Here is a 70,315-nt window from a genome sequence, read left to right as displayed (position 1 = left end):
ACTATTACAATTTAAAGTATACATAATTTTACAAGATTTACTTAATTGTCAAAACTTCCGTTTTTTTTTGTTGTTGTTTTTGTCAGTGATTGTCATTTGTCAGGAGATAAACTGCATGGCAGGACTACACCTAGAACCGTCAGTCAAATCTGAACTAACTGCAGAGGAAACCATACTGGCATCCTGAAAAGGATTTCACAGGACAGTTCTTTGTATTTTCTTTCCTGATTTAATTTAGAAGTATATTGGCTGGTCGTAGACAACAAATTAATTTATTCAGTAGGAAATAACCATATGAGGTGCTTGCAATCACTATTATGAGCTAAAAATAGCTTGAGTTGTTGAAAGATCATTGCTGCTTGTTACTCTAATGACACAATTTAGAATTTCTGTCATGTAGAAGAGCAGCCCAGATTTGCTGAGGAATTCCGTTCCATGACTTCTGACTCTCTGAACTGTGAAGTTGGCTGTGGTTACTGTCCTCTCTGTAAGCAGAAATCTGAGTAGCGGGACAAGTAAATCAGAATGGGGATGGAGGAGGAGGGCCAGGTTGGCAATATCAGAGATGAGTGCTTTAGTTTTTAAAAGAAGGGAAAAAATGCCTTGAAAGTCATGCGTTCTCTGTGCTTACACTGGCTCTGTAACAACTTGCTTTTCTGTTCTTTTTGTAGCAGCCATCAAAACAATTGAGGAAGACAGCAAAAGTGCTCCTCCTTGCAGCACACTACAGTTTTTCTTCTCACAGTCACATACCGGGGTTGCATAGAATTAGTGTAATATAACCTTTACATAAATATTAACAATGAACGTTCTCCTTCACAAAGAGCGAGCACGATTCTTCCCTGACCGTGGGTGGAGGGCTGGTAAAGGCAGCTTTATTCCATATTTGAATCTTCATTTTTCTTGGCAATGCCTCTCATGTAAGTTGGCAGCTGTAAATTGCTTTGCTGCCACAGCCCCCTATGGATCATTGCAGCAGCTTGAAATAGCTGTTCAAAGTGAGGAAACCCCTACACAAGGAGTATTCCCTAGGGAGAAATTTCAAGAACTCTACAGCCCCTTTGTGCTACTGGGAAAGTGTAAAGAGACTGGATAAGAATACAGAATTCATCATTGTCCTTTCTGTACAATAAAACATTCATACTCTCTCATCTTTCTTTCTGGACTTGATTATTTGTCGACACTAAGCTTGCCCTATCCAAGAATATGGGTAAGACCAAAGATTGCTTCACACTAACGCTGTGAGCTCTGTGTTCTGCAGCTGGTTTAGCAAAGAAAATGGGGAGCAGCTTCAGCACCATACAGGCTGGCATCCCCTTTCTGCTTGCCCCAAAGCTCTGTTTTGGCAGGCACGAACTCTGAACTGCTCTGACTGTTGGGCTTGGTTACACACCTAACATAACAAAATGCAGAACAGAGTTGATATAGTCACAACAGTTTTTTACTATGTAGAATTTCCTCCTGCGCCCAGGGGAATTCGGTACCTGGCCGGTTACAGCCTGTTGTGCCAGCAGATTACTACAAAGGAACCGGATCATAAACAATTTTTGGGCCTGTGTCTCACAATCATATGATGATATCTGAACCTTCCTGTCTTCCCGAGCCTTCCTTCCTCCAGATTCAAAAGTCTGATTAATGTTATTAAATCAATTTAAAAACTGCTCCAGTTAAATTAGTGCAACCCCTTTGAGCAGACATTTTCAAACATGCTAGTCCTTCAGCTCCTGTTCTGCCCTTTATCTGTGGGTAATCTAGGTTGTAAACATGAATTCAGTGACCATCTTTCCAATGGTGACTCATAGAACCTCCCTCTAATCCACAACAATCTCCTTCTGTCCTTCCTGAAACCTCAGCCTGTCTCTCAGACAATACTTTGTTCATGTCTAGTTGTCAGTCAAGTTCAAAAGCCAGCTATCAGTGTTTCCCTCCTTTCCCTTCTCCACCTGTTTTGTGTGTATCTGTCAGCAATCCACTCTCTCACGAAAGAAGGCCTGCAGCCTTCAGTGTTAATTTAAAACTCTTTTTAGGTGTTCATATCCATACTCTCTGGCTTCAAATATATTACATCACCCTGCTACTTTTCTATCGCATCAGACAAAGTGCTTGTCTTTGTTTCCAAATTATTTCACTGTTTCATTTTACTCAGCATTGAGATCATTTCCCTCCTCATGTCAGCTGGTGATACCGGGCTGTATTGTCCCTTGTTAAACTTTCAAACAAGTACTTCACACCGTTTGGTAGGTTGTCCTTCACAGTGCAAGCTTCCTAGAAATAGGAAGGAATTTACTTTGTTTAGTTTTGTTGTTGTTGTTGTGTTTTGGGGGTTTTTTGTTTTTGTTTTTTTTCTTTTAACCTTTTCCTCCTCTGAAGTGTCTTAGAAACATTCTAATGGGTGATTGGTGTGCCTTAAAACCAAGAGACAACAGTCACAGCTAGTGGGTTAGGCCCACTCAGACTAGTGTCTGGTAGCAGATGAGAAGACATTGAAGTCCTGCATTGGGAAAGTCAGAGAAAGCACTAGTTGAAGGGGGCAGACAAGAGCACAGTCAGACCTCAGGAAATGCTGGAGTTTGTGTGCACGTGGTCTAAGATATGTGGTGAGACCACACTACAGTCAAAGATGAGGAAGTCAGGGACTCCATACCAAACAGGATCCAAGACAAGAAAAAGACATATCTGACTGGAGCAACGTCACGCAGATCACTCACAAACACAAAGCAGGATTGAGTACCTGACTGAAAACCAGAGACTAACACTAAACAAATAGAAGACAGGACTAGGAACTAGTAATACAGATCCAGAAACAAGGATGGAGGGGCTGGTATTTAAAATAAATAGGGAATGTGGCTGGACAGAGTCCACAGACTCTCGGCTGTAGTTTCATAAGCACTTTAAGCCAATATAATCCATCGTGGCTCCTGAAGCAAGTGGTCCTGTACTCCCCATCCATAATTTCTTGTGCATGCCCAAGCACAACCACTTTTTTATACCAGCACAAGCATTTATGTAGCTGGGACATGAACTGGCTTGGGAAACTGGTGCGAGGTAAAGCTGATCACAATTAAAAACTATTAACCATGATTAAAACTAAGTAGTTAGCACTAAACCCGGTGCAGTTCACCATGTAGCCACGCAAGCGCTTGTACTGGCACAACGAAGGAGGCAGCATGCAGGCGGCAAGAAGTAAACGTCTGAGAAAGGAAGACCTTTTTGTGGTAGTAACAACTTAGACCAAGTCGATAAAAATGAGTGAGCCCACAGCGCTGGAGAAGACGTTTCTCTGCCAGCTCTAATGCTGTGTTAAGGGTGCTTACAGTGGTGACGAGCCACCTAGGGAATAATTCATACCCAGCTGCCTTGGGAATGACTCACTGCCTCCGTGAGTCACTCCTCGGCCGGTGGACAGGGCTCACTGCCTATTATGTTGTCCGATACTATCTCAGTGTCTCCTAGTAGGGGCTCATTCATCCGTCCTCAGCCATCCGCTGCTGCTTCTCCCGTGCTTTACCCTGTGAGCCCACCGGGGCCGGCAGTACCTGCTGCCCCTCGCCTTCCCGGGGACTACGAACTATTGCCAAAACCGGGCTGTAAGGTGTTACGCAACTGATCAGAAACGTTTTAAACGACCATAGCGCTGCTTAGTTTGCAACAGCTTGCTCTAAATAGGAGAAATAATACTGCAGGTAGCCCAGTGCTTCCACGTGCACGCGTAACTCGCTCCCCCCCGAGGCGCCCACGGCCGCACATGCCCACCCGCGCGCTCGCTCCTCCAGCCACGCATAACGTCATGCTGCTTGGCCGTACACGCACAGCTCCTCGCGGGAAAGAAGGGGGTGAGAATGAGGTTGGAACGCTCCGTTCAGCCTCCTCTTTACCAGCTGGCAACACGCGCCCGAGGAAGCGCCGGGGGCCTGGGTGCAGAGGGAGCGCTGCAGCTCCGGCCCGCGAAGAGGCTTCATCCTCGGGCTCGCTCCACGCCACGCGCAGACTTGGTTCGGGGTTTGCTCCCCCGGCGGCGCTCGGCCGTGCTCAGCCCGGCTTCCCCTCACAGCCCCCCCCCGTTTCCCGCCCCCCCGGATCGCTCACTGCCGCCCGCAGGCCGCGCCTCCCCCCCCACCCCCCGCCCCGCGGCCCCGGCCCCGCTCCCGCTCCCCGCGGGCGGGCTGCAGTGGGCGGGGGCAGAGGAACCGGCACCAGCCTCGACGAGCGTCAGCGCCGCCCTATGGGAAGCGCGGGGGGGCGGGCCCGAGCGGCGACCGCCCAATGGCAAGCGCGCTCCGCCGTGATGCGGTTACCTGCGGGGTATAAAGGCGGCTGCGTGCGCACTAGCCCCTCGCTTACACAGTATGGCCGGCGACATTAGCTAGCGCTCGCTCAACGCTCTTCTCTGTAACAGGGGAACACACGGACTACAAGGAACCGAACCGCATCGCCTGCCCGCCCGCACCCCCGCTCGGACTGTAACCCGCTCACACACGCTCACGCCGCGCACGCCGGGTGGTTTTTTGCTAGTTAAAAAAAAAAAAACAAAAAAAAACCCAAACCTTTTTCTTCTTATTCCTCCTCCTTTTTTTTTTTTTTTTTAAATTAATATTAAAAAGAAAAAAAAAAATCTCCTAGAAGGTGAAACCCGCCCGGGACGGACTGGGACCCGCCCGGCGGCGGCAGCGCGGCCCGTGCAGCAGCGAACGGTAGCGGCCGGGGGCGGCAGTTTGGTTGTCGTTAATTTCTGTGGTTGTTGGTTGCCGAGTTGTCTCACCATGAAGGAGAACGGTGCACACTTCTTCGAAGGGACCGAGAAGCTGTTGGAGGTGTGGTTCGCCCGGCAGCAGCCCGCGCAGCAGGAGCCGCACCAGAGCAAGGGGTCCGGCGATCTTCGCACCATACCCAGGTCCGTTAACGGCGCCCCGGGAGAAGGGGGGGGGGGGGAGCGGTGCCGGTAACGGCCGGCGCACGCGGGGCCGCGGGTGTGGTGGCGGCGGGGTAATGGCCGTGCGCGGGCTGGCGCTGAGGGGGGGGGGGGGCTGGTTCCGGGGTGGCTCGGCGAAAGCCGTTGGTGGCAACGGCCGCGCGCGCGCGCGGCGGCGGGTTCAGCCGCCGAACTGCCGGGGCCTCCTTGTGTCCCCCCCCCCCGATCGGTGACAGCACCGGCCTCCGCCCGTCCGCGCAACGTCCCCGCAGCAGCGGGAGGGCAGGGGGGTGACCTTCCGCTGCCCCCCCCCCCCGGTCCCTCCAGGCTGCGGGGACAGGGAGCCTCGCCTCTCCCCGGCCGGGACGGCGGCGGGAAGGTGGCGGTGCCGGGGGCGGGCGCGGAGGCCGTTCCGTGCCGCCACCTCGCGTGGGCCCGTGCGGTGCCCGCGGGCAGCATGTGGCGGCGGGGAGGGGAGAGCCGAGCCCGGGCGGGTGCCGCGCCGAGTGTCGCAGTGCCGGGGCCACGGCAGCGGCGCCCACCCCCTTGCGCCAAGCCCCCGCGCACCGTGCGGCTCCCGGCAGCCGGCTGGTACTGCCTGGCCCCGCTCGCAGCGACAGCCGTGCAATTTTCTATTTTTTTTAATTTTTTTTTTTAACGGCGGGGCTTGTTGCCCCTGCCAGCTTCGGGATGGGAAAAGCCCGGCAAATCCCTGCCTGGTAAGACGGGCCGTGCTGTGGGGCGGGGGGGAGATGAGGAGTCTCGGTCGCAGTTCATGGAAGCCGGAAAGGGGAGATCCCCGTTGGTGTCGCGACGAGGATTGATGGTTCCCTCCCGCGGCCGGTTTCGCAGCGACCTCCGGCACTCTGCGAGCTGGGCAGGTTCGCGCAGCGGCGCTCACGGGGGGAAGCGGGCGCTGCACGGGAGCCCAGCCCGTGGCGCGGTACGCACCGGAGTGAGCCGGGGGCGTGGGGTGTGCCCCCCCCCCCCCGAAGTGTGGCTGGAGCCACGGTTTACACGTGAGTCTCTTGGCGCCGCTCCCAGATCGCGCTGCCTCCTTTTTTTTTTTTTTTTTTTTTTTTTTCTTCCCTTTTTTTTTTTTTTTTCTCCCCCATTGACAAGTTGGGGCCAATGGGCGCCGCGCGCCGCGGAGGGGCGGGCCCGCGCCCGCCGCCCAATGGGCGCGTGAGGAACGCGCTGGCGCTCGTTTGGCCGCCGCCCGGGGGGGCCCGCGGCCCACGCGGCTTCACGCGGCTTCACGCGGGCGCGTGTTTCGGACCGTGCCCTCGCTGCGGGGGGGGGGGGGCAGCCCCGGGGCCCGAGGCGGGCCAGCGCGGGAGCCGGTGGGCACCTGCGCGCAGGGGGCGAGTCGGGGCGGTGAGCTGGTCCGCTCCTCGGGGGCGGGTGGTAGCGCGGGGATGGGGCGACTTCGGAACATCCAGCACTGCTCGTGAGGACCACCGGTACCCGGGGGCCGCTGGTCGGGGAGCTCGGAGCGGAGCCTCTGGGGGCGTACTGCTTGTTGGGAGTATGTGAGTGGAGGTGGTGCGTCTGTTCAGAGGCATCCGCGATCTGGCGTTTCCTTTGTTGTGGTATTTCGCAGGAATTTTCCTGTGTGTGTGTACTGGTAGAGTTAGCTAGCCAAATACCTGAATTGCTGGTGGGCAGGTAACTGCCTTTCCTGAATTAATTAATAGCACATGTTGTGTGTACTTACATGTGTCTGTAGATGTATACATCACTAGCTCACGAGTAGTGGAAGCTTCATTTCTGTCATGCCGGAAGCACTGCAGCATACATCTTCAGCTCTGCCCTGTTGGTGCAGTGAGGTAGTTTGCTCGTGTAACTTTCTGACTTGTGAAGCTAGTTAGATCTTTTTGAATAATGTGCTTAACCTGGAAATCATCGGATGTGGTTGTGTAGTTCTTTGAGGTTCAGTGGTGTAGCAGATACCACAAGGTAATAACTTTTAGAGTTGATGTCCAGGCTAACTTGGAAGACTATTGCAAATACTAGCCGAAATGCATGCAGACGATAGGAGTTATGTAGGCACTTCAGGATTCCTGTTACATTGGGCTTCAAATGTGAAAGATTCCAACAGTACTCATTGCGTTAATATGCTCGTGTTGGAATAGAGAGTTCTAGTTTAGAGATGGCATTCTGCAAGTGCTTTCCTCATGGACACATTCATGCTCTGCTGTTCGTCAGCTCAGGCTCGTGTTTACAAAACTGCAAACTTAATTTTTAAAACTGCTGAAGAGCTTTTAATGTAACTACAAAGCAGGTGCCATGACATTGTTCCTTTGTATGGTTTAGATATGGCTGTAAAGCTTTAATAGAGTAGATAGATACTGTTAACTGTTGAGCATGTGGTCTTCAACACAGTTTCAGAGCTGTGAGCATGCTTTGAAGGCCTTTGTGTTAATTGGCTCTTAATACAAGATGTTAATTGAAGCTCTGTACTTTTTTGGTAAGAAGCTGTGAAATGTCTGAAAATTGCTCTTAACCTGTGTCCAGGAGTAATTATTAGTGATAGTGTGTTGCTAGCATGAATTGAAGTTTTATGAAAATTCTCTTTTAGAAAATTGTCAGAATTAAATTACTTATTACATTTGATAGGTAGAAGTGAAAAAATTCCAAATACAATAGATCCCACTATGCTAATTCTGTAAAGGCAGTTGAATAAGCTAGTTTATGTTGAGCAGAACTTGAAATCAAAGTTGAAATTGTAGAACAATAGCTAAATTAGAATCAAGTTGCAAACAAGTTGAGCTTGCCTTTTGTATTGTAATACCTGCTTAGTAGTGAAATGTGAGCCATTCATCTACTGAATGACTAAGCTGGTGTTCAAAGCTGAAAGTTTCCATGTTGCGTGTGCTTGCCAGGGATTAGATATTTTAAAGTCTTTGCTGGATATCACCAGCAAAAAAAGGAAATATGTTCAAGAACTGATGCAGTTAAGAATTTTTTCACATTCTTCCTTCAAGCCTGCTTTCTATGGAAGAGTATGAATAGGTGTGAAGGATTTCAGAAAAGATCTGTGCTTATTACTTTAATGCATTCAGTGAAGGTCCCAACTAAAAACTTTAGTACTGAACATGGCCTTTACTTTGCTGTTAAGATATGGGGTTTTCTTGTTAATTTGATCATCAGTTCTGAGAAAAGCTCTTGTGGTTGAAATAGTGGCAAGCGTCTGAAGATGCCTATCCTACTAATAATCAAAAGTGGAATGAAGTTAGCGTTTTTGTGGTCTCAAAATAATTCATTTTAGCTTTAGTGCTTGTTCTCTGTTTTGTAAAGGATGTTTTTAAAAATAGCCTTTAACTATGTGTGAGGAGGGTTTGCTGAAAACATGATGAACATGCTGTGAGCCCTGGAATTCTGTGGTGACTGAGTAGTGTATTTCACTGTCCTGGCACTCAAATGAGCTGTTTATTCCTTCACATGATAGCCAGCTATGCATTTCCCATCTCAAGCCTTATTGTGAAATTGAATGTACAGAAGTTTGAAACCATAGGTTAATGATGCAAGTATTAAGAGTCTGTATATAACTCAAGCATTCAACCCTGAAGAATTAAGCTTGCTTATGGACCTTCAGTGTGTTTCCTATTTGTCTATATTATGTAGTCACACAAGAAATTGGAGAAAAAACAGTGCCGTAATGAGCAGTGTGGAGTGACGCTGATGTGGGATTCTCATCCTGTGGTAGAGGAAAACTGGGCACCAGTGCAGTCAGGCGTCCGAGTCCTGCACGTACGGGCTTTGTGCTGCACCCTGTAGCCCGAGTCAACTGGCTGCTGCTGCACCTCTACCCCTTCCCCCAGCCCTAAGGACCGTAGTGGTGTTACCTGCTCGTTTTCTTGCAGTGTAGGGACAAGGAGGCTGAGCTGTGAGCCCTGTGCTGCTCCTGTTCCTGCAGTGCTTCAGAACAAACCAGTGCAGAGCTGCTCTGTGTGGAGACTGGGAGGAAGGCAGGGTGGGCGAGATGGTGCCGGGACAAGGGTTTCTGGCACTGTGTACTTGCTGAGCTTTCTTACCTTGAGATGAAAGGTAATCTGGAGAACTCTGTAACAATTCAGTCTTCCCTAATCAAAACTGATGTTCATAAACTGGATTTTAGCAAACAAGTTCAAAATTACAGGGAAAATATGTTTGCTTGTAACTCTGTCAATTGGAATTAAAGAATGGTTTCACACAAAGGAAACAAGCCCTTTTACAGTGACTGCTACAATTACTGACTGTGATACTGCTCGCGGGAGATTAAGACCTATGTTGAAGGCTTTTTGATACTTTCCTACCAGACCACTGAAATTACTAAATAATTTGGTTAGTCACGCTCTGTCAAAGATCTGGTCCCTTAGTGAGACTCCATAGAGCATCTATTAAAATATATAGCTATTGGTATATTCCTAAAAAGGTTTTTTTAATGGCTGTTTACTCAGGAGAACAGGAAGATTTGAGGCTTATGCTAGATACTTGCTGCCTTACAGCTTGTTCCTTCTGGAGGAGGTTACACTCAAACTTGTCCTGAATTTGCCTGTCAGTCTTGTTGAAGCCCTGATGTGCTTATGGGGGCTTATGCTTTCTTAACCATCTTGGGTGGCAGGCGTGGTTTGTCCTTTGATATGAGGAACTCGGGAATACCCATCAGATATCTCTGGATGTAAAGGATGGAGTCACCGTTCCATATATACTGCTGTATCTGTAAAAGGCCTGCAGCAGGAGAAATACAGAGCCTTTAAAGCAGGATCTGTGGCTGTCTTTGTACCATTGCTGAAATACCTTGATATCATCTGGGAATGGTTCTCTTTAGTAGTTGGCTCAGTAGCTTTTAGGTAAGAAGCTATTTTCTGAGGAGTACTGCTTGGAGTCACTTCTGATGTGGATGCAGTTTTCCATTCAGGTGCCAGTCTTTAATTCAAGATTAAGTGCATGTCCCTGGGGAGATTTTCTTAAGTTTAAGATAAGGGAGATGCAGTCTTTCTGTGTATCTGTTCAGAACATAGAGAGGGGGTGTGGGTTTTGTGCACTCCACGGATACCACTGAAGTAAAATTAGCAGGTTGCCAGTGCCTTGTGTCTAAATTCAGGGTGTGATTGTAGTTCAAGATATTGTAACTTAAACAGCAATTTATAAGCTGTTACGTTTCTAACAAGAAATAATTCATGTGTGGGTGTCTGCTGAGAAACACACCAGGTGCCAGGATGTGCTTTAAAAAGCTGTGATTTTTGTGTAACTGGTCTGTACTGTATCTACCAGCTTCAGGACACTCAACTAGTGTTGCAACTCTACTGACACTGATACTTACCTGGATTCCATGTGCCTGGGCTACATTTCCTCTGCATAGGCAGCTTGGACAAGGCACTAAGCTTGACTGTTTTGGATCATGGTATTGGTAGGAATTTGCCTACTTAACTGTAGCCTGCTGATGAGGTAACAGATGTACCTGTTGGCTCCTAAGAATACTTAGTAGGTAGCAGGTGGGGGAATAAAGTTGCTGTGCAGCTGAATGCTTGATTTTAGAACAAGGCCTTACAGTACAAGATTAAAATGCTTATTACTTCAATTATTACAGACTTGACAGCTGTTCTATTTTAATGAGAAGCTATGCAGGAGTACGTATACAGCTTAAGCTGTCTTTAGGATTTTTGTAGGATTTATTTCCTAAGAATTCTTGCTCTCATGCCAAACAAGTTTTCTCAGTGATATCTGGGCTGTGTTAGCGAGGCATTGTTACTGGAGTGGTAGGGTGGTATGCTTGTGAGGGCTGTTAATTTGTGATAGGAACAAGTTCTTTATGTAGTTGTTTATTTAAATTGCTGTTAACCCCCCTTCCCCGTTGTCCTGAAACAGCAGTATTGCACTACTGCATGATACGCTGGACTACTCCTGTATTAAGAACCTGTTTTACCCCTGAAGGCTCAGTATAGGCCAGTAACTTGCATTCAAAAGTACAGTTTTATCTGGCAAGGAGAACTCGATTCATAGCTTATTCATTCTTTATTTCTCAGAAAGAAGAAATAAAGGAGCAAGCACGATGGTTTGAAACTTGGTGAAGGCACTGTTGGCTATTGATTTCATTGCATGCTGTAAGCATACTTCCTAAAAATAAATCACAATACTTCTCAGTTCTGATAAGTTTTCCATACAGACGTGCCTGGGTGGCAGTTTGAATGGAAGTTACTTGCACTCTGGTAACAAGTCTGTCCTGATAACGTTGCAACACATACACAGGAGTAGATTGCTAAACTTGATTTTAATTTTTTTTTCTTTTGTCATGTTTTGCTAGTCAAGTATAGAACAAGTAGCTGTTTACTGTTGAAGCATGGACAGTTTTTCACACGTGAGTAGATGTATTCCATTTTCATTTGGTATTCTCTGAGCAAGTACAACCATTTAAGATCCATGGTGCTTGCCTGTTGGAGAAACGTTTCTGACTTTCAGTAGGTGGCAGTTACTTGAAATTTCAGAAGCAGGGTCTTACAGCTTTGGAATGAAGTGGGTAATAAGCCTGTGTAAGTGAGGAGTTGGTCTCAAATGCGTTTTTAGTTTGGAGTTCCAGTGGATACAGGTCTGCTGCAGAACTTGGCTACCAATGAGTCTCATGCATCATACTCTCATATGCTTGGCTTAAGTACAGGAAAGCAGTTTCCAAAGTGTTTGGGATTGTCCTGATGGCTGGCTGTGGGAAATAATAATGCAATCCACATATTACCCATTGGAAGGGGAATTCTGAAGAGCAGAAGCCCATGATAGCATTTTATTGAGAATTATGTCTCTTTGGTTCCCTCTTTCAGTTGGAGGCTTTACTTCCCAGTTAAAACTTCACTCCATTATGAAATGAGTAATGTTCTCAAGTGTTTCACAGATACTATGAGGTTTTTTACTTGACAAAATGGGATTAGCTGCAATACTACATGTGCTGATAACTACTTAAATGCTATTTGTAAGGTGGATTTTCTTGTTTCTTCATTAAGTGGGGGTGGACATTGCTTGTCCCTAACACTTAGAAATTTATACAGATTAAAGAAAAGGAAGAAATGCAAGAGTTAGACTTCTAGTGAACTCAGCCTTCTTGGTACAGAGTTGTTCCAGATGTTCTGCTTTAAACAATGGAAAATGTCAAATATTAAGGTCATCTTGTTTAAATATATCGAGATCAAATCTAGCATGTTAGTGGCCTTCCTGTAGTTTTCTGTGCTTAATTTTAAAATGCCTGCAGGTACAGGCCAGTATCTCTACAAAACTTTTCCCTAATGTGGCGAAGTTTCATCCTGGGTCCTGCAACCCCTTGTTACTCTATTTTATGTATGCTTCTGGATTAAGCCTGGCGTTCTGTATGTTTCTCACCTTGTAGGCTTTTTTCCTTGATGCTACTCTTGAATTGGATCAAATTATGAACTTTATTCCCAAAAAGGCCGAATGCATGAACATTTACCATATGCTTAGCAATGGTTTCTGTACTGGAATAGTGATGAATCCAGAAAAGTTTTAATATACAAAGGTGTTGTGCCACTACAGATTTCAGCCATAGTACCCAAATACCTACTCTAGTACTGAGAAGCGTAACTAGGAACTTCTCTGCATGTTAGGGCTTGGACTTAACATGCAATATTGTACTGTTGTTAGTATGCTGTACTGATCCTTCACTGTTGGACTACTTGAACATCAAAATAGTCACCTCTTCCTTGGCCAGTGTGTGATTGAAACTTAAATGAGTCCTTTTCTTGAAATGTTTGTGCAGAACTGCACTACAGTGATACTTACAGAAAATTCTCACTTGTCTACATAAAGCTAAGGTTTTGATCGTCTGACCAGGAAAGAAACTTGAGGCTGAAACATATGCTCTTGCAAAGCCTGATAGTCACATACCCATTGATACTTAAGCGGATAGAAAAATCAGATTTGTAGTGATGTACAAATGGGGTTACCACAGCTCAGCATCAGGCAGTGTGAGGAAACTCTGCCTCAGCTTTCATAAATGCTGTCAGACACTAGGTGTTTCTGTAATGGCAGATAAAATACTGGTAGTGGTGTTGGAATGATTTGAACAAGTTAAAATGTTACTTAGTTCAATTTACAGGAAGAGTATAATAGGATGTTAGAGGAAGATATGAAGGCTGGCAAATTTATGCAGGTATTCTGTAGCTTCCAGAGAAAACTAAATCCTTCAGTCCTCAGCAAAATATCAAAAGGAGCATTTAAAAAATCGGGGTAATATGAACTATTTCACTCTTTGCATTTACCAGGCTTTTCAAAGATTAACAGATGTTTGCATTTTCATACAAACTTGAGTATCAAGAGCAGAGCTAAACCCAGTCAGTGACAAAAGTGTAGAGCTAAATAAATGTGTGGGACTTTATCTGAGCATTAAAAACAAGCTTTTTTTTTTTTTTTTTTTTTTCCAATTTGACATGCAGATTGGAGTGATCTGTGCTGTCATGTCTGTAGTGGCAGAATGGTATTCCATCAAGGCTCACAAGCTGGTGTAGTAGGGAAAACCTCACTTTGATTTTAACTATCCACATGTCACTGATTTCATAAATCAGTTGTTCAGATGTGCACTTAATTATGAGGGACTTTAAGATGCATAGGATTCTCTTCAGCTAATTTAATAGCTTCAGTCTCATCCAGATGGAGGTGGTAGTGTGAGTCTAAAGTAAGTATGTTCTGATTGACTCCTGTACAAGTACTGGTTTAGTGCAATACTTTAAAAGGGAAAATACTTAAGTATTAGGAGTAGAGAGAGTTCAGTTTCAGGAGGCATTCTCAAGTGAGAGAAGGATTATGGCATTTATTCACTGAGGTGTTTAGAGAAGCAAAGAACATGTGGATATATTTTAGTTGTATGTACTGCAGAATCTAGAACTTCAACTTTGCAAACTGACCAATTTTCTAAGGGGGGAGATGAGTAGCTGCTGGGGGAACCCTGCTGATAGAATTAACAGTGTGTGCTCAGTCCTGAAGTACAACTCCAGAGCCTTTGCTGCGTCAGAGGGGTAGAAGTCTGACTATTGAGGAGGGATTAGGCTGACAGGTGTATGGGCAACTGCGCCAATCTAATAGCTTGCTTGGTGATGGACAGAACTGCAGTTCTTCATGCTCCCAACTGTGAAGGGTCCTGTCGTTGTTGCAGGTCTGCTGGTGGGCAGCTTAGTTCAGGACAGGTTTGTGCAAAAGAGGCAGTACCAACCTGCAGATGGAATAGGCTGTGGGAAGGGAAGGGTAGGAGAAATGGGGCAGCTGGCAGTCTTGTAATTTTGCAACTTCAGGAAGCTCTATCTGTTACTGTCTGCTTGATAGCAAATTTGACTATATTGGATTGTACTGATCTGGTGTAGACACAAGACAGAAGGGACAACCAAAGTAGATTTTTGCAAGTCTGTCACTTCTCATGAGTACTTGGAAGTATTTGGGCTTAATTTGAGCCCTTAGATTTTTTTTTTCAGTTTCTTAATAAAATTCCTTTAGTAATGATGGCAAAAAAAATTGAAATATTAACCTTCTACCACTATACTGAGATCTGGCACTGTAGTTTCCAGTTGTACTATATGAAAATAGTTCAGTTGATTTTCTTGTAAGTGTAATATAACACTTATAGAAAATAGTTTGAAACATATCTTCCAGAGGTAGAAGAAATTCTATTTTCCTGATTGATCAAAGAGGAATTCGGGTCATTGAGATGTATTAGCTTTTGGGGGCTGTTTTTCAATTAAATTTTGAACTTGACTCTAAGCTGGACAAAAAGCATGTTAATGTTAACCTGCTGGTATGTTACTCCAGTAGTTGCCAGTGACTACTGTGATTGAAGTATGTGGAGATTGAACCTGAAGCATTCTTTAACAGTGAATTTTATCTTAGTGCATGTAGAGTGCAAGAATTAAGGTTATCCTGACTTGCCTAGTTAAAAGATTGGGGTTGCTGTTCGATGCTTGTCTTCATGCAGCAGATGAACAGATCTTGAGGAGTACTTAGCCACTGGGAGCTAAGAATTGGATATTACTGTATTGTGATAGACAGTTCCTATATAAAAAGACCTTGCCTTTTGTGCTCTCAGATCCAGCATCTCAAGGCAAGAGCTATAGTCTTGTTTGGGCTATACTTTTTACCCAGTGTTCTGGAAAGCTTCAGTTTAACCTGTTTGCTCTTCTGTAATTTCTTCACAGGATTGAGTGGGACAAACTTCTGGAGAATGTGCATTGTTTGATCATAAGTGTGACAAAAACTGACAAGCAGGAAGCTTATGTACTCAGGTAAGCCACTAGCTTATTCTTTCAGTCTGCAAGAGGTAAAAAAACTAGAGCTGTCATGTGGGGTCCACCTGGCTCAGAATCCAGTCTTGGGTTAAGATCCTGCTGTTCATGACTAGAACAGGCAGGGTCTGCTACTCACAGTACTGTCATGCTTCTGTTCAGTAGCAGAAACATCTTCATAGTTATCAGTGCTTGTCTTTTTTCTTTAACTAAAAGGATTAAGGACAGAGCTGTGTTCTGCACTTGATCACTGAATTTTGTCCAGGGGTAAATAAGTCCCCCAACTTAAGAGGTTTAGGATTACTTCCAGCAGAATAATGCATGTAGGTGTCACTTTTAGATCAGCAAAAACTGTATCATTAGATCGGCTTTAACTCCAGATAATGCAATCAAGTGGAACAACTCTTGCAGCTGAGCTAAGGACATCTGTGAAAAGGTAGCTTTCCTGAAATGTTGGAATTTTTGTGTTCAGCAGTTAGTTGTAAGGACACTGCTTTGGCCATGTGTTTTTCATCCAGCAAAATACTTTCATGCTTTTTTCTACAGGAACTTTACAGACACATTGACACTCTCTGTTTTACTTCAGATTACAAAAACTGAAGCTTTTGTACTCTTGAAGACTGCCTTGAGGGCAAGGTTGGGCTAAGAGTAAGCTAGTCAAAGAAACTGTGCTGAAGTCTCCTTTCTGCAAGCTTCGTGTATTTAAAGCAAAATTCTGGAAAGAATGTAATTAGTTGCAACTGTATTGTGGATGAAATATAACCTTGACTTTTGCATTCTTAAACAGCATTCCAAACTGAGTTATTTAACTCAACTGTTACTCCTGTTGCTCAGTTGCTTGGTGAGAAGATACTTATACATGTTTAATTTTCTGGATGTAGTATCAGTGCCTGTCCCCAGTTCAGTGGGACTGTAGTTAGGTATCTGACTTAGTTTATCTATAGTTAATTTCTGTGTTTTATGTATAAGGCATATCTTAGAGCTGTGCCTGTACTCTTACTATGAGACTTCCCATTCATTTGGACAGGTGCTGATTTACCACTTCCTAGTAGTCAGCTTTCCTAGAAGTTGCAGGCACACAATTTATGAAATTCTGTTAAGGCTTTTGGCTTTTTTGAGTTCACTTTCTCATAGGCTTTATTTAAGCTGAGAAAGTCACATTTCAAGTTTGACCCTGTTCTGTCTGGGTGAAGAAATCAAACTGCTTGTCCATTGTGTACCCACTTTGCAGCATGATTGTACTTCTCAAAGATATTGAGGATATCTAGGTAGCAGGTAGTAGCTCTCCTGCAGTGTGGTAGCTGTGTGGTATCACACTCACATCAGGTATTTGGGGAAATAACAGCTCTCAGACATTAGCTGAAATACATTGGTGTGATCCATTTGCCAAGTATGCTTATGTACTGTGTGCTGAATGTTCACTTACAGTAATGCATTTGGTTGGGATAAGAACCAAGATGTAACCATTCTCTCCTGGCTTGTTTTCTGTAGAACACTCAGTATATTTTTAACAAGTGTTTTTGTTTTGATGGTTTGGTTTTGTTTTTTTGTTTGTTTTTTTTTTTTTTCCAGTGAGAGTAGCATGTTTGTCTCCAAGAGACGTTTCATTTTGAAGACGTGTGGTACCACCCTCTTACTGCAAGCACTGGTTCCCCTGTTGGAGCTTGCTAGGGAGTACAGTGGGTTTGACTCAATTCAGGTAAGGTGCCAAAAATGCTGCATCTTTCTTAGAATGTACAAGAAGCTTTCTACTAATATTTCAAATTAAATGATTTTCCTGAGTATTCTGAGACTTCCTTTGCCATTTAAGTATGCTTCCCATAAGGGGAAGATTGTAATAGAAGATTGCTTGCTCTGCTGTAGGATTTAGCTTTCTGTTTGCCCAACTTAGAAATGCTACTGTCCTGAGTTAAGGTTACTTAAGTGAAAGACTTCCATATCCATGTTGGCAGTGCTGAAGTGGCTGATGTTTTCTTGTGGAAAACAAATTTAGAAGTAAGCTGTCTCCTCTAGCTTACAGATTAAGCTGGAAATAACCATATGTCTCTGAAATGGCAATACAGGTAAAAATGTTTTGACAATGAAGACTTAGGTCATGTGAAAGATTGTAATAAATGCTTGCACTTATCTAGGTTTTTAGATTCAAGGTGGATGGATATATTCAATATCTAAGATGAACCTTTATTTTTTCAGAGCTTCTTTTATTCACGTAAGAATTTCATGAAGCCTTCCCACCAGGAGTACCCACATAGGAATTTCCAGGAAGAAGTAGAGTTCCTTAATGAAATTTTCCCAAGTAAGTACATGAAACTTCAGCAAAGTTGTGCAACTTGTGAGAAGTGAGAGGTGACAAGCAGTGCAGTACATACAGGCTGCCAGGCCGTTCATGCAGTTCTGCAGCCAGCACATGCTTTGGCTGCTTAAAAATCAAAAGCCATAAATACTTTTTTTTTTCTGAAAGTTTGACACTTGGCACATTGTCTTAACTGAGGTAATCTTCAGTTTTCCAAATGAGTGTAGTAAGTTAGTCTGCAGAACCCAGCTCTCACTAACCCTGAAAGCCTCACTAAAGAGGTAGGATAGTAATTTAAGGTAACTAATACACTGAAGAGAACTGTAAGCTTTTCTCAGAAACGTCACTGCGCTAAAGATTGAATTGAAGCATTTAATCAAATCTAAAACCTACAAGAATAACCTTGAATTTTAACTACTGGCAGAAAAGTTTTTTGAAGGAACATGGAAGCTGTAGTCTGAGTTTGAAAATAATTTATTTGAAAATAAATGCTAAGTATCAATTTAATGGATGCTTAAGAGCACGAAGGTTTCTGTCTCTGCATAGCTACAGCTGTAACTGGAATTTCCTGCTAGTAGGCTCTTAACTGGGGTGTCCAGATGGCCTTCTCCAAGAGCCTGTTTCTCTGATTATTGGCTTTGCATTCCTGAAGTCAAGTGCCTGGATATTTGATAGAGATGCTGACTGTATCGGTGAACCTCTTAGAGTTCTGTGAAAGACTTTCACTGTCTTGAAATATGAAATTAAGGTAATATTATACATAAACGATCAGCTGTGGTACATTAATGGAGACTTTCTGTCTTGTCTAGATGGAGCAGCTTATTGCATGGGGCGTATGAATTCTGATTGCTGGTATGTACGTGAAGACTTGGAAATATTTGGGGCTTACAGTAGAACTTGTAACGTGATGATGGTAATACTTACTGCATACCTGATTTGTATTTTCTATAGGTACCTGTACACTCTGGATTTCCCGGAGAGTCGGATATCCAATCAGCCTGATCAGACACTGGAAATTCTGATGAGTGAGCTTGACCCAGTAGTTATGGACCAGTTCTACATGAAAGACGGTGTTACTGCAAATGATGTCACTCGTGTATGTTTGCTTGAAAACTAAGCATTTTCAGGAATGATGGAAATGGGGCAACAAAATGCTTCACTTACCATTTAATACAAGGTGTATTTTGTGGTAGGAAAGATCTCAGAAAATGTCAGCTTAATATTTTGGTGGCAAAAGGGGTTTAACTCTAGAATGTTTTGGGGAATATGAATTCACATTTTCAAAGCCCCTGCTTTAACGTATTGAAAGGAGCAGTTTAGTGCTTTGGATGATTGGAAGCTTATCCTCTGAAAAATAGAGGAATAGGAATAAACCCACAATTGAGTAACATCCACTGAAGGATGGAGATTGAGGAGTCAGAGTTAAACTGAAGATAATGAATGCCTAGGGAATCTAGATATGGAAATTAAGGTTAAATCACAGAGCCATTTGGATATTGGGGGAGGGGAGTGGATTTAAGGTCTAAACATATCTTGATGGCTTTGCCTCCTTTTTTCTTTTCTCCAAATGCGAAAGTCCTGTGACATGAACAAGCTTCTCTGACAAGTACATTGACTTAATTGGTTTTCCATCTTAGGCTTTGATTCTCATACTGTATTTCCTATTGAGATTCGGCTGTAGCTCAAGTACTGTGTGGGAAACCTGAGTGCTTGGGATTGCACTTCATTCTAGAGCATGAAGTAGTATCTTCTCACTGTGGAGTGAACATCAGCAGCCTTACATTTAATGGATACTAAACAGGAGTTCCATTTTGGTTGCCGAAGCAATTTTGTTTTAGAATTCTAAGGTGTTCCCTTGTCTTGGAGGTATGCAGCTTGGTTCTGTAAGAGGCAAAGCATCTGATAACCAGCATGCAACTTGGCACTCAGTCACTCTACTTGGTGACAGGATGCAAAGTTGTTCATCTACGGTGGTACAGATTATAAAACTGACTTGTTATTGGGAGAATTCGGGTGTTCTGACCTGTAAACCGGGTGTTCATTCTGCCTTTGAGTTAAATCTGAACAAGGGTAAGGATGCATGATAAACTGAGTGGTCTAATTTTAACTTCTGTTTCAGATGAGTGGAATTCGTGACCTGATACCAGGTTCTGTTATTGATGCTACAATGTTCAATCCTTGTGGGTATTCAATGAATGGGATGAAATCGGATGTAAGTTCTATGCTTTTTGATAATTTATGTTAAAATAACTAGTAATTATTTGGTGGTAATACTATATTTTTTTTCAGGGAACTTACTGGACTATTCACATCACTCCAGAACCAGAGTTTTCTTACGTTAGTTTTGAAACAAACATAAGTCAGACCTCTTACGATGACCTGATTAGAAAAGTTGTAGAGGTTTTCAAGCCAGGAAAATTTGTGACAACCCTCTTCGTTAATCAGGTGAGTTTTCTTGCATTATCCCGTCAACTATGCATATAGACACAAACAAAGCAAGACTAGAGCTTTTTTTTTACTGCAGTGTTAGTGGTTTTCAGTTTGCCTCTATATTTGAATGGTAGTTTCTTTGGAAAGTAAAAATATTCTTCAGAGTTGCTTTGGCATGTACTAAATCTCATCTCAGAAAACTTAAGAAATAGTAAGATAAGGCAGCCAAGTCTCAGTATTCTAATGACTTCCTGTGCAGTTCTGTATAGGCATCACTTCTTGCTCTGGCATTTTTCTGGATTTGGCTGCAGCTGTCAGTTGAAGTGCTGCTATTAATGGTGATGCTGCCAGCTAATCGCAGGATCGGAGTAGTTTGGGTTGGAAGTGACTTGTAAAGATTATCTAGTTGAACACCTTGTCAGTGAGCAGAGAGATCTTCAGCTAGATCAGGGTGCCCTGAGCTTGAATGTTTTCAGGGAGCTACAGCCTCTCTGGGTGACCTGTTCCAGTGTTTCATCTCCCTTGTTGTAAAAAATGTCTTCCTTATATCTAGTATAAATCTACCCTCTTTTAGTTTAAAACCATTACCTCTTGTCCTGTGGGTATAGGCCCTGCTAGGAAGTTTGTCCCCCATCTTTCCTGTCCCCCCTTCAGGCACTGGAGGGCCGCTCTGAGGTCTCCCCGGAGCCTTGTCCTTTCCAGGCTGACCAGTCCCCACTCTCAGCCCGGCCCCATAAGCGAGGAGCTCCAGCCCCTGTAGTGGTTCACAGAAAAGCAGAGCCATATGCAGGGAGCAGAATCACTGCTTGGGTTTGGAACTTCCTGCAGCACTGTCAGGCATGGGTTTTAAGTATGTTAGTGACCCTATCACAAGAACCCCGTGTAAAATACATCTTGTGCTACTCTATCTCTAAATGCAAAGTTTAAATACTTTCACTTTTTTGTTTTCTAGAGCTCTAAATGTCGTACAGTGTTTTCTTCTGCCCAGAAGATTGAAGGGTTTAAGCGTCTTGATCACCAGATTGCCCAATTCAGTGATTATAATTTTGTTTTTACCAGTTTTACAAAAAATTGCCAGCAACAGCACAGTTGATTAAGAATGAAGAAAAAGCGCAAAAAGAAATCCCATATAGAAGGTGGTGGTTGCTTTCTAGTTAATGATTCAGGGAGCCATGCTTTCCACTCCCACCACCTTGTAGTTGTGGAAAGCCCTAGGTGTAATCATAGTATAACCATTTTGAATTGTATGCATTATTATATCAAGAAGTTAGATATCTTGCATGAATGCTCTCTTCTGTGTTTAGGTACTCTATGCCACTCTTGCTGTGAAATTGAAATGCATGTAGAAAAATCTTACTGTATGAAACATTACAACACTTGTAAAAATGATTCAGGTAGAATTACACACAGTATAGTTTTTCTCCAGGTATCACCAAAAATTCCCCACAGACAAGGCTTTCGTCCTCATTAGACTTTAGCCTCAATCTACTCACTGGGGACAGTTCTCTGTTAACTTGTCACATTCCATCTACGTTGTGATTTCAGTCTAAAACAGTTTTTGACAAACTTTTATGATTTCTAATGAAACTGATTGCTAATTAACACTTCCATGTTTGAAGAAACTTCTTAAAACAGTTACAAATTGTTTTGCTACTACAGGTGGTGGTTGATTTATTTTTAAATCAGACTGACTTTTCATGCTCTAATAAAGCTTATAGGAATTTGCTCAGCTGTACTTTAGTGCTGGGCTAATGCATTGGTCTTTCACCTCTAGGAACCTGGGTATCGGTACTAATGCAGGTTAAATTCTGTTTTACCTTAACGCTTACTTATCTGTCCGCATCCCCAAGCTGTCACACTGCTACACAACGGCAGGATTTGAAGAAGGTCCAAGACTTGATAGGGGAAGAGCAGAGTCGGGACGCAAGTGCTTTGGCTTAGTTGTGTGACAGCCTTGCAAAGTGCAAGTTCATATTGGCACCAGACATCTTCTTTCCTAATCACCAGTTATGTCAGACTAAGAAGCTGGTGCTCTTGAGCCCTGGCAGGTAGATCTAGTGAAGGAGTGGAATTTGCCAGTCTGGGTGTTTTGGTTTGGATTATTTTCAGTAAAACCTGTGACCTACCACTTCTAACTGTAAAGTGTGCTTCTCAACTGGTCCAGTGTCACTTCATTTTGTTGTTCCAAGCAAAGCTAATGCCTCTATCTTGTGACAGTCTTGTGACATTGTTGTGCATGTGACTTATGTTGTATTTGAGTGTTGTGACTTCATCTGTTTTTTCCTCCTAATTACTTCAGGTGGTTCCTCTTACTGTGACTTGAGGGCATTAAGTGAAGGCATAGAACAAGAACTGTCTGGGACACCTGGACAGAAGTGAAATAGAATGCTATTCATAGAGCATGAATAAGTGTGTAATTCAAAATCACTTTAATGGATATTGACTAAAATGCAGGCTTTAAAGAGCTGGCACACTTTCAGCTATGTTAGTAAATACTGGGATTTTAACAGCTGTGAGACCAGCATATTAACTATGAAACTGAGATTATTTTTTTCCCCTCTCTTGTCCCTGCTATGTGTTGACTCTTTCTGGTTTGACACAATGGTTTTTTGTTCCTTCCGTATTTATAAATGAAGCACTTTTTCAGTGCTTCTAAACTAAAGTCTACTTGGTTAAAAATCAAGTGGTTGGAACATTTTGGTTTATTTTAAGCATATTGTTGATGTTCAGTGGTTTTTTTGTTCTTGAACATTGTCCCAACTGACCTGACATTTGTTGGCTTGAGGTCCTTTAAGTAGACTGAAGATCCCTTTTCAAGTAATACTGAAATACACATTTTACAAATAGAAGTATAAGCCTCGGCTATAAAAGTGAAAGCTGTTAAATGGATTATTGAACTATCTAGGGTGATCAGGATGGGGGGAGTATGGTGTATCATTTCTGTGGTGTTAGACTTTGATCATTTAAAAATATCTGTACCACAACTTAATGCTTCAATAAAAGTTCGCTTAAATTGTTTGTAGTGATGATCCAGCAATTCTATCCTTTACACTCTTCGTGCTTTTTGGTACCAAATGGCTTAATTCTGAAACAGATTTATGTGTTTCTTGTCCTAAGGGGATGCATCTCAACTATTAGCATGTTGGTAGTTTAAAATGAGACATCTCAAAGGAAGTCACATGAAAATGTTGCGCTGTTCTTGAGGCTAAAAATACTTGTCTGAAGGAACACACAAAAATTGAAATTTGCTTTAGTCATCTAACTTGTATTTTTTCTTCAGCATTAAATATTTTAATATTCATCTGAATTAAGACAACTCCTGCTTCTGCTAGTCTTAAGTAATAAACTCTGACATATGTTTATGGTTCTTAGGCTTACACTGACTTTGAGAGTTCAGGGTGATGTTTCTCTCAAGATAAAGTAGGCACGTTCCTAATCTGGACAGTAAATTAGACCAGAAGTTAGTGGCTAGGAATGTCAGTACTAAGCAGATGCAACCAACATAAACTTCCTCAACTCTATGTAAACAGTCCTACAGGAACAGCAGCAGCAGTTTAACCACACCTGCTAAGTTCTTACAATGCTGATAGCCCCCAAAGTCACCCAAGTAGGGAAAACCTGTGTTAGTGTTGAAGGCCTAATACGTTGTGTGAATACAGGTTTCAGTAAGCGCCCAGAACCTATCCTTTCATACTGGACTTCTCTAATAGTGCTTTGGATATTAAATAGTAACTTCTAGTTATTTCAAGTACTTAACACTGTTGAAAATATCCAACTATGTCTTCTGTGGAGGGAAGACACTCCAGCTTGCAGCATCAAGACATCCTGTCTGTCTCAGCTATGACAAGTTAGCAGTAATCTACCTCCGAAGAACTGTTTTCTAGACTGACCACAAAACTGAAGATTCATCTTAATGTTTCTCTGTTTTAACTCACTTTGCCTGAAGTTGGCAGATTTACTGTAAAACTCCTTGTCATCCTCATGTTTTTCACCTCAGGAGTGTTCTTCCGTAACATGCCTGTACAGTAGCCCTTCTTGATGGTAAATGGTGCTGATAACTGACATGAGAATATGGTATCTATGTATCTGTCCATTTTGGCAACACAAATGCAAAGCTTGCTGTAGTCATTTGTGGTGTTCGATGTTAATATTTGTCATAAACCAGTAGAGGAAACAGCACTGGCTGCAATTCCACATGTCCACTTGATTTCTGTGAATAAATCAATGGAATAACTACTGTAAAGGGGTAGGAAGGGCTTTCTGTAGATCTACTGGCAGATGCATCCCATCCAGTCTTGTGGGTTTGTGCGGTCCAGCTTTAAGTCTCTAATTCGATGCCGCCTGTACTATGGGGAGCGCATCTCATTCCACAGAGACCTGTGTGGTTTGAGAGGAGGCCGTCTCAGTGACGACTGTTCAGGATGTATATCAATTTGTTTTCTGGTGTTAGGTCACCTGCCTGATTCAGCAGTTTAAAACAGAACTTAGCTGTTACAGTTTCATCTCCGTGTGCATACGAAGTGATTTGTACTTCCCTTTGGTAGCCTCTCCTTCCTTCCATTTCTTGTGGACTTTCTGTGTTTGAGCTCATCCTGGAGGGATGAGTGCTGAGCTCACAGCGTCCCAAGAAAAAGATGACCCTCAGAGTTAATAGAAGCAATTGCAAGTCTGAGGAATGAAGATAATAGTGATTGTTGTCAAGCTGGAAAGTCTCGTCTTAGGCTGTGTGGGGATGGAGGGAGAGGGGCAGACTGCAGAGAGTGTGAGGACAAGGCAGTTCTGTGCGTGTCTGCACCCCAATGTAAGTTCAACACGGGGAGAAGATAGAGCTGCTGGCACCAGTGCTGGTATCAAGCCATTTGAATAGGCATTAAAAGCCACCAAATTTCAGTCCTAGGCCTCTGCTGTAACATGCTGATGCCAGAGAGATGAATTCGCTCTGGCACTCAGATTGGAGGGTAGGATGACTCCAGGAGCAGGTACTGGCTGTCAGTCTGGCTGTTGCTTTGGTGGTGCAGGATTACCTGGTGCCAGAGAAATGAAGCCTCCTACCTGGAGTAGTGTAACCTCAGGTTTCTCTCGTGATAGTCCTAAAAGCAATGCCACCAATACCTGACGGCACAAGGGTTGGAAACAGGGCTGAGGATGTGCTCCAGAAGCGTGGAGTTCTTTCTCCCAAGCTGTACAGCCAAAACTACTTTAAAGGTGGAAAAAATTGCTTCCAAACACGATGGTTACTCTGCAGCCTGCTGAAGTGTTAAAGCAGAGCCTGTGGCCAAAGCCTAGGAAGAACAGGATCCTTCAGTGCTGACTTGTTAAGCTTCCATGCAACTACAGTAACAACAATTCAGTAGAAAAGTTAATGAACAACTGAGGAACTTCTCTGACTTGGCTACCCTGAGCTAAGCAAACAGGATTCACATGTAAAGGAATGCAGACTGTCACCTACATATTCTTAAAGATGTGCAAGTAAAACTCCAATTTCAAAGGCTTTCACAGCCGTACTGGGAATGTACCTCCAGCCAAGCACTTGGAAGAGAACTGTCATTAGACAGCTGCTGAGATGGGCATTTCCTGACAATTTCTTCCTTTTGACTTTCAATTACATGCTTAACTTCAGGTTAACTTGCACCTTTTCCATCCTGCTTTACTTCACGCTGGAATTACTGGTGGTGTAGTCTGAGGGCTGTTCTGCATATTGCTTACACTTCGGGAAGGCCTTTGCTCTTTGGGGGAGGTCGGACTAGGGGAAACAATTGCTTATGATGTTTGCTGTTAGCGTACTTCGTGCCACCAAGGAAGCACTGCTGGAAACAAGGTTTAGCCCAATACCAAGATGGCTTCAATTTTCTTCCATTTCTTGTTATACAGTAACAGCAGCTCTCCCATCCTAAGTATATATATAATAACATAAAAATGAAGCAGGCCCTAGAGACTCTTGCTTCTGCAGCTGCCCAAGAGGTGTATCTTGATACAGATTTTGTTATCTATAACATGCTTGGCAACTGTGCAACTGCTATTGTAAATGAATGTATACGAGTACAATGTCTAAAGTCACTCTTAGGAGCAAATTCAGACACAGGAATGCTATAATCTCAGCATTTTTAATTCCTGGATTAGCCAGAACATGAAACCACATGTTTGCTATTCTGTAGTTCCCAATGTGCATGCTTTACCTAATCCGTAAATTTTAATTCTGTAGTTTATAGCATTCCTGTTAACGCCCCCACATACCTTTTTCTAGGTTATATTGTTCCTTTTAGTCCATTACTGTAAACTTGTCTTGAAATACTAAGATTTCAGACTAGCATGGAAGGTATCTGCCCATCTGAAGACATGCAGTGGAACTACTGCTTTTTAAACTTGGAATGAGTAATTGTGTCAGCGCAAGGTTCCCAGGGCTCAGTGGAAACCCAGAGGAAAAACAGCCCTGAGAGAAGGCAAACTGGATCCTTAGTGACCTTTCCAGACATGCTAAGCAGGGCACAACATGTTCTGTGACTGACAACCATTCATTTAGTAACTCATAGGCTTCTACAGTCCTAAATGCAACCCAAGATGCAAAAAGTACAACTTTTTCTTACTCCTCTCCTTCCCTGCTATCCCCTGAACTGTATTGCAGAAACTAAATTTAATTGCAATAAACTGCGATCAAGTACAACTATCAGATTGTCTGCAATATGTAACCTAATATTGGCTGACTTGCAATGATGTTTAATTTGTTTAGCAGTTACATACTTGGAAAACAACAACAACAAAAAAATGCAAAGTATTTGACCTTAGAAAGCCTAAATTAGAAATCTGATTTTCAAAGTACTCCTTTTGCTCAATTAACTGTCATGTGCAATGTAATTGACTTGATTATCACCTGTTAAGTATATTTTGTGTAAATAACTAGTTGCTGGCACATCAATTACTGTAAACTCATAAGCAGCTGTATGGGTCAGTTAATATTTTTACTAGGGCAGCGAGAAGATTACTCCAGAGCAAAGCCACGGAGCATACGCATGACAGAGAAACCACAGACACATGCACATACCTGTGTGCGCTTCTGATTCTCTGCATCCCTTTGGGCAGGAGCAAAAGCGTATTGAATAGGCTGCTCAAGATGAGGTCCATAGTGCTATACCACCTTTTGAAGGCCTCACTGGCCAAAAATGGGTCCATTCTTTAAGGTGAGTTATGAAAGCAGCTACCTTCTGTTTATAGTTTCTTAAATGGTTGGCTCCGAAGGGAAGCTTTCACTATGGATACAGTGCTTGATCTCGGTGATCTAGGTTACAATACTGAATTTGGACATTGCCAGTTAAAAACTGCAAGTTACCTGAGCTGCTGGGAGCCTGCTTATAAAACATGTCTACTTAGCAGACACTGAAATAAATTCACGTTCCAGAAGCTTTGTGGAAAAATCTTTCATTAGGAAAACAGTGCTTCTGTCAATTTGCTCTTCAGCTTCCTACACTCTTGAGAACAAGCATGTGGAGGTAGAGAACAGTGTGATACTCATTCCTTCCAAACCACTTTAATATATAATTAAATACTAGTCTGTTGCATGATCAGAACTTGCAGACACCTATGTGTAAGCTTCATGAAGCCAAACTTTGTTCTCTCTTTTAAACAAATACATTCCTGCATGTGAAAACTGGAGGGGGTAGGGTGAGGGAGAAGCTAAATGTATTTTGTAACACCTTTTTTAAACAAACAGTTGCATTTGGAGTCTTAAGTAGCCCAGAGTACTCTATGAAATCATGCACTCCTTTCGCTCTGCTTATACTGTTGTTGATTAAAGTGGAAGGAGGGGGCACTGAGTGGTGAACTGCAATGAGTACTTTTTAAAATTCAATCCAAAGGAACTCAATCATGTTCCATAATGGAATTGTAATTCCATGCTACAGCCCTCACAAACATCTTTCAAATTTTGCACTGGTGTCAAAAGTAATGGTGCATTCTGAGTAAGATGGACCTTAGCAACCGTAATTCAGAAATGCAAAGGGACTGGAAAATAAACTCCCCTAAGATTCACAGAATGGTTTGAGTTGGAAGGGATCTTAAAGACCATCCAGTTCCTGGGCAGGGCCCCCTTCCCCCAGCCCCGGCCAACCTGTCCTTGAACCCTTCCAGGGAGGGGGCAGCCACAGCTGCTCTGGGCACCCTGGGCCAGCGCCTCACCCCCCGCACAGGGAACAATTTCTGCCTTACATCTCAGCTAAATTTCCCCTTTTTCAGTCTAAAACCATCACCCCTCGTCCTACCCCCACCCCCTGACCCAGAGTCCCCCCCCCCCCTCCTGCCCCCCCTTTAAGCCCTGGGAGGCCGCTCTCAGGGTCCCCCCGGCCCCTTCTCTTCTCCAGGCTGACCCCCCCCAACTCTCTCAGCCTGGCCCCCCAGGGGAGCTGCTCCAGCCCCCCCAGCATCTCCGTGGCCTCCTCTGGCCCCGCTCGAGCAGCTCCGGGTCCTTCTGCTGTTGGGGGCCCCCGAGCTGGCCCCAGCACTGCAGGGGGGGCTCCCCAGAGCGGAGCAGAGGGGGAGAATCCCCCCCCTGGCCCTGCTGCCCCCCCTGCTCTGGCTGCAGCCCAGGGCACGGGGGGGTTCTGGGCTGCCAGCGCACGGGGCTGGCTCATAGTTTTCCATTTTATAAAAATAAATACAGCTTTTTGACTTTGACAGTGAATAAACTGATAGTATTGCTATTAAATCTATTTGGCTACTTAAATGTCTATTGAATTATAGAATAGAATATTTCAAGTTGGAAGAGACCCTTAAGGATCAGCAAGTCCAACTGCCAACAATTGAGCCATTGACACAACTAAGTTACAATGAGGCAGACTGCATAGCTGTTCTGAAAATATTTTTGCTATTTGGTTATAATGTGACTGTGTTCTTATTTCATAATTAAAAGGAAATAGTGCTAGTGGATCGCTGTAGGATCGCTGTTTTATAACTACGGACATGTTGATACATGCCTCTGCATTAGAAAGTTGCAAAGTTCTGGTTTGAGATTGCAAAGTAGCCATAGAAATAGAAGTTCTGACTCCTCTAGTCTAATTCCCATCTGTTAAATTTCATTGTCTTTATGGGCAAAAGTAAGGATTTGGTACTTGTTTTACACTGTTAAAAATGCCACACCAACAAAACTATGAAAGAAGAGAAAACCAGCATAGGCTTAAACAGAGTTGTTAGTTGCAGTTACAGGGCTACATTCCAGCCTCTTTTCTGTGTGCTATCCTACTGGGGTCAGGAGTGACGCAGATGCAACGAACAAGACAAAATGTTCCAAGTCCATTTTTCTTGCACATAAACTTAGGGCAATATGGTGCCTCTTTATCATCTGCTTCTTCCAGAAGAGGCACTTGCCTCTGTGCCCACCAGAGGTTATTCTTTAAATCGCACCATGTGACAGCTCCATCAACACACCAGCCACTGCAGCTTCACAACCATCTCCAGTCCCCACATTTGGACTTGTTTCTTTCAAAAAGGAACTTCCTGTGTGTCTTGCCAGCTTCACTAGACTCATCTTTAACAGCACATGATCTTAAAAGTTAGAAAAAGTTTAGCAAATACAAGGTCATATTTCCAATTACGAAGTTAGAATCCAGGCTATAAAAAGGTAGATAAAACTAGACTAAACTGCAAGACTCCTTCTTAGCAGCTCTGGTTATCTTGCAGCCAGAATCCCTAACAGGCTAGACAGCAGCAACATGCATTTTCCATGCTATTTCAGGATGAAACTTAAAACGAACCAGAGGGCCTAAGCCCTTGAGGGCTATTCTCTCTCTAATGGTAGCCCCCTCCAAACTCACTGTCTTCTCTTTGTTAAAGATGTTTCTGTCCTGTTTTTATTTCATTATCCCATTCTAAAGAAAAGATAGTGCTGCTGCATTATCTGAGAAGAAAGGGAGGAATGTGGTTTTATGCAGTTATTAAAGCATTCCCAGCACTGTTAGAATCTCCTGCAAGGCATGTATCATAAGGAGTACTCATTGTATGTTCCTTTGATTAGACTTTGAGATTTGTATTCTTTATATGCTGTGTATTGCCTAAAGCCACATTATTAGCTAGGTTAGAGATAGAACACTCTGTCCAAACCATCTCTCTCATAGCCCAAATTTGCTAATCTTAAGGGTTCTTACAGACATGTATTTTATAGACACTTTCAGAAAGTGCAGAAGTTTTCCTTATTTGAATATCTAACATTTTACAGTTTCTAATTCTCAAATTTTATTTAGAGTGAAAACCTGATACAAAACACAAACGGTTGAAATACAATACTATGGGGGGTGGGGGAGACATAGAACCCCAGAAAAATAAGATAAAGAAAATTACTCATTCCTGTTACAGAAGGTATGTTTTTCCTAGTGTGTTGTAGTGAAAGCTGGCATACATAAGAACAAGACAAAGCTATAAAGGCTTCAGGGTGTAATTGCTGAAGCAACAGTACCTACCACTAAAGGATACTGAGCGTGAAGCTGACAGGACACGTGAAAATAAACAGGCATTGTAATTGTCTGTGCTCTTTTATGATTAATACTGTTTTTAATGTTAATATTTAATTTGTTCAGCTGTGTTTTCACTGTTTTTAGGTAGATAATCAAGTGTAAATTCATAGTTCTTAATATTCTAGTTTTAAGCTTGGTAAAAAGTTTATTTGCAGTTGTGCTCTGTTGTTAAGTGCCATGACGTGGAAAAGCCGAACAATTTATATTTGTGTCTTTCAACTCTTCCATTTAGTATGCTGCTACGTAACAGGAAAATGTTTTCTGATTACCTGCTCTCTTAACATTGTAATCTCTTAAATACTTCATTCCTGAAATATTTAAACTATGCAGACCACCCAGAAAGGCTCAGCAGACAAGAAGTTACAAACCAGTGATTTTCTCTTCAAGTCCTCATGTTACTATGTCAAGCAGTAAGTAAGAAATGAATGAGATACTGGAAGAAGCTATCTATTTTTATTTTTCATAGAGAAAATACTACAGAGATACATCAAAATCACATGTTTAAACCAGCTTTCATAAAACCAACTAACTCCTTTTTAACAAATTGTAATCCTAGTTATTCTCACTAAATTTGGACAACTGCCATCTTATTGAGTCACTTGGTTTCTTACAGAAATAAAGCTTGACTATAGGATTTTAGTGTAAAAGCTGACCTATAGATTACGTTTGTTTCCTGATCATATAGTTCTCAGTCAAGCAAAGGCAAGAGAGCACTTTATCTTATATAACATAAATATACTTCTTTATATGCTAGATAAATAGGCTAGTAATATTTTTAAGCAAAGAACTTCATTATACATTTGGTTAAAATTAGTTGAATCCTATGTATAATTACAACCACTGCTTGTCTGGGTCAGGAGCTCTCAAAATATGGCACTGTCTAAAATAAACACATATATGAATGTTCAGAAATTAGAAGGGTGTGAATGAAGGGCACTGCTTGGTATGATTCTGTGTGTATTCATGTGCACATGAGCTAACACAGGAATGTATACAGAAGCACAGAGAGCCAGTCACAGAAGGGCTAAAAATACGACTCTTAAAAGCATATTGATAAGCTATTAAGTTGAGTGCTAAGTGAAAGAGAGTGGAAACTCTGAGCAAGGTTAAGTCTCAGCTTGATTCCATCTGTGTTCAGAGAAGCAGGACTCTATACTGTTTTTTTCAGTATTGTATACAAATCTCTGGAGAATGGAAAAAATTGGGAAAAAGGAGAATTAAATCACAAAAAATAGATGGTTATGGAAACAGATGGTCAGTCCATACTGAATCTCTCAAAATACTCTATTTTTTCAGTTTATGTGATGGTGACTCAAGAAACTAATACAAACTCTGTATTCCACATGTAATACATATTTTAGATACAAAATACACACCTGTATATATATATAAATATGCAAACTAAAAACAAACAAGCACAATATAAACACTTCTAGAATACCATTTTTGTAACTGTTCCTCAAGTTTTTTTTTATTTTGGAATACTTAATTCTCAAAATTGTTCAAGACTCTGAAGACACTTTGAACCATTCTGATCACTCTTTTCATGATCCTGTAAACCAATTTTACAGTATGGAAATAAGGATATTCTACTTCACTTGACAGAAGCATCAGTGGTAACTAGAATGTCAGAAAAGGTGGCAAAGTGCAGAGGCTGAATGAAGTGATCATTAGTAATTATTCTGACTCTAATATAATGAGGATACTTTTGATAATACAGTCTTAAGGGTACACGAGAATAAATATATGAATCCTCAATTAGGTCAGGAGATCTGAACTACTCACCCTCTTCTGAGTAACAAAAATGACACTGGTTAAAGTAACCAGTCTAAAGATGTAGATGTTTAATCTTTTATGCAGTTTTTTCGCTGTCTCCAGCAGTGAAAATATTCATAGTATCGCTTGTTTCAGTGTTGTACTAGCATTGGTTTTATAGTTTCTGAAATTTTTGAGAACACATGCTGAAGAAAAGGATGCAGTTGGGGAATTCCAAATAAGCAGCAAGGCCAACTAAATGAATCATTTTCTGCTGGTCACTGTGTGCATCTGCTAATATGGGAGGAAGAGCTGATTGGAATAGCATAGGAAAAGGCAAGAGAGAAAATTATTTGTTGCTTCTAGACACAAATTTGGGACTGTTGCCTGCTAATTCTGAGCCAATTAGAGAAACTGAAGTAAAAGATGTTGGCAGTGACCACTGTTCTTGCTAGCAATGCCAGATCTGACCATTCTGTAGCTCTTGCCAAACACACAATCCCTTGCCCAGACCAGTCCAAAGCCAGGCTGGTATCAGCAGAATCTTTCCATCTGGATTGCTGCCAAAATGAAGATGACAGAAGGGTATCTGTAATGCTTGTAATGCTTTTCCTTGCCTTTTCTGGTTTCCAGAACAGTGATGGCTGAATGAGCTTAAAGAAACTGAGATGGTGCCCACCACACATCATTATGTTTTAACTGAATGTAAGGGAGAGCAAGTCTAAGGTGCTACTCTGTAGCTCCTACAATGAGAAAAATCTTTCTGCTTCCAAGTGACTGGGCATGTTTTCATGCTCAGTGGAAGTGTATATTACAGAACTATTCCTTAAAGACAGAATGTGTTGGGTTTTACCATGGTACCTTTTCAAAAACTGTCCTCTTCAAAAATAAAGTATTTTGGTATCTTAAAATTGATACCTGGTGCTTTTTTTCGTAAGAACATATGTAGCTAAATGCCAATATAAACTTCTGTTTGTTAAAAGTGAAATCTCTTCATTGCAGGGGAATCCTGAGCCCATGATAGACAATAATGATGGACCATACAGCTAAGATGTTCAAGTCTGACATCTGGAAAGTCATGTTCAATCCTTTGAGGAGGATAAAGCAATAATATCAGATCAAAATACAGTATAAACTTACAGGCATCTTCTCTCATCTCCTGTAATTCTGTTGCTCAATTACAGTGTGAAGGCCCTGGCAGATAAAGCAGTACTTAATAGTAATGTTTTTTTTAAAAAGCTCATAACACTTGTTCAGATGAATGTACTGTAGCATCAATCACCATTCAATTAATATATTTTATTCAGTATAAACTACTCAGCATGCAAGAACTATAATAAAAGGTTATGAAATTAATTGCAGAAAAAGGTGTTAGAAGCTCACCCATTGGGGACCTACTACAAATACAACACGTGCCTGTAAGAACAGAAATAGGAAAAGAAAATCCTGAATTATGTGTAGCGAGTATAATATGTGTGTTGCTGTTGGCTGTAAAAGATGATCCTAAGTGTAAACAACATGCCTTCAGAATCTTCAAGAGAGAAAATAAACAAAAAGGCCAAGGCCAACAATTCAATATTCTCCATTTTCATTATAAACTTGTATAGAGTGGCTCAAGTCTATCCACCATTCAGAAATCCACAAGAGAAAGTATAAATTCTTCTCAGAGCAGATCTCTACAGCAAAAAAAAAAAACCAAAACCAAAAACCAAACAAATCAGCAGTAAGTACCACTGAGGCATTTTCAGACATCTAATAACTCCCTCCAGTGCTGCTTAGGTCCAGTTTGGAATCTGAACTGACAATTGCATCTTCCTCTCTCAGTTACTTGCTGGGAAAAAACAGCTATGCTTCCCTGCAAATGTACATACTAAAGGATGGCAAGGTCTGTAAGCCTAACAGATCATTGTTTTTTAAAAAGATTGTTCATCTGCTTTTCTAAGGGAAAAAAAAATAAATTATTCTTTTTAAAAAAGGATCTGCTCTGATACGGTTTAGAAATCATAAGTGTACATTCCTAAACATTGAAAATAACCATGATCTTACTGTAAACTAAATGAGGCAATTGTCAGCATTGACTTTTTTTTTTTTTTAGTAAAGGCAAAAATGTCATTGAGAGCAGCTATAGAAATATAAATTCTTTCAAACATCCTCTCCGGACCAACATTTCTGACTAGCTTACACACAGACACAGTGATGGCTTTGCTCTATTCGTGCTTTGAGCCAGCTGGACATAAGACCAGCTTCTTTCCAGAAATCCTGTGGCCACATTAGCACAGTTCTGAGCCCAAGCTATTGGCTTCCTGCCTCCCAGCCAGCCTTATTAACTCCATCCCAGCAAGGCAGGATCGCAGCTGCACAGCTGCGACAGTGGAGCTGGCTCCCAGCCGGCTGGTTCAGGGCACAGGCAGAGTGAGCTGTCTGCACCCATCCATGCAGATACACCCTCAAATGACCCTAGGCATTGTGTGCTGTAGCAAAAGCTATTTTTAAGAATTGGTCCTCCAAATAATTGCGCTTCAATTACATAATACAAACCATACTGGAAATGAAGCAACAAAATCTTACAAGATATGATAGTGTGAGTGTTTGTGTCAACATAGCCACAACAGTGTGGCTCCTAAGCATGTCTATGAACCATCTTAAAAAAACTGAGCAGAGTCATTCACTGGCTTTATTTTAAAATGTTTCATTATTATTGAAAATACATACAAAAATGTACATCTTGTCCTGTAGGAGGAAACTCATCCTCTATAGAATGCTACATTGCCATCTAATACTTGTGACCATGTAATTTCCATTATTGCATTTAAAGCATTACTTTCCTTGTAAAACAGCAATACATGTAAAACATTTTGAAAGATCCAACTGTCATGGGAAAGATTATCATGTTGCATTAGTTGCCTTGCTTTCCAAACACATTATCTATCAAACAATGAGGCAAATCAGGAAAGTAATAACTACTGAAAGAATGTGGTCAACCATGACAATTTCCTTCCTTCAGCTTTTTGCTTGGCATTTCTGAACAGTATTGCTCAAACAGTGGAAATGGTAAGTGTGCTTTGCTATAGATTCAGGTCCTTCTTCCCCATTCATTATCCTCTTGAAAACAGAGGCAAGACATGCTGTCAGTGGGTCAGTGCACTGGTTTGCATCAAACCAAGCCAACACAACTCCTCAAAATTGCTTTTCCAATAGCTTTAGAAGTAATTCACAACAGTATTTTTCACAGTCTTCCTACACAGAATGCCTAAAATGTTCAATAACAGCCTTTTCAGGTACTGATGCCTTCAATAGCAAAAGCAATTGTAAGCATACCAAATGTCATGGTATGTTAACTAACAATAGGATCTTCACAGGGATTTCCACTACTCATTCTGTCATCTGCTGTGATTTATCTGGCATTAGATAACTTTGTGCTTCTGTACAAGAGACAGTTGAGTTAAATAGCTGGAATGAAAAATGAAGCTATTAAACAGAATTTAGTGTTCACCTTTTGGATCTAGCTAGATCACTATGCTGTCTGCAGCAGTGGCCACCTAGTGAAGAACACAAGTATATACGGTGTACTCCCAACTGTTGTCAGGTCAGCTGATGTCCTCGGCCTGATGATTTGCCCATTTTATTATCCCCAGTGGATCCCTCCTTCAAGCACTTGTCCAGTCTCCCACTGAGTACATGTAAACATTTTCTTTACAAACTTTGGAAAGGAATCTAACAGGTTTACTATCTGTTTGGTTTGTCATTCTGAACCAAATTTTAAGAGCCCAAAGCAGCCACACACTGAGCTAGATCAAAGACCCACCTAGCCAGTCACCTTGTCATCTAAATCAGCCCATATTGAATGCCTGGAAAAGAGCAGAAGAACAGGCAGGACTAGCATGCAAAGGTATTTCACCTTGTGAATCTCCTCAGTCTTCAGCAATCTTTGGCTCAGGAGTTCCTTAGCCAGGGAATGGTTGCAATTCAACTGTCACTTTACCATCCAATCATTCGTATGCTAATATTCACAGCAGGCTGTCATTTTTACAACCCTGAAAATACAGTATTATCATACAAATTCAGTATCTCACTCACTTTCTACCAATTAAAAAAAAAAAAAAAAGAAAACAAATTTAGGAATATGTTTAACACTACAATTTCCCATGGAAATTCACTAATGATCTCCCTTCATTTTGAAAACAGGCCATTTTCTCCTATCCTTTGCTTCCCACCTTTTAACCATCAATCAATCCATAAGAACAACTTCTTATTCCTTAGCTTAGTTTCTTTTAAGAGCCACAGTCCACAGCACTCTGTAATACAAACAGATCTTTATTTTGGTGCAAGAGCATGAACTGCAAGTACATTAAGATCCTATTTCATAATGTCTCTTTCATAAAAACAGTTTGAAGCAGATCGTGCATAATGGTGATCAAGAATGAAGTTTGGAGTTAGTTTCTATCCTGTAGGTTCCTTTACTAATCACTCCAAGAAGCCTAGAATTTATGGCACCAAGAATGTCAGTCTCATGACTCCAATCAATATGACATCTACCTAGAATACTCGAGAGTATTTAGACAATCATTCTTGTTTTCTGTTTTTACAATGTCTGATTTTCCTTATCAGGAAGTTATTGCCACCATCTAGATAGTACAGTGCTAACAAGATGCATTTCCTATTTAGAATTCATGTAAGTTGTATATTATTTGTTTTTAAAGATATATTTTAACTCTGATTTGTCTCACCATCCTTTAGCAGTGCAAAAGGCTGTTTTCACCTTCCCTACATAATTTATATGCTGGTGTTACAGAGTTTACCCTCCTTCCCTCAAATGTCTAACATGCACAGTATCACACTGTCCCAATTTAAACTAACTATTCTTATTCTCCTATTCTGGATTTGGGGGTTTTGGTGTTTACAGAGCAACAGATTTTAAGTACTTATAGAGATGCACACACAGATAACTGAGTCAGTGCATCCTTCTGCTGGTTGTACAACTGGACTTACTGTTCAACTATTCTTCACTATTTCCTACCTCACTTTTGTCAGTTCTGTCCTGTTGTTTGAAGATATGGAATGCATTTATGATTTCACCCACATAGTATGAACTAACATTGAAAAAGCAACAGTCTAACACCTTGTAGTAATAACACAGTAAGAAAAACAAATTCATATAGCATTTAACCTCAGTCTTCAGCAATATGATTCTTACTTTTTATACTGGGTAACACTTTCTGTAGGTCAGTGGGCATACCTGCAAATGCACTAAACTACCAGGAATTACAAATTGCTGCCAAGTTACACCTCAATAAAAGCCCACTGAATTAAGACTCTGATGTTTCTGATGCAGATTGACTAATAAGCATTTTTTATTTCCTGCACTGAAAACCACTTTGGCAATTCTTGAGGTGTGTAAAAAAATGCTTTTAACAGCATTTCACTAACAAGCAAATTGTTGTTCATGTACAAGGTAAACAAAATACAATTCAATAAAAAGATTTCACCTTAATAAAAAGTAAGCCCTGGGACCATTGATCAAAATCAGTAAATAAATATGAAACAGAAATAACCTTCTGCTTTTATATAATTGTATGCAAAAAAAAATCCAAGTGTCTGTTATATCAGTTTGTTTTAAACATATTTTAAACAAATAGAGACAGGCCAGCTGAGATTAAATGAGAGCTTGGCCCTGAAAAATAATGAGTATTCCCAGTGACCTTTGAAGACAAGGGCGTTCAAGTGCTTTCAGCCTGACAGGCGTAAGAATTTACATCTCAGTATCTCAAATAACTGATGCCAAATAATCTGAGGCCATGTAAAACATTCCAAACATTAACATTTCATAAATTAGCAAGTCTATTCTATAGATAGACATCCCCTTCTGATCCAGCTGGATAACAAGTAGCATAATTTACTCCCTATTTGTTACCACCTGTTTCAGAAGATTGCCACCTGCCAAGTTTTACTGGGAGGGATCCCAGTGCCAGGACTCCATGCAGGACACTGCAGCAGTTCTCAGCTCTGCCACACCATTCTCCTCCTGCCCCATCACTCACACACATGAAGACGTATTCCTCCCACGTGTGGGTACAGCACCAAGTTCCCTCAGGATGTTCCCACTGCTCTTCCCTTCATATGCTCCAGGACATGATATTGGCAGTAGACAACTCCTCACTGTGAGGAAGGAGGAGTTGAAGATCTGAGCCTGCTGTGTGCAGGACACAGCATTCGTTATTTTTAATAGCTATGCTCTTTTCCCCTAAGGAGAAGACAAAACAAAATAAGCCTTTTCAAGGCCTCTTGGTGGAGTCCCATGGGATGAGGGAAGGGAGGGAAGAGGGGCCCCAGGAAACCTGGTTAATATTCATGGATCACCTCCTCCTCCAAGCTCAAGAGAGTCCATCCCAATGAGTAGGAAGTCAGGCAAAAGTGCCAGGAGGCCTGGCATGGGGATGAACAAGGAGCTCCTAGCCAAACTCAAACACAAAAAGGAAGCATAAAGAAAGTGGAATCAAGGACAGGTTACCTGTGAGGAATACAGAGACTTTGTCCAAGCACGCTTGGATGAGCTCAGGAAAGTCAAAGCCTAGCTGGAACTGAAGCTGGTGAGGGATGTCAAAGACAACAAGAAGTGCTTCTGTAAATATGCAAGTGACAAAAAAAAGGCTGGGGAAAATGTGAGCCCACTGCTGAATGGGGCAGTGGCCCTGGTGACACAGGACACGGAAAAGGCTGAGGTACTTAGTGCCTTCTTTAATTCAGTCTCTATTAGCAAGACTGGCCTTAAGAAACCCCACACTCCAGCAACCAGAAAGGAAGTCTGGAACAGGGAAGATGTACCTTTGGTAGAAGAGGATCAGGTCAGGAAATACTTAAGCAAACTAGATGTACATAAGTCCATGTGCCCTGATGGGATGCACCTGATGGATGACTACTGAGGGATCTATTCGATGTCACTACAAGGCCACTCTTTGATCCATCACGGTCTTTGGGAGAAATGCCCGAAGACTGGAGGAAAGCAAATGTCACTCCCATTTTCAAAAAAGGCAAGAAAGAGGACCCAGGAAGCTACAAGCTGATCAGCCTCACCTCAATACCTGGGAAGCTGATGGAGTAGTTAATCCCAAAAACCAGGCACATGAAAGAGAAGAAAGTCATCAGGAGTAGTCAGCATGGCTTCACCAAGGGGAAGTCATGCTTGACCAACCTGGTAACCTTCTACACTGAAATGACTGACTTGGAGAGCAGCGGATATTGTCTGCCATGACTTAAGTGAGGCTTTAGACAAGCTGTTGACATATGGGCTAGATGAGCAGACAGCATGGTGGACTGAAATCTGGCTGAATGACTGGGCCCAGAGCGTGGTGATCAGTGGCACAAAGTCTAGTTGGAGGCCAGTAACTAGCGGTGTACACTAGGTGTCAATAGGGGGCCCAGTCCTGTTTAACAGCTTCATTCATGACCTGGATGATGGGGCAAAGTTTGCCCTCAGCAAGTTTGCTGATGACACAAAACTGGGAGGAGTGGCTGATAAGCCAGTCATGCTGCCACGCAGAGGGACCTAGACAGGCTGGAGAAATGTCCTGAAAGGAACCTCATACAGTTTAACATGAAGTGCAAAGTTCTGCATCTGGGGTGGAATGACCCCAGGCATGAATATATGAAGGGGGCCACCCAGCTGGAAAGCAGCTTTGCAGAAAAGGACCTTAGGGCCCCAGTGGACAGCAAGCTGACAATGAGGCAGCAATCAGCCCTCGTGGCAAAGAGGGCAAATGGTAGCCTGGGCTGCGTTTGGAGAAGTGAGGCCAGCAGGTCAAAGGACATGATCCTTCTCCTCTACTCAGCACTGCTAAGGCCACACCTGGAGCGTGAGCTCCCCAGTACAACAGAGATATGGACATGCTGGAGAGAATCCAGTGAAGGGCCACGAAGATAATTGAGGAACTGGATCATCTGACATACGAGGAAAGGTTTACAGCTGGGACTGTTCAGCCTAAAGAAGAGAAGGCTCAAGAGGGATCTTATCAATATATATTTGAATATCTGAAGGGAAGGTGCAAAGAGAAGGGAGCCAGGCCCTTCTTAGTGGTGCCCGGTGACAGGACCAGAGGCGGTGGGCACAAACTGAAACACAGGAGGTTCCCTCTGAACATCAGGAAACACTTGTGCACGGTGAGTGTGACCAAGCACTGCCAGAGGTTTCCCAGAGAGCTTGTAGAGTCTCCATCCTTGAAGATACTCAAAAGCCCTTTGGTCATGGTCCTGGGCAACCACCTGTAGGTGGCTGTGCTTGAGCAGGGGAGGTGGATGAGATGACTTCCAGATGTCCCTTCCAACCTCAACCATTCGGTAACCTCACAGGCTATTGCTTGGCCTAAAAAATTTCAATGTGTGGTTTAAAATGAGCTACCAGATTAGGAATGATACCTTCCTGTTGTCCAGCAGTGGCAGAAGCTGGAGGCAACAGCATGTTCAGCTGAAACAGCCAGGCCCAGAAGAGGACCCTTTCCAATTCTGAGCACACCAGCTTCATCTCAAAGCCACCCAGTCCAACAAGCCAAAGAACAGCTCAGTGAAATCCACTACCTCATCTGCTGAAGGGGTATATAGCATGGATCTTCAAAAAAAGTTTTTAAGGGGCTACATAGGGAACAAGTTAGTAATATCTATCCAAAACCAGAACTTGGGAGGCTAAGATACGTATGGTTTCTCAGTTATTTTTAGAAAAAAATAGTAAAACAATTTCTCCTAAGTTTCTCCTGCTCTTAACTCCTCTTATCTGCTACCTCAGCCCATGAAGCAGGAGAATAACACTCCTTCATGGTTCTACTCCCATACAAGACAGCATGCTCTGGGGGAATAGCAGAAGTGTGGTGCTGGTTGCACTGTAGGCACATGTAAGGCAAACGTAAGAGGGTCCTCAGTAAGAAGCAGACACCCTTGCCTGCCTCTTCTTTACTTCCGATTCCTGAGCCCTTCCCAGCTGAGATGCAATGGGTGGTAGGACGCTCTCACATGCTGTTTCTCAACTTTCCCCACTCCTGCCATAACAGACCTCATTCTGAGTGTCTCTAGAAATGAAATGGAAGAAACTGCGAAGGCAGAGGCCTGGTAAAAACCACCTGGTCAGACTGCCTTGTGTAACAACTGGCTCTATGGCACCTGGACTGGCACGAAGCCTCCAGACTCCTGAGCACAGAACTCAGGGAACATCTAACCCCTTCTTTAATCTCCTACTATGCCGGCATCTGGTTCCAGCTGCTGAAAGTAAAGCACAAGCCCAGCAAACTACTGTAGGATCACCTATGCCCGAGTATCCCTCCCAGTTCCTCTTCTCCCTCCTCTTACCATGCTCACTCCAAGACAACTGGAGTGAGACCATCTAGATTAAGAACTGGTAGAACAGAAAGGTCCCTTTCATGAAACTTCTTCCTTCCTTCCCTCCCCCCTACTGTACTGCATCTCACTCCATCGTCTTAGACTAGATATAGTAAACAGAATAAGCACTGTGGAAATAAAGCACCCCTTACTTTACCCTGCTCTTCTCTGACTGTGATTTATCTTAATAGGGTTGCTAGGATTTCCTTACATAATCTTTAAGGAGCTTTTTGAAAAGACAAAAGCACAGATGCAAAGGAATCCAGCAGGTCTTTTTTTATTTTCTTTTTCCCCCCAACACCTATGAGCTGGTTTGGCTTGCAAATTCCTAACTGAAGAGGCTCTGCAATGTAGCTGCAGGGAAAGGGAAATCATCCTCTGTAATACTATGAACAAATTACCTTTGCCCTGGGGCTGATTTACTTTTTTGTAACTCTGGATAGAGCCAGAAATATGCACTAGTCTCCTACAAGCTTTCTCTGCACTTGACAACACTATTATTACATTTAGCCATTTCACATGATAACATTTTACTGAGGATTCTCTTCTGATACTCACAGGCAATCACCTTTTGCCACATCATCAATTTTAGTTACACTTCCAATTTAAAAGAAGTCTAGAAACTACAACACCCTTCTCCTAAGGCAGTCAATTCACCAAATAGTACAGATACATAAACTATACAGTGTGTGTGTGCGCGTGTATATGCACACGTATGATCTGTTACAATTTTTTAAATGGTAAATTCTGTGGTTTTTCAATACATACTACAGAAGGTTTTAAACCAGAGGCACTCACAGTCTAAACAGACAGACAAAACTCCAGAGCTTAAACAAAGACTCTATCTTATCCTGTGTTTTACAAAACATGTAACCTTTTACTTACATAGACTAGTGCCCTGGCCTCACAAATAAAGTTAGTTAAGTATTCGGAAGGGATTGGAGAAAGCGTGATAACCTTCTGCAAAAGGATTGAGAAGGAATTCCAAACATGAAGATAAAAAGAAAATTAAAAAATGAGACAAAGTAGAAAACCAGAATTTATTATGTGTTTCAGCGAACTTTCTCTGATTTCCTGTAATGTAACTTAACTGCAATAATGTTTATTTGCTAAAATAGATAGTCCAAGTCTCTAATTTATGAACTGCCACAGCTAGATTTTGCCAACTACAGGGCCTAAAATAAAATATGTATTAATTAACATGCTTAAATTACAGGTGAACCCACTGAAACTATTGCATACATATTACGTATGTAGATCTCAAACACAGTCATTTATTTTAAATTTACCATTTGGTTGTCACTGAGTCAAACTGACCTAAGTGCCACCTAGGTACTTGCCTCTGGCAGCATGCACACATACATCTTCTCAAGCACTGACAGGGCTGTTGGCTGAGGCTTCAGAAACCCAAAACCTGGATCCTCAAAACATGTATTTCCATATTTATCTCATCAAGCAGTTCAATCTCGCTGTCAGACTCTGAGGACGGTCTCTTTTAAGAGATATGTTGCTGAAATACTCTTGCCAGGATATGACAGACCAAGGCAAACCACTAATGCCCATGGCAAGGTTAGCCTGACAATGTGGTAGTGTCTTTTAAAATACATTTGGCACTAATGCACCAAAAATTTCCCATCATCCAACTGCATGTCCTGACTCACGATAACCAGGGGACTGAGATGACCCCGGATACTACATGACACTTAGGCTGGTATAAAAGCAAACAAATGTACTGGCTCCTTAATCAGCAGTTCATGCCCATCTATGACTTACACAGACTGATCTGGCACCACACATTCATGTTCTTGTAAGGGTTTTCTATAGTTTTAAAGTCACTTAACCTCTTCCCATCTATAAAAAGAGAAGATGGTATTAATGCAACATTACAGAAGCACTGTCAGTTCTGACAATTTAAAAAGATACTTTCAGAATAGAGTTTATTCTGCTTTATGCAGGCAGAATTTTTTTAAAACAAAAATTTTTATCTAAAGACAGGAAGACCTGGTGCAAAAATGTAATTGCCAAATAGAGTGATTTAATAAATAGAAACCAGTATTTAAGAACTATTAAAAGACTGGGTTTACTACACAAGTACTTATATCATGCAGCACAAGATCAACTAGCTAAAGTTACCAACATTTACATACAGCTTTAAAAGTTAGAAATTCATTAAAAAAAAGAAATCTATCAGAAATGTTGAGCAAGCTCTCTAAGCATAATTTTATTTATCTATCTCCTTCTAGTGGCAGAGCATGAAATCAAATACTCAAAAATTTATTTTTAGTTTCAAAAACAAATATAGCAGACCACACTAAGCAAATGATACACACTATTATTTTAAAATATCTGATAATTAACACTTGTAATATACCAAACACCTGTTCCACAGCTATTATCCCCTGCAGTCAAAATTCAAGCCTTTGTAATTTGTCTGACTAAAAGATAACATGCTCCAGCATCTTTTTCTGTATTTAGAACTAATCCAAATTTATAGGCCACTCTTACCACAGCAGTATGCAATAGTCTAAAGCAAGCTGTAAGAAAAGAATAAATAAAACCATGAAACTTAACAGAAAATGACATGAAGCCTAATGCTGGCTTCCCAGAGAAAAATCCTGCTAAACTTACTTGATATGTTTAAGACCAGTGATTTTTCTAGGAAAAGAACCACAATAGGTTGCACATGATCTAACTGTTAAACACTTTGAACCTGTTAAACATTTGATATGGTGCAACGCTGTCATTTATGTTTATCTTATATAAGATGGAGGTTAAGCAGAGGCTGGAAGAAAATCTACAGTGAACTCCCTTGGGATCAGTTTTTATTGAACATTTTAATTAATGACTTGCCACAATAAGTACGAAGACACTTTTGGCACAAAATCAGAAACACAGCATACAGAAGGAAAACAAGGGAGAATTACATTTACAAAAAGACCAGTATGACACTGAGGATTACGGAGTGCAGCGTCCTGCATTTACCAATAAATAAGTTAACACATTATCTCAGAAATCCTTATCAGATGGCAACTGGACAGGAGTGTATTCAAACCTGACAAGATAACCAGAAAGCATCAGGCACGCGCCATGAAAACAAATATAATTTAACCATGCACGAAGCAAAACACTTCCCTTTCTTCCACTGAAGATGGGTCTGGCAAGATTCAATCTGCAATGGCGCATATAAGGCTAGCACACAAGAAGGGAGACGCGCGACACAGGTGCATAGACGGGCTCCTAGGATGAAGAGGGAAGTCAGAAGTCTGCCTAGCAGGGACGATGCGCCTGGTTCAACACGGAAAACGAGGTTCTTAGAACGGGGTGTGACTCTAGCAAAGTGCTGCGTCCGTGGAAAGCCCCGCAGGTGGTGGTGGAAAGCTCGGGGCCAGGCGACGCGGTGCGGCAGGAGGGCAGCGGGGTACAGCACGGCTCCCAGCCGGCGGGCAGGCCGAGGGACGCGAAGCCCGTTTGGAGCAGAGCCGCCCAATCCCCGCAAGCCGCTCCCTGACACGGCCGCCCGGCCCCAGCCTTCCCGCCGGGCAGCCCCCCTCCCCTCCGGGCTGCCGCTCCTCCTCTCCGTGCCGCCGCCCGCCCACCCTCCTGATCCCACAGCCCCGCGCCTCGCCCCGTCACGCACCCAGCCTCGGGCTCCTCCTTGGCCGAGCTCCACCTTCCTCCTCAGGGCCCTGCGCGCCCCCGCGCCCGCGGGGCCGCCGCCCCCACGCGGCCGCAGAGGCACGCGCCTCACTCCCGCCGCCTGCTGGGGGTGAGCCGGCGCGCGCGGCCGCTCGCGGGCAGGGGAGGGGCCGCCGCCGCCGCATCGCGAACGAGGCGGGACCGGTCGCCCTCTAAGATGGCGGCGCCGGGCTCACGTGGTGAGCGCTGAGGGGAGGCGGCGGGGGGGGGGGTGTGCTCGCTGGTGATATGGCGGCGGCGAGCGCGGAGTGGGGCGACGGGAAAGATGAAGCGGAGGAAGAGGAGGTGGAGGTTTGTGGATGCCGGCGGCGGGGCGCGCCCCCCTTTCCTTGGAGCAGCGGGCTGGCGGTGGGGTCGGGCACAGGGCGAGCGCGTTTCCCTGGGCCGCGGTCGTGTCACCGAGAGCTGTGTAGTTCTGGCCGTTCTACTTCAGGTTTTGTGGGAAGCGGCGTTGTCCGAAAACACTCTTCCAGTTTCAGTTGCTTCCTACCCCCATAGCATCCGAAAATACAAACTGCTAATCTTCCATTATTGTATATATTCGCGGATGCGTAGTAGGTGGTGATTAATGAAAACTCTTTGTTTTCTTGAATAAAAGACTTCTCGAGGTGGCTATTTTTTTGTTGTATTTTTGCATTATCTTCACCCAAAATTGTAAGGAATTGCAAACAGGAATTGACTTCAAAGCAATATATTATAAAGAGTTAAAAGCAACCGTTTCAAGCAAGTTGTTGCTTAATGCATCCTCTAGCTATGGTGTCTTAGGTCGATACTAAAGCATTGGTAAAATGTATTTTGGGATCTGTAACTGGTCTTACTGTTGTAATTTATAAATCATTTACCCATATCGATCCTCATTTTTCAAGGATGAAAAAAGAGCTCCCTTTCTAGCTATGAAGAAAAAGCCAAGAAATTCAGGTGTGAAACAGGTGTTTGATGGAGTAGTGAGGCATTGTGTTTTCTCTCAACAAAATGCAGAATAGATCAGGCTTAGGAGTTGTTTACTCTGAAGGTCTGGGTCTTTGTATACAGTTCTTGTTTTTTGTTGAGATTTTTTGGGGAGCTTTTTTTTTCTTGAGTTCAGATATGTCGATTACAGATGTACATTATAAACTTATCTTGTAGGAACAGCTGGTCATGGTGGAGCTATCGGGAATTATTGATTCAGACTTCTTAGAAAAATGTGAAAACAAATGCAAGATTTTGGTGAGTGATTACAGCATGATAGGAAAGGGATAAGTCGGTATGCAAGTGAACAAGGGACTGAGGCTGTTTCTAAATTCCTTGAAGTCAATAGCTTTTAGATCAAGTCTTTGATAGAGAATTACGTGCACTGTCTTGGCCATGTTTGGCTTGCATGTTGTGGGCTCTTTCTATTTCAGAAATGGCATATGGTCTTTGGATGTAGTATTACGTAAATAGAAGATAAGCTAGGACCATTATCCCCTCTCATTTCAAGCTCTAAGTTGTTTGTTCGTTTGTTTGTTTGTTTTTTTAATTATGTATTTTACACATTCAGAAAAAATTTTAAGCTCACTTCTTCAGATAACTTGAATGTAGCTGACAGGTAAAGCCAAAATCTTTCTGAATTGCACTATATTTACAATGGTTTTTTTTTTCAGATGCTGCCTGGCAAGTTCAGGTGTTGTAAATGTAAAGGATAACTGTGCATTTGGTAAACAGTTTTGGATGTTGTTTGCTTCCCTGTGACGTTATTGTAAGAATCTAGCTTGTCCTTTTCCTTTTGAGTTGTATAATCACTTTCTCTTTATGGGACAAATTTTATTTGCCCTTCAAATTCTATGTGCATTATGAGAGCTGTATAGACAGTACAAGTACTATTGATTTGCAGATACTTTCTGAAACTAGACTGAAAAGATGGAAGATAGCATCTCGAGTATACCGCTGATCAAATATATGTGAGGTGGTAAAGTCAGTTCTGAGACTTTCAAATGTAGAAATACAATCAAAATTCATAAATTATCTATCACTGGATGGATATGCTTTTTATAAGCAGATTTGCTTCTTGGATCTGACCTAAGTTGCTTGAAATGTCTTGCAGAGGTGATTCATTACTGGTGTCTGAATGGCTACATATTCTTCAGTAGCATTAATGGGATTCTTCTAAATTTTCTTCTTTGAGATTCTTTTGTAATGTTACAAGAAAAACTTTTAAGTATCTGTACTGTGTCGTACTCCCATTCAAATCTGCCCGTGCTCGCTTCACGGAGTGAGCATTCGTTGAGATTTTTCCTAACAGACAACTGTTGTTAAAACCCCAATAAAAGATTCTGCTTTGTGTTACTCTGTTTAGCAAGTTTTCTGCAATGCTGGTCACATGAGGGAAAGACCGTTTCCATTTTTGCATAGTCCAAAAAGGAATGAAAATCAGCCAAAGAAATAAAGTTTTGAATATTAAAAACCTTAATGCTGTTGTCTACTACTGATGTGTTCATTTTAAAATTTATTTCCTGTGGTTAAAAAAAGAAAAAGCTCTACAGGTTAGCTTAACACTATTGATGTTAACTTATGCAGCCGAAAGAGAATCTCAGACCTTAAATCTTGCTGATCTTAGATACTTCTGTTTTTTACAAATACAAGAGGAAAATTGCACAAATTCCTATTAACCTGTGTGATATTATGTGTTTTACGCAATTTGCTATATAGTGCCTCATCTCGAAAACTTTTAGCATGTGGTTGTCTTTGTGTCCTGAATAATGTTGATGTTCACAATGTTCTATTAAAAGACATTTTCCCTTAATTAGTGTATTCTGTTCAGGTGTTAAATTTCATCAAAACAAAGTTTATAGGTATATCTTACGTTAAGAGCGATGGGATCCTGGCCTGTGTGTTTGGAAAAGCCCTGCTATAGAGCAAGGGAATGAGCTGATAGAATTGCTGCCTTACTCTCCCACTCTTTGTTTAAAAAATTAAAATTGACTAACAGTGGTTTCCATCTCTTTCACAGTGTAGGCACGGTAATCGCAGAGGCTTTTACAGTCCTGCAGTTGCACTTCTGGTGCTGGTGTAATGCTTTATGCTGGACTTAATCTTATGTATTTTCCAAATATTTTTGAAAGTTACTGCACTTTACAGAACTTGTATTAATTGGAGCTTAGAAAATAACATTTTTTTCATGCAGATATGTATATTTTTATTTGTTAACTTAAAGCGGAGGTAAAATTAATTTCCTTGAGGAAATAACAGGACTTTAAATTTATTTACTGTAACCTAAATAGACCACTGGCTGCAGTTTCATCTAAATTTTTAAACCTTTTTAGCATACGAGAGCATTTTCTATACCAGATCAGCATTGTTGGTTTTGCTGTGATTACTAGAACAGATAATCTGGTATATTCTTTGTATTTAATATACTTAAAGTAACATGTATGATGGTAGACTGAAAATTTGTCATTACATTTTTTTTTTTTAACATTGCACTAATTCTACAGTAAGATTGGCTAAACCCTTTGTAACAATTGTTATCACTGCTTAACTTGGCCTGCTACAAAAACAGAAAGAAAACTCTTCCCCCTGCCCCCGATGTTTAATATTGCAGAAGACCTCAGGGTCAATTGTAATGACTAAAAAAACTACTTTTATTAAATTTTTTTGAAAAATAATAAATATTAAATAAATTACCTGTCTTGCCCTTCTTTCAGGAGTCTGCTAGCTTCTGTAAAATCATATCCTCTGCAGAACTCTTACTTTCATAAATACTGTTTTAAATATATATTTTTCTTGCTGTGAAGCTGACGGTTTGAGAAGGCTTTATAGTCTGGAATCCATTCCTTTTCTCTAATACCAAAAGAAATACTATTTCACATTTACCACGTTATGGAACTCACAGTATTCTACTGTTAATACTTTGTGGTTTTTGTTTTTTGTTTTTTTTTTTTTTAACTATTTATCTTTTCAAGAAATTGATGTAATCTCAATTCTGCTATATCTATGTTCTCTGGTCTTACAGCAAGAAATTTGCCTGGGCTGAGAGACCTGACATCTGTGCAATTTTGTCCTTGTTTTTGTAGGGAATAGAGACAGAGAGACCCATTTTACAAGTGGACAGATATGTATTTGCGGGAGAATATGAAGGTAGGTGTTCTGCCAGTTGACGGAGTTAACACAAAGGATACAGACACCAAGATAAAGATATAGGCTTATTTTACTTTAGTTTAAAGCAGCAGAAAGGATAAACAAGGTAATGTACCTAATCATTTAAGCAAGGTAATGCACCTAATAATTTCTACATACAGTTAATACAAAAATAAGCAATAGATCACAAACAAGGCAGTTGAGAAATAAGGCAATGCATCCAGTCATTACTATACCGGGCGAGTCATAGTGATTAAGAAAGATCCATCACCACTTGCCCTCCTACTTTACCATCCCCCCGACCCGTGCATCAGCTGGGGAGCCCCGTCCCAGCGAAGGGTCGCAGAGCCTTTCCCGGCAATTGGGAAGTCCCACGCAGGGCATCCACTCGTAGGTGAGGTCTGCGTCTGTGCTGTGAGAGGGCCCGGCTTTTATACAGTTTAACAAACAAGTCTGTAAATCTATATGATTGACAGAAGGCACAGAAGACATCTGATGGATTGGTTCACCTCATCATCCAGCTCTGGCATTCTTCCTCAGGCCTGGCCAAGGCTCAAGGAGGAACCAAGGGAGTTTGTGTGTTTTTGTAGTTGGCCTTGATAGCGTGTTTCTAAACTGAGCAGGGTCAATATATTCCCATATTTTATCTAAGCTACCTATCTCGCTAATAAGATACTCCATCCAAGTTACATATTTTGCTAATGATCAGATACTGATGTTATATAACGTTTGGTTGTGAGGTTCATCTAGAGGGCAACTTTGGCTCAAGGCCTGTTGTTCAGGCCTGAGTACTTCAGTAGGAAAAATTATTTGGATACAATCTCTCCTTTTTCATGTGACCCAAAGAACTTTCTTAACGTTAGTTAATTGCACTGTGAATGGAGAACGCAGTCCTGTGAGTTGTTGAAGATATGGGTGGTGTTTGTACAACACCATATAGAGCAGCACCAGTCTGAGTTCACTGTTAAATTAGCCATACATCCATGTTACTTATCGGAAGGCATGTCTGGAACCTGATTCTGAGGTGCACCAGGGGGTATTTCTGCAGGGAAAAATGTGGGACATAAAATACCTTAAAGTGCTTGTTGTCTCCGGTATAAGCAGGACTGGTGTGCTGTGCCACCTGTAGTTCTGCCATTTGCCTTACAGTAACAACTCTGGTCTGGAAGGAAATGATCTGGAATCCTCCCTTGTAGTGACTGTTGATGACTGTGATACTCCTGTCTGTTACTGAGTTGGCAGCGTGGTTACCAGTGCTGGGCCTTTGCGAGGGGCTGGCAGTCAGGACATTCCCAAAGCTGTGCCAGTGGGGCCAGTATCTACAGCTGGTAGAAAACAGCCTCTAAGACTTTCTCACTTTGTGTTCCGTAGATACCTTGGGAACCTGTGTGGTTTTTGAAGAAAACACAGAGCAAGGTAATTGTTGTGATTTGATATCCTGTTTGTGGTAGCCTGGGAGGTTAAAAATGTTTATCTTGCTTAACTTGATGGTGGAATTCACTATAATTATGGGGGTTTGGGTACTTTTTTTTATCCTCTCTTCATAGCAGATGCAGAAGGCAACCAAAAAGTACAGCTGAAGTACAAGTGCCACACAATGAAGAAGCTGAACATGACACGGACACTTTTGACAGAAAAGAAAGAAGGAGAAGAGAATGTTGGTTAGTGTTTCTGCTTTTATGTATAGTGACATTGGTGGATTATACTTAGAAGTGTCAGCCTTAACGAAGTGTTTGTTTCAAGAGCATGCAGAAAGTTAGAGGAACTTTCTTCTTTAGGCAACAAATACCCATGCTTAAATGCAAAATTACAAAGCACAGAGGAAAAAACCAAACCAAACCAAACCAAACCAAAACAACCTGATATTCCTTCTGAACAGTGCTGCCTCTACAAGTGGCTAGTAGGAGATTCCTATAGAACAGTGTAAGAGCAGGGCAAACATATGCTGATGTTCTCTGGTGTGTTTTTCTGTCATCTAAAGGTTTTGGCACAAGTTCTGAAATCAGAGGTGCTGTTTAGTTCTTCACTGGATTATATTTTTTTGTTATTTAATTTTTTTTTACTTCCATCAATTTTTTTGATGACTTTTTGAGTCTCTCGATTGTTGGAAGTCTACAATATTACTATCCTTAGTAAGAAGCTTGATGTTGTATGTACTATAACTGAATTTACTGTAAATGAATCTAACTTACTTGCAAAGATGCACCTAGCAGACCATTCATGTTGATTTTCATTCCGTAGGCAGAGCTCAATGCTTGTATATTTGCTTTATTTCAGTGCTGTTTTCTCATAAAGAAGTCAGTTATTTTACGTAGTTAAATACTGAGTATCCTACTATATATATTAGTATTCATTAGCAGTATGCTATTGCTTTTGGTTGCTTTTTTTTTCATTCAAGTCAGTGTTACTGCTTCATATATTAAGAATATGTAGCCATTTTATATTAAATATGGGCAGCCAACTGGGCATTGGTCGTAGGAGGTATAACATGAAATGTCATCTAGAATCTCATCAACCATAAGCATTTTTATCAACACCATGTACCATTTCTCCGCTCCATATAATTAAGTAGGTAATATTAAACAGAAACTATTATTTTTTAAAGTACAATAGACTAGAAAATATGTTTCTTAATACAAAGGCCTATTTTGTTCTGGAGAAGCAATAATGATGATACCTGCTGAAAAACAACTTGTTTCTGTACACTGACAGAAGTTTAATGTTGTGCATACAAAGTAACTGCAATGTTTTTTGAATTGGCAACATGTACTGCCTAAAAGTCTTTGGAATCAGTTCAATATGTGTTGTGAGAGCTTGATATATTCAACTTTAGGAGACAACACAAATTCTTAGACTATCTCTGATGTAATTTCCTATCATACTGCCAGATGTTCTAAGATTTAGGTGAACAAACATTCTTTTTATTGCATTTGTAGAATATTTTATTTGCATTTTTAATTATATTTAAGTTATTTTAAGAGTCTAAGGGTGGTGTCTGACACCTAAATACAGCCAGAACTGCCATACTGGATTGGACCAGAGGTGTTTTAGTCCTGTATTGTATTTCTGAATATGGACAGTAATAAATGGGTACGTGGAAAGTACTGGTAGGAGGAGACATATGCATGAATAATCCTTCCTTTAAGCTATCCTTCTTGTGTTCAGCAGTTTGTGAATATCCTGACAAGAGTTTTCATCTGGACTACTATGTCTATAGTCCGTAAAGACTCTGTCATCTTCACTTGTTTTTTGAACCTGTCTATACTTTTGACTTCTACCACTTCTTATGGAAGTTAGTTTTCAAATCACATTTATGTTGTATGGAAAAAGTACAACTTTATTGTGGGTTTTGATGATTGTTTGCTTTTGTGGTTGTTACAAATGTACGATTTGGCACTTTTAATGAGTGCAAGGTACTTATTTTGTTACCAGAATTAGGAGATGAGTCAATACCTACTTGTTTTCCCTGTACAGCCTTATAAACATCTGCCCCCTCTGAGCTGTTTCCTCCAAGTAGAATTCTAGTCTCTGTCTTTTTTTTGTTGCCTTTTTGGTGGTTTTTGTTGTGTTGGTTTTTTTAAAGTCTCTTACCACGTAGAGCTAACTCTTACTAATTCTTGTTTCTCTTTTCTAGTTTTACAGTATCAGTTGAACAGGACACAGTATTTATGCATGGACGTAACATAGTTTTGTATCTTGACATTCCTGTTTTTCATTCCTAACAATTTTATCTCCCTTGTGACTGCTCTTCAGAGACCAAACTGCTGACATCAATGAACCATGCACAATGCCTCCAGTATCTGGATAAAAACCTGTAGCTATATGTCTTAGATAAATTGGTTTAGCCTATGCATGTTGTTGTTAATTTATCAAGTTAAGTTTCTCTGAATTCTAAGCCAGTCTTTGTTTATCAGATGCCCTTCTGTAAGTCATAGGCTTATTTTTCAAGGAAAATGAGTGGCTTAAGCCCCATGGTGAGACTCACCACAGAAATTAGTGTTGTTCCAAATTCTCAAAAAATGTCTATCTATCTTTCTCAGCGATTCTTTTACTTAAATGTTGGTCAGGCTCAGCCTTAATAACAGTTAACTTAAACTAAGAAAAAAGTGCTGTTAACTCTTACCTGCTTTTGTCACTAGTATCAATTTTCCTTCTTTGCATCAGGTGGAGTGGAGTGGTTGCAGATCAAAGACAGAGATTTTTCCTACAGCAGGCCTAATACGATTTGCAGCTTTCTGCGTGAAAAAGAAGATTCTGAGGAGTCAGCTCAGGCCCAAGACAAATTGACTGAAGAGTCGGAGGGAGAGGTGAGTGGCGAGGGAAATTCTGACATGAATTGTGATCTGGAGAAGCCTCACAGCTTGGAAATAGATGCCTCTATCCCTCTGCCTGACAGCCCTGCTTCTGGGGCAGAGGATTCTCCTTCTGAAAGTGTTGCCTTAGACGACGCCCCTCCATGATATCAGCTCTGATCTTTTCAGGATTTCTTCATGGAGTTAATGGGCCAACTTTTAAATGCCAACTTCTATAGGCCATGACATGGTTTCCAATTTATCTGAGCAATTCATAGTGGAAAAAATGGACATGGTGTTCTTGTGCATTGCTTTATGTTTGCATTATAGTGGGGAGGGCTTAAGTGTTTTTTAAAAATGTTAACTGGAAATGTGCGTGTATCTACCTCAAAAAAAGAAGAGGAAATGATTACATAATGAAAAACATCCCAACCTTTGAAAAATGTTGATGTATTATACAGTCTGAGACATTTTATAAAAGGAAAAAAGATATTGTTTAAAATAAAGCCCTGAATTTTTCAAGTATAGCTTCACTTTGTGTGTCATATTGAGCCGCATACTATATCCATTCTTGTACTGCAGTTACTGTAAGAAAAATTTCAAGTAAGTGTGGCTTTTACTACTTGCTTGATTACTCATTAAATTGCTTAGTTTGGATTTTTCTCTAGCATCGTTTGTCCCCATAATGGATCTTAGAAATCCTTCATTTGGGAAGGGGCTTGAGGAGGTCTCTTGTCCAGCTTCCTACTTAAAATAGTCTCAACACTGAATTTGAGCCACGTTGTTCAGGGCTTTGTCCAGTCAAGTCTTGAAAACGCCTGTGGACTAGTCAGCAACTGAAATCTAGGTCTTGATGAGTCATCTGTCACTCTTCCCCCATTTTCTATATAATATAATGTGTGTTATCCAAATGAAGTCTCTTTTATTTCCCCTACCCCCCAGTAACTTCTTGGCTCTAATCTTCTCTGGCACTTCTCGGAAGGTTTTTATGCCTAAGAACCTGTACCCATGCATCAGTGGTTCGCAGACTCATCCATGTGGCTGTATTGTGGCCTCTAGTTAGTCTGTGGGTTGACACTACATACTGCTACATCATTTATATTGTCACATAGTATTTCACATAAAAGTTGAGTATGTGGTGCATACATAAACCATATTCTTCCTAACCTTTCTTCCCTCCTACCTTTTTCTGCCTCCTTCAAAATAGTTTAACTGCAGCGGTGCTGTGAGGATGAGAAAACCTAATTAATTCCAGCATAATTATGTAAAACTTAATGATCAGAGTAGTTCACCCCCAGCATTATTCACAGCACAGAATCAGTAAAGGTAAGTCATCAAAACAGTGCAGCGGTTTCAAACCATCAATCCTGCTATTCTGTTTTGTTAACCAACTGCTAAATCTGTCACTATGTAAGTGTAGATTTTTTTTTTTTTTATTATGTGCCAGGAGTATTCTAGCAAATTGGTTTCTGACCTTTTCCAGCCATTTGTTTCAGTAGTATACTGAAGCTGTTTCTTTGTTCTAGTTTATCTGGGAAGCAATTGTTTGTTTAGTGTTTTGGGTTTTTTTAACATTTTATATCATAAACTGAGTACCTTCATAATAATGGTTTTTAGATTTCAGATGTTATTTATAATTCTCAAACTTTTGTTTCTACTATTACTAGTCCTAACTTCTGCAACCACACTCACTCTACCCATCTTTTCCCCCATCCTCCCAGAAAGCAGGTGCTATGAGTCCACTGCTGCAGACAGCAAATTCTTCAGCTTTACTGATTTTGCCCCCAAAAGCCCAACAAGTTGGTTATTTCAAGTACAGTTCAAAATAGGTGGGTGGGGGTGTGTAGAGTGGAAAAAAAAAAAAAAAAAAGGGGTATTGGGTAAGTATGGTAGCCAGACATAGGATTACTGCTGTAATTGCCCTTGCCTGGTTATTCTACATTGTTTGTGTCCCTGTGCCTGGGCACGAGACCATCCCAATGGTTCCTTGCCTCATCTGGTATTGAGCACTTTTATTTACACATTGTGACAGTTACAAGCATGTGCTTAAAAAGAGATTTAAAAAAGAATTACTTTGGAGAAGATTCAGCAACACCCAACTTGGAGAAGCAGAGTGCAGGATGTGAAATGTTCAGCTCACAGGAAAGCTGGGAGGTGGGTATATTCTGAACTAGTTGTAGGTAGGCAGGAGATTTTTTTGCATTAGGTCTTTGGATTTTCCTGAGTGTCTTGGATTTCTTCTGCCTTTAGAACTTGAGGAGCAAATGCATCAACCTTAAATTTGAACAGCTCTGACCAGCTGCTTGAAGGCCTGCAGGCTCTGGAATAACCAGAAACTTTTTAAGATTAAGAGTAGCTACTGGTTTTAAAGTGGTGCCACAACATTAGGGATTTAAGGCAGAAATAAACCTTTTGGCATCTGCTTTCTGTGATGTGCAAGGTCACGTTCACCACTCACTGGTTACACTGGTCTTTCCAAATCGGTAAATTTGGGGGGAAACGGCTTGAAAGGGCCTGCTTTACCTGTACAACCTCACCGGGGCTGCGAGGAGGGTAAGGAGAAAGGTCAGAAACAAACTGACCGGCCGCTGCCGCGGTTAATTTGTGCGTTAGTTAACTCGCACCCTGCGCTGAGCGGGGCCTCGCCGCCTCAGTGGGGGAAACCTCCCGGGCGCGGGGGGGCGGGGCTTGATCCGCGCCTGCGCACTGCGCGAAGCCGAGCGCTTTCTGGCGCTCGCCGGATGTAGTGTACCGGATGTAGTGTATCGGATGTAATGTGCCGGATGGTGTTGCCCGGCGGCGCGCGCACGTGAGGGCGGCTCGGCAGCGATGGACGCGCTGGACCGGGTGGTGTGAGTGTCGCGGGGGGGGGGGGGGGGCGACACGGGATCAGTCGTCCCCTCCCGGCCTGCGGCGGGCTCCGGCTCCGAGACCGCGGGGTGGCCGGTACCGGGCGCGGCTTTGCCCGGGCTCTGGGGGCCGCGGGGCGACTGTGTGTGGGGCCCGGGGCGGGGCCGGCAGAGAGAAAAGGCCCGTGGAAAACGCGCGGGACAGAGGAGAGCCGGTCGCTGCCGTGATTTTTCCTGGTGGCGAGGCAGCACAGCCCTCGCTCAGTTGGTCACATAAAGGAACCGCGGTGACCACCAGGTTTTGAATTTATATATTTCCGTACGCTTGAAAAAAAAAACTGTCTTCATCTATAGTTAGGAGTACCCGCTTGGTGTTTTGTTTGTTTGTTTCCTAAAATAAATATCATGCCTTACAGAGAAGATGTGAAAAGCTTTACATTCATTTCGTGGAGAAGCGTAGTTTTTAAGCCACGTAGTTATTCATTTATATAATCTCCGTGCCCCTACTAAGGCTGGGGCATTTCACCTACATAATGCGCAGTTCTGCTCTCTGGTTCCTGCTAACAGGTATCCTCTGCTAGAGCTTTCCTTTTGGATGCCATTGGTGGTCTTTGAGGAACTTTGTTTTCTTCCCTTACGCGAGTCTGACTTGGGGAGGGAGCTGGTGTGAGGGGAAGCTTTCAGCCTATCAGTAGTCTGTATAGTTTATGCTCTAAATTAGCAGAAACTGAAAAACCCAAGAGTGTAAAATCACCTTCGCTACTTTGGGGAGGCAGAGAAGAGGAGGAGTGGCAGTAAAGCACATTCATCTGAAGCTGGGCTTTTAGCACTGATTGTAAATCTGCAGGTCAGAATTAGTTTGAGTCACTGAAACAAGTTACTTGAACAGAGTTTGTTCCAATTCTTGTTTTGTTCTGCTGTTTTCTGCAGTGTCAAGTGTTGTTACTAAGTTTTTAACTGTTAATTTATTGTTACAGAAAGCCTAAAACTAAGAGAGCAAAAAGATTTCTTGAGAAGAGAGAACCCAAACTTAAAGAAAATACAAAGAATGCTATGCTTATAAAAGGAGGAAATGCAAACTTAACAGTGACTGAAGTGCTTAAAGACATTGTAAGTTATTGGACATAGTATGGGACCTTCCTTTCTCTTTTTCTTACAATTTGCATGTTCTCTGCTGCAAGATCAGTATTTTCATACTCTGTGTTCCCTAAATCTCAGATTGACTAGTACTCTTAAGGTGTCATTACTTACCCCTCAATGGAGATTATTTTCTTCAAGTTTCTTCTTTGACAGAAGTTTTGAGCTTATTTTCTTTGTTATTTTTTTTTGCCATTATTGTCCAGTATATAAAGTGAAGTGTTGCAAGTCCATTTGAAAACACGAGGATTAGATACAGAATTGGGACTGGATCACTCAGCTGAAGTCATACTCCAGAATCGCAAACTGCTTGTGTGCCTTGTTATGGAGCTTTCAACCTCTCCAAAAACTTAAATTTACCAATCCTATCTCCTAACTCCATAACTGAAAGTATTATAGCCGTTCCTACGCTCTTTTCTCTCCTTGGTTTGTTGTTTTCTTACCATCTTATGTCAATGATGATCATGTTGCTGTTCACTCCCTGTTTTTCCTCATGCCCCTAGAAGCAGAGAGCTTCCATTAGACGAATTGCAATTAGCAATTAATTGGGAACCAAGATTCCTAGCAACTTGAAGGGTACTATTATGAGAGGTCTTTTGAGGTGCTGCCTTCTAGACTGATTTGCACAATTACTCTATTTCATGTAATCATGTAAGCTGTAGGGTTTTAGGAAAAAATAGTGCTGTTCACTTAAATATATTAGAACACATCTGTAACTTTGTCTTTTGCAGTATGCTGTGAAGAAGCCTTTTGCTGTACTGTATAAAAAGTAAGTGCTCTCGCTTTGACATCTTTGAGTCTTCTGATAAGACAGGTTTTGGTAATTTCAAAATGTGAATAGAGATGCATGGGGGCTTGGACAATGGAAAATGTTACAGAAGACAACTGAGATTCATCATAAATTTCAGTAGGCTGGAAACAAGGTGTACGTGATCATTATTGGTGCTGAGCCCAGTTCGGTGCCAAGTGTTACAGAGCAAATTTGAATGGTTGATTTCTCTGTCTGATCTGTGCAAACAGCTAGTGAAGTTCTGTGTCAGGTGGGTAGGCTGGAGTTATTGTATCCAAATTCTTACAAATTTGAGTTACAGATTATAGTGATAAATCTTGTTCAGAATGGGAACCCAGTGCCTATATGGATGTAGTGCAGAGACATTAATTGCAATAGCGAAATTTCATGTTGGATGAACAGGCAAAGGCAGTTGTTTGCCAGGTGTCAGCGGTGGTGGCGGTCTGGAAGTCAGGACCCAGGAGACAGGAAACGTGGAGGAAAGTACTTAAAATGATAACAGCAGCACTAAGACGCTCCTGGCAGTAGTAATACGGCTTATGGTTTGAACTAAAACTGAACCTCTACTGTTGGAGTTTCCAGTAAAATGGAGAGTTCTGATGTTATCGGAGAATTGGAAGTGCTTATTTGGGCCTATTCATTTTTTTTATCTTTTTTTTTTTTCCCCCCCTCAGGAAAAATATTACCAGGCCTTTTGAGGATCAAACATCATTGGTAAGTATAAACCACATCTTCTCTTATGACATTTTATAGCCTTAAAGTCATGAAGAACTCTATTGGGAGATAATTTCGTATACTCTATGAGGTACTGTATAAGAAAGTTTATAGGGAGTTCAGATAAGTTGAAGGTAGGGCTATGTCTAGATTTATGGTGTCAGTAGGCATATTTTTCCTCTCACTGCATGACAGAGTCATCATGTGAGGACTTTGTCTTTACTATAAACACGTTTCTGTAACCATTGTTACAAACTCCTAGATTTACCTGTCAGTTATAAGTAACAGTCCTTGATATAAAAGGAAGAAGGCGGCATTTTATTTTGTTTTTCTAAAAGCCAGTCCTCTAAAGTGATGTCGCTTATGAACAAATTGTTTCAATTTGGTGAATTCATAGGTTAGAGGGGTTAAATGGAGGGTGTCGTAGCTTTCTGTGACTTCCTTAAGTTTGAATAGAGGTAGAAGAGTCTGACAAAGTACCACATGCAAACACATGCATCAGCTGTGCAAGTGTGAGGTGGTTGCTGAGAGTTCTGTTCCAGCGTTCAGTCAAGAACTGTCAGAAGAATGCACAATTTCAGTTAAATATATGTATTTGGCCTGCAAAGAGGTTGCAAAAGTTGCTCTTCAGAGGCTTGGAGGGTGTTTTGAAAGGCGGTGTATGTTGGAAATACGTTTGGTGATATGTCCCTGTCTGGATTTGAAGTTTTATGGCCAAAATAATTTATGAGCAGGAAGGCAAAAAATAGAGGGGCTAATCCTAAAATTATCTCGCACATTTGCACTTCAGCTATAGCCTTACTTTAACTGCTGAAATATATCTGTCGTAAAAGCAGTATATGTATTTCCTCCCACAAAATGAGAGAATGGAGGTTGTGATATACAGCTGTAGTTTTACAATAAAGACAAAAATGAATTATCCCAAAATAAGTTGTTTGGTTCCCAGTGATCATGATTTGGTAAAGCTTGCTCTGCACCACTGCCAACTAACATAGGGAGATAAGGGTCAGCTTTCTGATGTGTGAGGCAGTTGTTGAAACAACTCACTGAAAATTCAGTATTAAATAAATCTGTATGAAGGAAAAAAAATTTGACATATACTTACCAGGCACAAGTGCACTTTCTTGTCTGAAAGAGACTGTGAGAATAACAGGGAAACATATCTGAGGAACTTCCTGTAAATAAAAAGGGAGAGGAGGGGAGAGATCGCTAAGGCTTTAAAAAAGTGAAGGCAGCCAATAGTGAGTGATAGAGGCGTTGCAGAAGTTGTATTGGACGGTTGAGTTAAAGCATTTTTAGTGTGTTAGGAACAAAAAAATCATTGTGACTGCAGCGTAGCTACACCGACACAGAAAGTTACTTAGTCTGCATTAATACTGATGCTGAGCTGTTGTAGTATGTGCTCCTGTTCTGTTCTTGACATGAAGCACGTTAATGCAGTCATTCCCAAAATATCATGAGTGGAATGGGAAAGTTACTGTAGGCATCAGGGAAAGATTTGCAACATAATTTGTGGAAACTAAACCCCTTACAATCCCATAGTTGGATGACTTGGTTTCACAGTCATACAGGAACCAGCTGATCATCAGGTTTAAACTTCTGCTAATTTCTGGGAAAACATGGCAGCTAAAATCATACTGGTATTTTAAAAGCAGGTCCTTCAAGGACCTTTAATTCTTGTCACTTCAGAACAGCAGGGTTGGGTCATTGAGAACAGTGTAAACAAGTAATGAGAGCCTAGAAAGATATGGAAAGTCATATAAAGTTAGTGTTGTTTGGGTTTTTTTTTTTTTTTAAACTTAGTTACAAGCATTTTTTTAAAAGGTCGGGTTTTCAATGTATGTGATGTTGCAGTATATGGGGGACACATTTGAAGCATTTGAGTTTGTTGCATCTTTCTAATAAAATATATAGCTGTTAAGAGACATTACATATATCAACACACAGTGATTAACAGGGCTGTATGAGCAGGTGTTTCAAGGGGACGGTTCTGTTCTTGATCCATTACAGTCAGTATTTTTCAGGGACCTGGTGACAGAGCTCAGTGCTGAGCTGTGTGATTTGCATGTGCAATTAATCCAGCCTAGGATTGCTCCTGGGGCTGTCTCTCCTGGCCTCCCAGAGGGGCAGAGCTGCAGTGTCCTCTCTGAGCTGCTGCTGTTGCAGGGGTTGGGGGGGGATGCAGTGGCTTTTTCTGCTGCACAGCTGCTGAGTGCAGATACAGCACCTCTGGTACTTCTGGGAGTACTGGCTAAATAATGTGTGTGCATATCTAGAAACTATGGCTGATATGTGGAACGAGGGGCTGCCTTGTAAAGCAGCGATGCATAAAATGGCTTTGGAGTTGGACATCCTCAGAAGGAATTGCTGTAATGTTGGCTCCGGACAGAATACCATAATAGGTTCTCCATCCACCTGGAGAAAAGATCTTCTCTATGATAGTCACCACTGGCGTGGTTTTAAGTAGCGTCTTAAATAATAAATTGACATGTAGTTGCGCTGTAGTGGGACCCAAGTGTGAGAACATTAGATATTTGCAGATGTTCCTAGGCTTGCTTTGAAGGAATTAGGTGGTCCTTCAGAAGCTGTTAGGCAAAGCTGATATGCTGCAGAAAGCGTAGCTGGGTCACTACAGTGAGGCGTTACAACTGCAGCCAACTTGCAAATAGTTAGTCTTCAGGCAAGGAGAGGTGGGTTGAAGGTAATGTATGTAAAAACAGGTAATGAGGAATTATGAGAGAGCATTACAGATAAGATGGCAAGAAAAGATTGCCTAGCTTGATCTTTAAAACTGCAGTGGGAAATGAAAAAAATAAATTAATTGTTACTTGAACCTTAAATCCAGCTGTCAGTTTTAGCTTTTATGGACCTGGACATGCTCAAAACCCTTCTGGTAGGTGCAGTTGCTCTTCTCATTAAGCAGCTCCTAAACTCACATGTTTGTGACATATACCTTCACCAAATATTTTAAACAAACTAGAACTCATGAGTTTTGTTCTTTTCCTCAATTGTAGGAATTTTTTTCCAAGAAATCAGATTGTTCTTTGTTTCTGTTTGGCTCTCATAACAAGAAGCGACCCAACAATCTGATAATAGGTAATATGTCTCACCTGAGTTTTTATTTGGATGAAAGATCTAATTTTCAATGAATATTTAAATAGCTGGATTTTCTTTTTTTACCTTCACAGGTCGCATGTTTGACTATCATGTCCTAGACATGATTGAGCTAGGCATTGAAAAATTTGTATCCCTAAAAGATGTCAAGGTAAGGAATTGCTAATTCAGTATTTCAGTGACATCTACTGGTGGATTTTTTTTTTTTGCATTGGCTTTTTCCATACTTTGAAGTAAGGACAGGAGTTGTTTAAACAAGCATTTCATGGAGTATATGAGGATTGGTAATTTTTGTGTACCCCAGAATGTTACTTTTATGCTCTGCTTTGTATTTTATTTTGGTTGTTTTGAGCAAGCTTGCAACTTTTTTTTGCAAATACTTTTTTTAGACTTGGTTTATTCCTAATACTTTCCTTTAATTGAAGAGTCACATTTACAAAATTCCTTAGTCGGTTTCTACTCATGGTAGGTTCCTTTATAAACGGGCATAGGCTTTGAAAACTGAAATCTCTCTTCTCAAATTATAATCAAAGAGGGTCACTCTGCTGTCTGAGATGATGCTGAAACTCTCTTTAGCTTTCAGTAACATATAAATTACAGTTTTAGTGGAACTATACTTAATTCTAGACAGGGAGCTACCATCTTGATTATTTAAACCCAGAGAAATTTCACCTTTTATGGCTATGTTAAGCTTATTCTGGCAAGACTAAAACATATTTCTTATGTGTGTACTTCTGTATCAAGCAGTTCATACACTGCAAAAATAAGAAATTTTTATGGTACTTATTCTCATCACAGTCTGTAAATTGGCAGGACAGTCTAGGAGGATAGTGAAGAAATTATGGTTCATAAAGGTGAATCTTCCCCTTGAAGTCAGATTGTAGCATGTACCTTCATGACACTGTTTATAGCAGGGAAGTTATAGTTTATTAAATGTATTTGTTGGCCAGAATTAAAATTAGGTGATTCAACTGTTCTTCCACCCTTTTTCATGTACTCTCCGGTGTCATAAGTACAATAGACTTGTTTGCCTCTAATTTTAGTTTTATTGTTAGTATTTGCTGTCAAATTCACTTGTTCTCACTGGAAGGTGTTATCTTAAACATTTTATATTGAAGAATCTCTCTTTTTTTCAGTCCAGCACAAAGAGTAATGCAGTTCACCCTTTTAAAAACAATATCCTTCCATACACATACAGTGTTGTTCAATGAAAAAAAAAAAGTGTCTACGGTGTCCATATTGATCACAGGTCACAACAATTTTTCATTCAGTGTTGAATGGCTAACCACTTATTAAGTGAATAATGTTTCCTAACCCAGTCTGAATTTTTATTCTGTTCTAAAATTCCTATTCCACAGAATAGTAAATGTCCTGAAGGAACAAAACCTATGTTGATATTTGCTGGTGATGTATTTGATGTAAGTGAAGAATACAGAAGACTGAAGAGCCTTCTTATTGGTCAGTATTTTGATTATTTGAGCAGTAGGAGTGCATAAATCTGTAGTAATGTGATCTGTTGGGAAATGCGGTTTTGTCAATAAATGTTTATTTATGTGCAGCCCAGAAAGAAAACAAGAACAGGCACTTGAAAGTTTCATGTCACATGAGATTAAAGTTAACTAATTGTCATGACTGTTGGAGGGGGGAAAAAGACTAGCCTAAAAGTCTTTGATGTTGCAACTTTGTGTTCACTAGAATTCATTACTTTGATAGTGGGAAAATTCTGGTATTTTTCAAAAAGTCTTTACCTTGAGATTGTCCTGGACCATCACTTTTCTAACCAAATAATATTTTTGAAGTATCTAATTTGAAATTGGTGGACTAAGTTCAGACAGTGGGATGTTTTTGCTTACAAAAAAGTCAAATCCATATAACTGAGTTTGTGTTTTTATAATGAAGGCATTTTCTGTTGGAAATTTGACTGATTCTAACAAAAGTTCCACTGATTGGAGTACTTGGAAAGAACGTGCAGTAAAAAACATCTGTAGATAATAGCTGCGTCATAACTTCAAGGCAGGCTTGGAGTTTACTAAACAAACTGGCATAAAGTGTTTTACTATCTCAAGGTTAGAGGCCCTGGAAGATAAAGCACATTGTGTTTTTTGGTGTTTTGCCTTTTTTTTTCCTGTAGAACCACAGAAAATAATTATACTTAGGGTAGCTTTTGGGGACATAGAAGTCATATGGTACTGTATCTCTTGACAATTAAAAAACGCATCTTGCTTGATAGAACTATATCTAATAAGTAGGGTAGTGTGTTTTTTCTTTTTAATAGGTTTTCTAAAAGTAGATTTTTTTTTTTTTTTTTTTTTTTAGCTCTGGTAAAATACTGAAACTGGCCCAATAACAGCAGTCTTGTGCCTTCAGTTCCATTCTTGGGTTATATACCAATTCCTAGTCTTACAACTTTGCAAGATCTCCCTTCCATATAAAATAAATATTGGTTCAGCCCTTTTTTCCTAGGCAAACAGATAAATGATTGCTCTTTAGAAAAAGACCTTAAAAATGAGATTTTTTTTTTTTTTTTCCCCTTAATATAATAATTCCTTAAAGCAAGTTGTTTCATAGGGAATGAGACTGAAAGGGGACCAGGAGAGGAAAGAATTTGCATCCTCTCAATACAGCTGACTGGTTCTTGGGGATAAATAAGGATAGAAAAGCTAGTAACCGTGCTTATAAACCTTTGAGGGTGGGTGAATATTGAATGCGAAGATAAATGAGTTTTAATACTTTATGTTTATGTCACTCTCATGTTTACAGTGCAGGAAGCAGGTGCGTTTTTCTCTGAAGTGTATCTTGTTCAGGCATCTGCACAATGTTGGTGATTGGCATCCAGGTGTGCTCATGCCCCCCATCATCAAACACCTTGATACCTTAAACGGAAGACATGCATCGTTAGATAGTTGTCAAATAGCTAACTAGACTTTCCTGTCCTATTTCTTTTGATGTTCTTCTGTTCTTTCTCCTCTCCTATTTATTTGCCTTTAATGACTCTGCAGTCAAATGTACTCAAATCGACACCCAGTCGTTCTTCTTGGATGTACTCCAAGTACTCCGGGTCTTAATGTTCTGCTGACTTCTATGAAATACCTAAATGCAAAACACTAGACAAAGGTAAAGGTTCAGGAGTGTAAATCTTGAAGGTATCTCTAACCAATTAAAACTGTTTGGGTGATAACTTGACCTGCTTCAAAACTGCCTTTAACTGATAGGCAGGCACTGATTCTTTCTCTTTTGGCAAAAGATAGCGCCTTTAAGCTGCCGCTCTATTGCTAAGAAAGATAGAAAAATGTCTTTGCTACAACAACAACAAATATTTCGTTACTGTAACAGTACTGTTGGGACCGAAGAGGGAATATTAGATCAGTAACAGCTTCTTGTTGTCAAGGCAATGTTGCCAGTAATGCTGGTGAGCAACCAAGCTTTCATTGCCTTTTGTGGTATCAGAAGGGTTTACACATGTTTGGAGTATCATCTTACAGCCATTTCTTTGTACAGTTAAAGGCAAGGGTGAATTATTGTGTTCATGATAATGGAACCCTATAGTTTGCTTAAATTGTGAAGTGGTAGAAGTTATTTAGGAGAAATAAATAGCAGCTGCATTTTTCTTTAGAGACCTGGAAGACAAAGACATCCCATTCTTTCTCTTTTGGTTTTCATTGCCTGCTGATGTGGTAGTGTAGGAATTAATTTACGATGTAAGTCCTTGGAATGCAGTTCATGAAATGCTAATAACTTTTTATACTTGTTTTTATAAAATGTTTCATCTTTAACAACACTGCCTGCTTGCTAGTTCTGTTTTTGCACACCCATTTCATCCTAAAAATGGCTGGGCACTACGTGACTTGCTTATACACTTTCTAAAATGTTGGTTTCCAGGAGATCTCTACAATTTTAGCTTGATCAACAGCTTATTCTTCATACAGCCTTCCTCACACAGACTGCAAAAGATTTGTGGGTTCCTTCTGGCCAAGAAAAGGAATGTCTGGGAGATGGCTGGGATAGAGTTTGAGCTCTGCTAATTCTAACCATAGCTACATAGGTTACAGTGTTACCAGCTTTTGGATACAAATTGACACAAAAAGAAATTTACAGACTCGCATTCCAAAATAATTTAGGAATTTAATTTGGAAATGTAAAGGTCCTGTGAAGCTCTCTGCAGGAAAAAGTGAATTAGAAGTTCTGAAAACATGTTGAGGACAAGGGAGGGAAAGAACTAGGAATGAAAAGAGAGGAGAAAGCAAGTCTCTAGTCCAACCAAAGCAAGAGTTGTAAATTTAAGAGTACATTACAACTCTCTAGGTGTATGGAAATGTAAAGTTTCTGCAGCTGCTCAGCATTGCCAGGAAACAGAAATTTCTGACCACCTGCATTTGTTGGAAGAGATCATCCTGTGGGTAAAAAGGTGCATGATGCCACAGAAAAATACGAAAGGGAGATGTTGTCAATGAAACCACTGTAAATGTAAGCTTGTGTACCTGCAGAGAACTAGTTGAAGGGAAAATATAAGCCAGAAGCAAACAAAATATTTTATTTGCAACATTTCTTCTAACTACAAGCTCAACTCACAAGAGGAGGAGAGAGAGTATTTAATTGACCAAGGAAATTTCCTGGCTAGACTCCAGCTGATATCTGCCAGCAAGACTTTGTTTTGGATGTTACTCTGGTGCTGATACTCTTGAAAAAGGTAGTGGAGGAAAAGACAGCTAGCTGAGGGATCTGGAAATGGCACAGAACGGAAAAAAACTGATGCGTTTTGCATCTGTTAGCAGTTCTTCTATGTTTCAGCATTGCCCTGTCATGTTTATTAGCACACCTTGTTCCCTCGGTCAAGGTCACATTCTTTCTCCACCCTCTGCATGTGTTGGACAGATTGCTGTGCTTACTGCAAGCTCTCTGAGTGCACGGTGCTTTTTCATAGCCTGATACGAGAGCCTCACTAGAGATAGCTCATTTTGTATTTAACCTGTGTTTCAGTGTTCTTTTTGCAAACTAAGCAAGTATTTAAAGTGTCTTGTTCTTATAGATGTCTTGCTTATTAAATAGAGAAAACATTAATTATACTCACGGATACTACTTTACCTAAAGATAGAAGTGCTTTGCTGTGGGAGGAGGTGTGAAAGAAACAATGCATCTAAACTTTTTCCCCAAGTCAGGGAGAGAAAATGTAGGTAAGAATAGATAAGATACAGATTCTGTCTGTTTTGTACTGGTTTTGATTATTCTTTGTACTCTTCCAAATCTGGCTCTGATTAAGAATCTAAAGTATCAGTTTTTTGAATGATGTCTTTAAACAGATACCTGAACTAAAGGCTTCTCTGTACTGATCTGTGTTTAGCTGAGCACGAACTGTCCTGAAGACGAAGTAGGATGCATTTCATTTTTATTACTTTAGAGCTGAATATTTAGAAGAGTAAACAATGCAATTATCCCAATTAGCTTAATAAAGTTAAGTTACTGCTCTGAAAGTTTATTTGCTCTTTTCCACGCACTTATTTTTAGGTAGCATATATATTGTTACCCGGTTATCGCTGTGAAGTTGGTGTGTTCCTGTCAGGATTTCTCCACACGTTTGGTTTCACCAGTGCAGGAGCTAACACGTGCAATATTAAGCTTCTCTCCTGTGTTTCGGCAGGGCTGCAGTTTTAAGTAGCGGCTATTTCATGAGACGCCCATTAAACATACAGATTTGGCTTTTCTGGAGCCATCCCCTGTAAAACTTTGCTTAGTTAGATGCAGTAGAAATATCTATATAGGCAAGAAGTTCAAGCGATGTCACGCAGGTCTGCTATGAAGTGTACCAGTTTGTTGTAGCCATGTGTTGGTTTGATTTTCAGCCAAGAAATCTGTCATTTATTCTTTTTTAAATATTCTTTCAGATTTCTTCAGAGGTCCCAGCGTGCCCAGTATTCGTCTGGCTGGTTTAGAGTACGTTCTGCATTTCACAGCTGTAGATGGGAAAATTTACATGCGAAGCTATAAGTGAGTATGTGTTTTATCTGTTAGCTTGCTTTTTTTTTGGTACACTTGTCAGCTTGTCTCCAAATGTAGGCTGTAGTTGCGTGATTGAACTGGGTTGAGCAGTAGTTTGCTGTGTTTAACAGACGTAATGTGTAGAGGTGATCCAGCGGAACACAGAGTAACTTGTACGGCAGAAGGAAAACACTTCAGCCCTAAACCTGCTGCTCCCTTCCTTGCTGAGCTCCTCGTTCCAGAGAGGAGATTGCTCTTCCGTCTGGCTGGATTAGGGAGGTGGCGTGGATGACCTCGGTGAATTCAGAGCGCTGTCTTAGACTGGGTAGACTTAGTCTGTTCTGGGGCTGATTTCTAGGGCTCTCCTCACTCGGGTGCTTGGCCGAGCGCGGCGGGCGGTAAGCTGCCGCCACCGATCCGCAAGGTGAGACGGGCAAAGGCAGGACAGGATGGTCTCTCCTGCTGCGTTGGTGTTCGCCCCCGCAGTCCGCGGCCTGAGGCGGCTGTGAGCATTCACAGCTTGTGTTCCAGGCGATTCTGGTTCCTCTTGTAACAGTACCGATTCATCGGTCTCATTCTTCAAAACAAACAAAAAACTTTCTCGGTTAGCTCTCAGTTTATTTTGTCGTAAACAGCAGTAAATATTTTTCACATCTGTTAATACCCAGGGCACTATTTTGAATTTGGGGAGTGGAATGGCTTGCAGGGTACTGGGATGGAGTTTTAACAGTAATACAGATGATACTGGTCTCGTTTAATTAAAACAAAACAAAACAAAACAACAACAAAAAAAAAAAGTTATATTAGCCAGGTTGTGTTTTGGGTGTGTTCAAACTGTGACGGTACAGGTTTTATATATTATAAATTGCTACTGACAGACATCTTTTTCAATAATAGAGTTAACAGTAGCAATTGTTTTTAGTAGTCTTCCAGCTACAGGACTGAATCTGCCCCTTAGGAAGACTGATCAATCTTTACCACGGAGGACAATGTTGATTTTTGGTTTTGTTTTTCCTTTCTAGGGTGCTTTTGAAGAAATCTGGCTGTAAAATACCAAGAATTGAACTGGAAGAGATGGGACCTTCATTAGATCTCATTATAAGGAGGACACATTTAGCTTCAGATGACCTTTATAAGCTGTCTTTAAAACAACCAAAAGCCCTGAAGGTGTGTACCTTTGAAAGTATATTACTTCAAGATCGATTTGTGAAGAGCAAAAGTTGAAGTATTAATTATTGTATATTTGACCAAAGTTTATTTTTGTATAGGCCAACTGAGATTTCCGGGGCCACAGCACCTCTGTGGTGATCAGCTGGCACACAGACTTTCCTCTGGAAGCATATAGAACATACAGAACAAATCTTAATCTCTAAGCTCCAAACAATGTGTGCGGCCTTGCTTTTAGGCACTTGATTCTCACCAGAGCTTCTGGCACTCTGTACTCAGAAATACTGATGTTGTTCTTCCCTTACAGCCTAAGAAGAAAAAGAATATCTCCCATGATGTGTTTGGTACAACTTATGGTCGAATCCACATGCAGAAGCAAGATCTTGGTAAACTGCAGACACGGAAAATGAAAGGGTTAAAAAAGAGGCCAGCAGAAAAGTCAGCTGAAGATGGCGGGGTTAGTCCAAAGAAGTCAAAATCAACTTGATAGTCAGGAGCAGCTTTGAAAACTCTTTGTACCTTCAAATTTAGTATAGCTGTTGGAATATAAATGTGTCGGATATAAAAGATTCAGCTACTGCTAGCTTTAGTTTTATAAAAAAAATCTTTTGAATGGTTTGTCGTTTTAAAGGGAACATGGGGGTATTGAGCTTTAACATGGAACCTGGTTATTTAAAATAAAAAGCGTGATATAACTTGCTTAGTTTTCCAAAGCTGAGTATTTATTCTCTTGGTGTTAGCAAACATATGCTAGTCAAGCAGGTGACTCATTTCCCGAACAGTTTTATGGCTGTTATGTTGGGAACCCTTGATCAATCAACTCATCTTAAATTCTGTGCAGGACCAGCGTAGTGTATATGCATAATATACACAGCACAACTTCTCTCTTCAGTTTTTGCACAACTGCAATACTCAGTAAACTATAAACCGTTTTCTAGAGTGTGAACTCACAGAGTGTTGTTTCTGATGCCAGACTGTGTTTTTAAGTATTG

The 70,315-nt window shown here is 41.3% G+C and overlaps 3 protein-coding genes and 2 long non-coding RNA genes across 10 annotated transcripts; 4 read left to right on the top strand and 1 right to left on the bottom strand.

The window, feature by feature from the left end:
- Positions 1-4,341: 4,341 nt before the first annotated feature.
- AMD1 (adenosylmethionine decarboxylase 1) lies at positions 4,342-22,903 on the top strand. The gene is made up of 9 exons (XM_042796071.1): positions 4,342-4,891; positions 15,076-15,162; positions 16,735-16,861; positions 17,356-17,458; positions 18,265-18,307; positions 18,407-18,551; positions 19,575-19,667; positions 19,745-19,900; positions 20,838-22,903. The coding sequence occupies exons 1-9, from the start codon at positions 4,761-4,763 to the stop codon at positions 20,976-20,978; spliced, it is 1,026 nt and encodes a 341-aa protein (XP_042652005.1). The 5' UTR covers positions 4,342-4,760; the 3' UTR covers positions 20,979-22,903.
- A 5,590-nt stretch (positions 22,904-28,493) lies between these two features.
- Positions 28,494-33,712, top strand: LOC116964157. Its single transcript, XR_004408588.2, has 2 exons — positions 28,494-30,791; positions 33,139-33,712. It is a non-coding gene; the product is annotated as an uncharacterized LOC116964157 (long non-coding RNA).
- Positions 33,713-44,301: 10,589 nt separating this feature from the next.
- On the bottom strand, positions 44,302-45,195 carry LOC122153730. Its single transcript, XR_006165613.1, has 2 exons — positions 45,134-45,195; positions 44,302-44,781 (listed from the first exon to the last, which is right to left on the bottom strand). It is a non-coding gene; the product is annotated as an uncharacterized LOC122153730 (long non-coding RNA).
- A 182-nt stretch (positions 45,196-45,377) lies between these two features.
- GTF3C6 (general transcription factor IIIC subunit 6) lies at positions 45,378-55,022 on the top strand. Of its 3 annotated transcripts, XM_042796070.1 has the most exons (7): positions 45,378-45,483; positions 46,318-46,398; positions 49,224-49,287; positions 50,659-50,703; positions 50,835-50,948; positions 53,452-53,594; positions 54,787-55,022. In XM_042796070.1, the coding sequence occupies exons 1-7, from the start codon at positions 45,421-45,423 to the stop codon at positions 54,826-54,828; spliced, it is 552 nt and encodes a 183-aa protein (XP_042652004.1). In that variant the 5' UTR covers positions 45,378-45,420; the 3' UTR covers positions 54,829-55,022. The 3 variants fall into 3 exon arrangements, with proteins under 3 accessions (XP_042652004.1, XP_032858790.1, XP_032858789.1); XM_033002899.2 differs by lacking the exon at positions 54,787-55,022 and having other exon boundaries at positions 50,838-50,948; positions 53,452-54,780; XM_033002898.2 differs by lacking the exon at positions 54,787-55,022 and having other exon boundaries at positions 53,452-54,780.
- A 639-nt stretch (positions 55,023-55,661) lies between these two features.
- Positions 55,662-70,022, top strand: RPF2 (ribosome production factor 2 homolog). Of its 4 annotated transcripts, none has more exons than XM_033002901.2 (10): positions 55,662-55,733; positions 57,406-57,538; positions 58,297-58,334; positions 59,030-59,069; positions 62,084-62,165; positions 62,258-62,334; positions 63,542-63,641; positions 68,063-68,165; positions 69,179-69,323; positions 69,631-70,022. In XM_033002901.2, exons 2-10 carry the CDS (start codon positions 57,482-57,484, stop codon positions 69,808-69,810), a joined length of 822 nt encoding a protein of 273 aa, XP_032858792.1. In that variant the 5' UTR covers positions 55,662-55,733; positions 57,406-57,481; the 3' UTR covers positions 69,811-70,022. The 4 variants fall into 4 exon arrangements, with proteins under 4 accessions (XP_032858792.1, XP_042652001.1, XP_042652003.1 ...); XM_042796067.1 differs by lacking the exon at positions 55,662-55,733 and adding an exon at positions 56,263-56,431; XM_042796069.1 differs by lacking the exon at positions 55,662-55,733 and adding an exon at positions 56,423-56,525.
- The last annotated feature ends 293 nt before the right edge of the window (positions 70,023-70,315 follow it).

Source organism: Tyto alba, unplaced genomic scaffold (genome assembly GCF_018691265.1).
Source record: "Tyto alba isolate M040663 unplaced genomic scaffold, T.alba_DEE_v4.0 Super-Scaffold_22, whole genome shotgun sequence".
NCBI classification, from domain to species: Eukaryota; Metazoa; Chordata; class Aves; order Strigiformes; family Tytonidae; genus Tyto; species Tyto alba.
This window is presented reverse-complemented; position numbering and strand designations above follow the sequence as displayed.

Bases quoted from the DNA above. Each gene is read 5' to 3' on its own strand.
- AMD1 (XM_042796071.1), top strand. From the start codon at position 4,761: ATGAAGGAGAACGGTGCACACTTCTTCGAAGGGACCGAGAAGCTGTTG. The intron at 18,552-19,574 runs GTATGTTTGCTT...CTTCTGTTTCAG, and splicing joins CTGCAAATGATGTCACTCGT to ATGAGTGGAATTCGTGACCT. The intron at 19,668-19,744 runs GTAAGTTCTATG...ATTTTTTTTCAG, and splicing joins TGAATGGGATGAAATCGGAT to GGAACTTACTGGACTATTCA.
- GTF3C6 (XM_033002898.2), top strand. From the start codon at position 45,421: ATGGCGGCGGCGAGCGCGGAGTGGGGCGACGGGAAAGATGAAGCGGAG. The intron at 46,399-49,223 runs GTGAGTGATTAC...TTGTTTTTGTAG, and splicing joins AAAACAAATGCAAGATTTTG to GGAATAGAGACAGAGAGACC. The intron at 50,704-50,834 runs GTAATTGTTGTG...CTCTCTTCATAG, and splicing joins TGAAGAAAACACAGAGCAAG to CAGATGCAGAAGGCAACCAA.
- RPF2 (XM_042796067.1), top strand. From the start codon at position 56,409: ATGGACGCGCTGGACCGGGTGGT. The intron at 62,166-62,257 runs GTAATATGTCTC...TTACCTTCACAG, and splicing joins ACCCAACAATCTGATAATAG to GTCGCATGTTTGACTATCAT. The intron at 62,335-63,541 runs GTAAGGAATTGC...CCTATTCCACAG, and splicing joins TATCCCTAAAAGATGTCAAG to AATAGTAAATGTCCTGAAGG.